General features: G+C 40.7%; 1 protein-coding gene across 7 annotated transcripts; it reads right to left on the reverse strand.

Annotated features, from left to right (window-relative positions):
• Positions 1-19,303: 19,303 nt before the first annotated feature.
• eya1 (EYA transcriptional coactivator and phosphatase 1) lies at positions 19,304-57,159 on the reverse strand. 7 transcript variants are annotated; one of them, XM_068304457.1, is made up of 18 exons: positions 56,926-57,159; positions 49,582-49,709; positions 48,990-49,055; positions 47,683-47,760; positions 45,901-45,967; positions 45,391-45,533; positions 44,465-44,602; positions 40,291-40,373; positions 39,528-39,714; positions 38,680-38,822; positions 37,949-38,032; positions 34,451-34,540; positions 25,268-25,326; positions 25,016-25,176; positions 24,687-24,801; positions 24,248-24,369; positions 23,361-23,461; positions 19,304-21,415 (listed from the first exon to the last, which is right to left on the reverse strand). In XM_068304457.1, the coding sequence occupies exons 2-18, from the start codon at positions 49,703-49,705 to the stop codon at positions 21,335-21,337; spliced, it is 1,842 nt and encodes a 613-aa protein (XP_068160558.1). In that variant the 5' UTR covers positions 49,706-49,709; positions 56,926-57,159; the 3' UTR covers positions 19,304-21,334. The 7 variants fall into 7 exon arrangements, with proteins under 7 accessions (XP_068160558.1, XP_068160559.1, XP_068160556.1 ...); XM_068304458.1 differs by having other exon boundaries at positions 44,465-44,587; positions 45,391-45,536; XM_068304455.1 differs by having other exon boundaries at positions 45,391-45,536.
• Between the last annotated feature and the right edge of the window lie 11,530 nt (positions 57,160-68,689).

The following is a 68,689-nucleotide window of genomic DNA, read 5'->3' on the forward strand; positions in this document are numbered from 1 at the left end:
ATGTCTGAGACGCGCAGGTCTGATGTCGGTGGGCACAGACTGGGACAGCGGCTAAAGGTCAGGCGTGCTAAAACAGAGTCGCTTCCTATTGAAGTCTGGCTGGCGTGTTTGTTTAAGAGCAAAGAGGCGGGGGAGGGGGGGGCACAGTCACTTTCATTGGCTTTGGCTGAAGCCACTTTACCTCTCACACATAATTGGGGTGGATTCAGGATGAGTTTGAATCATCTTTGGACCGTCAACATAGTAATTATCCCATTCGTCGTCCAAACCCTGACAAATTATTCTGAGGTAATCTGACCTTTACGGAAAGGCCAAACACAGTTCATTCAGAGATTTCAAATAGTCACAGAGGAATAAAATAATAATTGCAAAGCTTGATTCCTTTAGAAGTATAAAAACTATGATAGACCATACACTATAATAACTTTAAAAATTATTTTACGATCAGAAAAGATGAAAAAAGAAACCTCCACCCAACTGACATGTTGAAAAATATTTTATTACCATGCTTCAAGAATGACCTCAACAGCAGAACACTTCAAGAAAAATCACTAGACATTGATCATAAAAAAAAGAAGATGACAAATAATAAAATAAATTTATCAAACTTGATTCATCTGAAAACAATCACAGGTCTGTGTCAAAATATGCAACCTAGAAATAAATGTGCAAGCACCTAATATTAATGTCACTGTGATTAATTTGATAAAAAAAAACTTTTTATGGCTACCAACAAACATTTGAAAATACCTCTGAATATTTATTCTATACATTTGTTTCACTTGCACTGTAAAGAATGGCCACAGATGTAATAATACACATAACTCTACACCATTAAGCCATGTGTGTTTTTCTTTCATTATAATATTACATGTTCATGCAGATCAGCTTCCTCTCCTTTAATCTGTGAGTAATTCACTGATTTAAAACCAACCTGTGACACATCAGTTGTGTACAGAATGTCATCGCTGCAGTGACCTATTGAACAGCAGACCTCATGCTGTGAATGTGTCAATATTATGAGTGTTGTCATCTGATCTGATGGGGGGGCTGTGTTAGTGGACAAGCTGTGACCCATGCTCTCGCACACACAAACTGTCTATTCCTGGCTGGTTGTTTTTTTTTAAACTAAATGGTTTCCCCATTACCAATTTGTTCAATGCTGTACTTGTGACTGGAGATGTATCTGATTACATTCTTCCTTACCATTATGCTGCATCTGACTTAGAGCTCTACCTCAGCTGAGTGCTTTCTTTCAGATTTGGTCACTACTTTATTTTTCTGTCAACTCAAAATCAAGGTCAGAGAGAGAAGTGTGCGGTCGCCTCGAGAGGCTATCGTCTCTCTGTCTTTACAGCAACTTGTAATGCGATGAAGCGTCTTGGAACACTCACACAAACTAGGAAATATTGGAGTAAAATCAAAACCTGTGGGTTTGTGTGTGTGTGTGTGTGTGTGTGTGTGTGTGTGTGTGTGTGTGTGTGTGTGTGTGTGTGTGTGTGTGTGTGTGCAACCTGTGCATGTGTGTGTGTCTTTGCGTCCTGTGTGGCTTCATGCATTTTCATTTATGAGTATTCATGCACCGCTGTAATGTCTGCAGAAAGTAACAAATGCCAAAACACACAAGAGGCATTAGATGTCTGTTCAACAAGGGCCCGTCTGCCTAATTTCAGCACCGCCAATGTTGGAAAAATAGATGTTAAAAATCATCATTATTGCCGCTTGTTTTTATTTCATGTGCTGGAATGCAGCATTTGCCATCGGTGTCGCCTTCATCTTTATTGTTTACTTTTAGTATCTATATCTGTTTACCTTGGGTGTGGGTGATTCCTTTGGGTGCTTAAAATGATTTAGCCAATGATCTCATCCAGTATGCACACTTGTCAACCGAAGCAAGTGCGGAATCAGTTCGTAATGAATATTTTGGTAGTAAAAGGATGTAAATGATATATTTTGTCTTGTGGTTGAATGGTCTAGCAGTCAGTATGAGCGATCCAGAGGTAGCCGGCTCAGCCCAGGTGGTCCTGCTTGCAGACATACGTGTATGTAGTGGCTGGGCACCCACTAACGCCATTAGGTCATTAGTGGGTGCATCTGAGGTGTTTAGCATGCTTATTGGTTGCTATGATGCTGTGATGGCCACTTTACCCATAATCCTTTCTGCAGCTGATGCCAATGCAACAAAATCACTCAGATTCATGATTTGTGTAACATCATACTGACTGATTACTGTCCTTGAATAATCTTTATGCAGTCACGTAAGTCATGTTTTCATTAGGACACTCTTTTAAAAAAATGTGAAAAATGGTATTATGAAAGATAGAAACAGTAAAAGTTGTTTCATGGCTGCTTGAGGGTTTTTTTTTTATATGGCAAACAGTTAATTCTTATGAAACTGTTTCCGCAATCAATTTATTCTAGGATATTTGCAATTTAAACTTTCTGTTCAGATATTGCCTATATACATCTTTCTCAAGTGGGATGCCACAGGATCTCAGATTGCTGACCAGCTTTGTCATGGGTCCTACGAAGAAATATCTTAATGGTATAGATATGATATAATTAATAATAAAAAAAGAAACCGATCAATAAATTCCCCATACATCATTAAAATTTCTCTCACCTCCGCATTTCTCCGTGTCACTACATCTACCTGTAAGACAATATTTGTCAGTCGGTATATGATCTCACAATGCTGCTTAGTAGAATGCATTATGGGTATACTGCCTGAAAGACCCTTAAGAGGTGAACATTTCATCAAGATATTTCTCATAAAAAAATCCAGCTTGATGCTGCTGTTGGATTTCAGGGCTAACAGTTTTTGGGTCAACTGCATGAATGAAAGAAAACTGCCCACAGAATAGAAGTCTGCATTCACAGACTTGATCGCAGACGTGAAGCGAGGCCTGAGACTCATGCACTCAGCTGACATTTTTAAATGAACCAAATGCTAAATTGGTTGGCATGGAAGAAAATCTGTTCGTCTGACAAACTATGTGGCTTCGGCTCTAAGCTCATACTCTGGCTTCCCTTTTGGAACTCTTTCTGGTCTTATCTTTCAACATCTGAAAATTCTTGACAAGAAGTCTTCCAGTCCCCCAAAAATCACTATTTTTTGTCGCAGACTTTTTTGAATTTTGACTCGGTCCATAACCCCTTGGAGGTCATGCACCCCGCTAGGCTCTGAACACTTGCCCCTGTTGACATATGTTTGTGTGAACTGAGCTTTTTGAGCCTGAATTTCACCAAGAACAAGTACAAGGAGTGACTGACGACTAAGGAGCTCCATGTCTGCCTCTTTGTTGTGTAGATCCGCCCAGGTTCAGGTTTCCCATTGATTGCAATAACATTTACCCTTCTTTCTATCATCCCTTACCATGTATACGTGTGTGTGCATTGGTCATCAAAGATGCTGAGTGGACATGATTAATTACATTTTAAAATGATGTGAATTGAAGATTTTCATACTTTAAAAGGGTTACATAAATGAAAAATGGTGAAGAAACGACGCCTTATTCTCCAGCAATGTCCAATTCCCATTTCATTTTTTTGTGACGTTTCAAAATTCTCAATTAGACGGAATCACAACTAGATTTACACACAGGCGGCAGCTCCATGAATCCCAGCGGCAAAAGCCACATTAAAGGTGAGTGTTGTTATTCTGCCTTCAGTCCTGCTAGACTCATCAGTTATCCTCTATGGCCTCCAGGATGTCTGCCATCCCCTCCCTCTCTTCTGTTTGTTTTAAGAAAAATCCCACTCTCAATGTGGGAGTATGGAGTGGGTGCGTCGGACACAAAAGTAAAAACACATCTTTCATGTCTAAATAAATCTGACAAAGAAATGCTTTATGCTCTACCACCCGAAGGTGCAGCCCTAAAAGTAACGGTGAGCAAAATGGCCGTAACGTTTAATCCAATTGGCTTCATCGCTCCAAAACCATCTAAGCAGATGGCAAGCTGTAATATGAAAGTTATTCACCCACTCACTACAGCAGTGCGTCTGTTATATCACCATGTCCTGTTATTCTTTATGGCTTCCATAGGCACTAAAGAGGAGAGAAGTTATTTTCTTTTCATTACTTCTCTCTCTTGGGGGACTGGAAGACTTGGTCCAGCTCTTCCCCTTCAGTCCAGAAATTCTTTTCAATTAAAGGCCTATCCTACCCTACCAGATGGTAGAGACATTAGGCCGGTGCTCTGTTGATGTGCTGCCCCTGCAGCCGTTGGACAGCGATTTCATTTACCAGGCAGTAAATCTTTAGGCACCTAATGCCCCGCCGCACAGGCCCGGTGACACACACAACCTGAGCCGAAGCGTTATGCGCCACGCTGAACTTTTACCATACAATCCCCTCTGCTCTCAATCACACATGTATTGTCTTTGCCACGGATCAATTAAAAGGATGAGGTCTAAAAAAGGGGCCATTTGTAGAGTGAACGTCCTCTAAGAAGTGAAACAGCAGCAGAGAGCATTGGAAGCGTGAATAATTTATCCCGAAACCCTATCACGGTGTTTGTATCAGTTTCCATCATAAAGCTTGGCGAGGGAGCGCGGGTGGAGGGGAATACATCAGCCTTTGTGACAGGCGCTGCAGGGAGGGTACAGTAGAGGGTCTTCTGGGCAACCACATACACATAAATCCACTCGCTGTCACCGTATGAAGAGGATGAAAGGAAATGGCACAGTGAGAGAGTGGCACAGGGACAAACCTCGTCCTTTCAAAAAAAGAAAAGAAAAAGAAAACTGTCTTTACATCGAAAGTCAGCGATTTTTGAAGCCTTTTTTCATATATATTCATGTGTTTAAGGGCCCTGGACCTTCTGACTTTATAAAACAGCCCCATAAATAAAACGAAAATCATCAAACTTTACACATGTTTACCAAATGAAGGCTCAAATTTACAACAGACTATATAATTTTATTGAGGTATGTGAATGGATCGCCAGGTGAGATTTGACTTTATTTTAAGGAAGAGTCTTATTGTAATATTTATAGCAGCTGCAAAAACACACAAAGGAGAAATGGGAAACTTCTGGAATTACAATTAACATCATCCCATCATAATATGAACTCCGCTTAACAATGAGTGGAACGAATCTGTCAAAACACAAACCACAAACTTTTGTCAGTTTGGAGAGTTGGGATGCATTTTGTTTGTAGGACAAATAAACTGTAAGGAGGAAGCAGAGAATCTCTTGAGGCTCCATCTGAGTCCTCCGTTGTGTTTTCACTGAAATGATAAAAAGATTCTTTGGTAAATTTCTGAGACAATAAATGACACAGCATGTTAATTTTAGGGCATATCATATATTGATTAGCCAACATTAATTAGCTAGCTTCAGTTTCCTCTACTGTATTGTTGTGTGTGAGAGGCTAACAGATCTGTCCATACTTATGTCCTATCAAAACAGTTGTTTTGCCTGGCCCTGCATGAGCCGATGACGAGACACAAGGATGCTTCATCAAGAGGGGGGATGGCAAAACACAGAAATACAAGAATCTTGTTTGAGGTTTTCCTCCGTCATCTAAAGAAAAAAAAAGAACAACAACAAAGAAAGAAAATGCAGAAAAAAGAGACGATTCTACGCTCCCTCAATAAAGCACATCTGATTCTAATGTGGCGAATTTCAAATAAATACAGTCTCTACAGGTTCTTGAACATAGATGAAGATTTGATAATTGATGCCATAACCTCGTATTTGTAGATTTATCAAATGTCGACTTTAGATTTTATAAGGATGCATGCACGTTGTATAGTAATGTTTATTCTGGGAAAACAGGATTCAAATGGAGTGTTTTGATGTCATAGCTCATTTGCTACCCATTTCCTGTCCCGTTTGGAGTCTTGTAAAAACAGATCTCCCGGTGAGCGAGTGAAAAGAAGCCTGTCTGAGCTCACCTCGGTTCTATCTGGGGCTGCATTCGAAGCCTGTGCTCCCACTGCTCCTTGATTTCGAGGTGGGGGTCGAAGAAGTGCTGGGACTGACTGGCTGCTGCTCCTAGGGAGCTTACCGCAATCTGCATCTGAAGGCTGGGCCAAACCTCCTCCGTCTCAGCGGAAAGGGCCTTTTTTCTGCAAGGGTGAGTGAAAGTCTAGTTTCAGATAGAGGAGGCAGCTTGTTAGCTTGTTCTCCCTTTACCCAGTTGTAGTTCGATGGGAGCACTGGGATACTGGAGGAAATCCATCAGAGTTAAAGAGAGAATGGCAGGGCCAGAAATCACAAACATTTTTCACATGTTGTTCAACCAGGTAAAGATGTTTTAATAATTTTTCTCTTAAATGGAAGAGGGAAAAGAGGTCTATTAGTCCCAATTTACGTTTCAGCGAAAACTGTAATTACTGAATTATTTTAGCTCATTAACACATTATCTTGTTTGTTTAACCTGAACACAAACAGAAATCTAATACCATGCTGTTTTGTTGAGGTATGTTCTGTATTTCCTGGCCCTCTGCAGGGATTCTTGGAGTCTTATCATCGTCCTGATGAAAGAGCAGAGGCTCCAGGAAGTCACTGGACCCTCCTGCTGGTCGCCAAGATGCCACTGGGAAGGAGCTGAGCAAACGATCAGGTCTTATGCTCATTGGTCTCTTGGATGTAGCTTCATTATTAAATGGATGACTTTGGTCTCCACCCATCCCCAACCTACATGTAAATTTTTTATTTTCCTTTTACTGTTGCTAATTGTATGTTTCTGTCTGCTTAGTTTATGAAATCTTCTTTTTTTTCCTGAATATTGTTAAGGAAAGAATTTGTTTACACATCACGTGACGCATTGCTTGAATAAAGAGATTCAAAGAAATAGGACAGATGTTTCAATACTAAAACTGAAATAAACAATTTCAAAACTGCATGCATAGCTAACATGTCCACTTTGTTATTTTTAATTTGCTTATCAGTTCTCATATTGATCTCTTTTGCCCTGAATTTGCTAAGCACCATTTTTTTGGTGTCATTACACCATGCACGACTGTCTGATTTGTGCTTGTCCATCCTTTGTCTTAATCTCTCCTGCATGTACCATATGAGACTGGTCTCTCTGTTTTTCCCTTTCAGACAGAGGGGTTTGAGGATGAAGTGTCATTTTACCCTATCCATAAATAGAACATGCACAGCATATCCCCCATGGAGGTGAATGCATATCATGTTAGCAGGGCTGAGTAGGTGCTAACCTGCTGTTGGCAACCTCACACTAAACAATACTTGTTACAGAGAAACACAGAAATTGGATCACTGTTGTGTGAAAAGTGAACTAATGTTATGTGGAGTAAAACACAAGAAAGTGTAACGCAATCTAATGCTTATTGTTGTCAGGAGGTGGTTCCCCCGACAGAGTTACCTTACAAGAAGCTGAACGACAACAATAATGTCTTCAGATTGTGGCCATAGGCTGCAGTAAGGCTGATTAAAAATTCTCAACCTGAGGCATGTAAGTACAAAATGAAATTTTCTCTCTCAAAGTAAAAACAAAACAAAACACCGTCTGAATCTGACAAATTATTTTGACTTTTGTATTTTTATACGAGTTGAAGAGCGAGGCTTGTATAAAAATAAATGTAATTGTTGAAATGACAGTCAATTTGTGGGCTACCAGAGAGACAAAAAAAAGTAGTATGAAGCAAATGGTCCGAACAACAGCTTCTATGTGCCTAAGGAAACAACCTGCATAAAATTTACTCATTTAAAACTAAAATTATACATCATAATATACTGGATGATTTAGCAGTAAAACCACTTGGTATACTGTATTGAAGTGAGCAATAACTTCTTTTATTACTTATAATTTAAATGTAGTAGTATTACGAGGTTGAATGTGTTATTTGTTTTGTCACAGGTTACACAGTTTTTTTGGATTAATATTTGATTGCATGTTTGCCAGAAAGTATCTTTAGCGTTCTAAAGTGCTGCCAGGATTAAAGCTGTAATAAATGATCTGATCCTGTCTTTCCTTTATAGGTCTAACCATCTCAGATGCCTAAATACAGACTATGGCTTGTGGTTAGGTGAGCAATAATGTGTAAAAATCACTCGCATTAAGACACTGTCAATTACAGAAACCTCAACATCGCTATTAAAATAGAGCACACATGCCACCCTTTTGAGCTTTGACGAGCCCTTATGTTTGTCTGAGGTGGTGTTGGAAAATCAGTCGTGATCCAAAAAACATTTCAAGGCATCGAACAGGCTGCCTGAGAAACCACTAACAAGTCTACTTCTTTCCAAAAAACACCCCCCCCCCCGGGCAAAAATCTGCAAGGCATAAGACATAAAGCTGTGATAACTAATATAACTTTGGCTACCCCGGTCTGCCCTGCAGCGACAGACCTATTGTTGCTGTGTTCATTCGAAGCCTGGGAAGAACACCAAAGCGTTTGGCTGACAGAGCCTGAACAATTAGATTTTGGCTTCACAACAGGAAAACAAACGGGACATAGTGAGATGGAGTCACAAAAAAATGACATGCAGATAGATATAGGTGAGTGCCATGATTTGGGTTTTTTTGGCATACTGCAGACATTTCTGTCATGAAGTGTGAAAGGCTGACATGGGGAGCCTCCAGTTGAAGCTTCACAGGAAGGAGCAGGCCCCTCCTAAACCACGACACATGTGTAAACATCTGTCTGAGAAACAGTTCGAAGGCCAAGATGGATGTCAAAGACCTCAAATCATTCCATTTCCAGAAAGAACAAGCCCGTCAAATTGGCATCATCTATCTGTCATTTGGGGCGAGAGGGGAAGAGAATGACTAGAAGAGGAAGAGAGAGAGAGAGACTGAGTCTGGTCTGGCCTCGCTGTAGTCTGTGCTGCTCCTCTGTTCCCAGCCAACGCAGGAAATGAAGAAATAGGATCACATCAAAATATGCAAGCACTGTCATCCCAGGCACACCTACTCCAAGGCCCACTGACAAGCCAGCATAGGATTTAAGAGATTAATGTTTTGCCAGATTAAACAGCTTGATGGAGTTTATTAAGAAACGTGTTTTAACAATGACCAAAAAATGCACTGATGACTACAGTAAAATAAACCAAATACCTGGAGCATTCAGGCTGAAAAAGTCGCCGACCGATATAAAACTTCCCCAAAAAGAGATTGTGAAGCGATTAAACAATTGAACCTTAGAAGAACAAACATTCCCCCTGTTTTCAGTGGTTTCACCTGACTGGTATTAAAGGCTAAAGCTGCATATGGGAACGCAGAACTATGTCACTGTCTTGTAAAACAATTGACTCTAAACTATTAAAAACAAGGAAATGAGCAACAGTTTCATACAGCGTGACATGTACAGTATATTCTCTCATTTCATGGGCGATTTACTGTATTTTTTACATTGAGTTGTCACACACCATTTTAGTGATAAAATATTCATTTATGCATCAATGATGTGGTTGAAAAGGACCACAGCAAATAAAAAGTAATATTTTTTATTTCAATTCACGCTGTTTCAGAACTTTGCTGTCGCTGAATATATTTGTGTCATGTTTTTACAGAATCATATTTTCAATATAAACTGGTTCGTTGCTGAGCGGTAAAAACAAGGCAAAAATAAGAAATTATACGGGAAAGAGTAGATGGGTGGGCAGAGCTTAGTTTTAAAATTTCAGATTATAAACTTTCGTTGACAATTTTTTTTTTTTTTTAACTATGATTAAGATGAGACAATGACCAAACCACTGTAAGGCTATTTAAAGCAACATACAAGTTGTTAAGCTGCAGTAAAAAAAAAGAAGTAATTTTGGAAATTTCTGCCCAGAAGACAGAGACAACAGAATTGGATTGGGTTTTTTTGTTGTTGTTGTTGTTTTTGTCAAAATTCAATACAAAATTCAATGAATGGTGTGTAGAGTTATTTCATTTCCTGTGCAGGTGGAGGTTGGAGGTTTCCTATGCAGCCCCTTGGGTTTGGGCGTGGAACCAAAAAGCTGTTAATTATACGTCTGCAAGGTGAAGCCAGAGGAAACTGTTGTGGCGGCTCACAGCGGTCCTGGTGTGGGTGTGTGGAGTGGCACCATCTAGTCACTGCCTCCCTGGAAGCCTGAATGATTTCAATTTATTGTCAAACTTTAAAATGGACAAGACGCTGGCCTGGAGTGTGATGTGGTTCAACATACTGTAAATATGTCTTGATGTGTTCCTTAAATTGACATCATCAAACTTTCTGCAAAGCTTAACCATTAAACCTGTTTTTAATCAGAATTTGATTAAATAAATTTGATGGGAAGCGAAATAAGAATGAAATGACAAAACCTATTGGTGTTGGTTCCACTTGACTGACTAAAAAAAACAAAACAACAACCCTGATGTCCTAGATAAGACAGTTCAACACTTTTACTTTTATGAAAAGTAGACCAACAAATGTCTTTTTGGAAAACAAACAAACAATTGAACCCTTTAATCAACTAAAACATGATCATACTGACTAATTATGAAAATAACCAAACACATTTGAGACAGGCTTATCCTTAATTAACATTTTTATAAAACTAGCTCCAGCTGTAATGTTGGGATGGTAACATGAATATATAAGACAAGTCAAACGTATGAGAAGAGGAAGCTTTGGTGCTGCTTCTGGAGCAGGTGGAGCTGTTTTCCTCCTAGTGGGCAGTAATTACTGTTGGCTGAGGTCCACTCAGCCTGCAGCTAGCAAAACATTATCTGCGGCTCCATAAATTCACTTTTATTTGATTTCTCCTCTTCAGAATGGGAGTTTCTGTGAGAGTTCTGTGAAAGATTACCATAATAAATGAGCAGTTTGAAGCCTAAAAATCTAAAACTTTCCTTCATAAATCCCACTATGGTAAATAAATTAGTATGCATTATGTGATACTATGAAGGGGAAAGTATGTAGAACGTATAAACATATGTGTGGTGCTGTAGACTTTCCGTACTTTAATCAGAGGTGGAAAAATCACCTCTGATTAATTTTCTGCTCATTAACAAACCTACATGTATAAGTCAGTCCGTCACACATGGCCGACACACACACAGAATATTCATCGGGATTCGTAAATGTTTTTTATTCATTGTTACAATTTTCCAGTGTTGCTATTTTTATTATGGTTCTTGAGAAACTGGATTTTTATAGGACACTGTCTTAAAGAGAAGAAAGAAAATCATGCACACATGGGTATCAGCTGGGTTTCATTCCTCTCCTTTTTTTTCTCCCCTCTGTTACTCTCTTCATTGAGATGTGGGGAGCTCATAAAGAGGATGAGAGAGACAGGATCTGGGTGATGTAATTTGCTCTTAGCGTCAGTGAAGAGCAATCCGGTGATTTAGCAGGAGTGTGCTGAAGACATGACAGAGACTAATTGCTTTCATTAATCACTTTTGCTGGGCCCATTCCGAGGTAAACTAATTGAAATCCTCTTACCTGTCAGGGCGCCAACTATTGTGTGCCTGGTATGAGTAACGCAGGGAGGAGGGGCGGTGATGGGAGGGGGTAAAGGTGCAGGGAGAGAGTGCAAGAGAAGGAACAGGCAGGAAATGAAGCTTTAACTACAAATAAACCATGTCTTTGTCTAGACAAATCTCTTTTCAAGCCGTAATGCTCTCTGAAATGTGTTAATGTCATGTAAAGTCTTTCAGGGGGCTGCACCACTGAGGAGAAGCCAAGCGCAAATGTGGCTTGGGAAGAAAGGCTCTTTTCCAGCACAAAATACCAAATCAAATTATTCCCTTGGTCCAGCTGCCAGTGGCGTCGGAGAGAGAGAGGCTTTAGGCCTTAATACCTTTGTGTGTGACAGGGGCCATTACTGAGGCCCCTTTATGGAGGAACAAAACAGAGACGTTAGAGCAGTCCGGTCTGTGTGGACAGATAGATGGAAAGATCGACAGACAGTAAAGAGATGGAGTGGAGTGGATTGTCTAGAGAGCACGTAAAATATGTCTGAATCAGGTTTGTTCTTAATGCTGGAGTGTTGAAAACAACGTTTGCAGTTATGCCGACATCCAGATATAAAAAAACATTGATTCTTTTGCAATATTTCGAGCAGTAAGAGCACAATCCAATATTTATAGCTTAATCTTGTTGCACACAACTGGTGAAAGAAGTGAAAATTCTATTAAAAAAAAAATCATAAAGTATGGCAGCTTTCTCTTGAATACACCTGCTCATCCCGCTCCACAAGACTGGAGAAATCTCTTCTTTTCTGCTGGTGTTTATTTTAGGTGCGTCGATTTTCAAATCTGCCTCAAGTCTTGGTGAACACAATCGAGGTGAACTAAAATTAAAATTCCTTTCCTTTGACCTATTACCTCAGCCATGCACAATTAAGGGGCTGTGTACAGTGTGCACAAAATTGCGCAGAAAGAAAGAAATAGCCACTGGGCTATGATTCTGATTTGGTTAAGAATTAAAGAAACTGCATGGGATGGTTGCAATTTGATGAGGTACCCGCTGTAAAGTGTGATTTCAAAATGAGTCATAGGTATTCTGAGGGGTACTTTTCACTCAAAAGTTTATCAGACATGTGTAATCATTTATTGCACTTCACTGTCAATCAGCGGCAGTTTTGGATTCAAAGATGCACACCTGCATGAACGTACACTCGCAAGTACGTAGACAAAGACACACACCTACACACACCCCTTTTTTTTGGCAGCGGTATTCAGAAGTTGCATAGAGTACAAATCCAAAAATGATTGCCGTGTGAAAGGCCCTCCTCCTGCCTTGAGAGTGCGTCTCCAGTTACGAGGTCACAGACAATTAGAGAGAGAGGATCAGACAGCTTCACTGTTGTCATGGCACTGCAGAGCGACTCTCCGTAACACACGTATAAACACACATGAACAAATGGCCTACACAAGCTACACATTTACAATTCCTTGCACATTCTTTAATCACATTGAAAACATTAACGCGTGCATACATACCTTATATGACAGCTTACTGCTGTCAGCCAACACCTCGCACTTCCTCCCCAACCCCCCCCCTCCCTCTGTCTCAGGCCTGGGAGAGCAGACATTTGTTTGGGAGGTGAAAATGTAATTTAAGGTTCAGGAATGAATTTATTTGCCAAAAAATATTATCTGCTGATCTACGGGGTGTTCACTTCCTGAACACCTCTTGTCACTTTGCTGCCTTCCCTGGAGGTGTATCGAGGAGGAGAAGGGCCTGCAGGGACACGGGCCGACTGCAGATCTTATCGCCGCTACCATCCTGTATCAAGTTACATCCATTTTTTAATTTAGCATAGTGGGAGACAAGTCAGCATTCACAATGAAGCCTTTATGATCTGTCAACTCAGTGCCAGGGACGAGTATTTTTCTTTGTCCCTTTACGTATTAACGAACAGGCAGCGCGCCAACTCATTCAGCGCTGACCAATTTTCAGCATTTCAACCATAATGGAAATTATGATTTCTTTTTAAATCTAATAATGTTACACTATTGATGAGAAAATATCAGATGGGTGTTGATTTAACTTGGCAGCAATTTGAAATGTTGTATTTTGTGTAATTAAGGACCTCTCCGTATTTGGTCTACTGTGTATTTCTGCTGCAGTCTTGCTGTGGTCTTGCATGTTTTCATGGGTCCACTCTGATGACCTGTCACCACCAAGTCTTTGCAGATTCCCCAAATCCATCAGTTCACCAACCCCTACATCGTCAACAGACTCAGCAAAGTCATCACCCACCCCAAACACCAGTGTGTGGACTCAATCTTAGGAAGAATTTAGCTCTATGATCTCCATGAAGAGCTGTGCTTAGTTGTGTTATTGTGCATGACAAAGCTAAGGAGTGTCTTGTAGGCTACTATATTTATAGAAACCTTGTATTATAGTACTGTACGTTGCATTTTATATCCAGACAAATACAATCCATTCTTTAGTTTATATCCTTTTTTACTTGTATTTTTGGGTTTGGTGAGACACACTAACTCTCTCACTCTTCAATGCTGATCTTTATGTTGTAAGAGTAATAGGCCTAGCAGCTTTTTGTCAGGAATAATATCCTTCTAGTGGGCTAAGTGATGATGTGAATTGGTGCAGGCTGTGTGGCTGAAACAATTAACATGGTGAACTCTGTCAATTCTATGATTCGCCTTGTGTTTCAGAAGAAGAATCATGAATTATGGATTATGGTTTAAATTCACCACACTCCATTTCATTTGACCCACAGGATCCAGGCCTTATGATTATGCGTGGTTAGTTGAGGTCTACCTCAAAGCTTTACATTTTATTTTAAGGTAAGATATTAAAATGTATTCAGTCAATGTTCAAAACTGTGTGAAGTGCAGTGAGACCACTATCCCATTATAAAATACCAGTGTGTGCACAACCTGTTCATTCAGGGTACAGGCATGAGCAATCAGAGGGTAGAAAAGTGAGCAGGGGTGCATCAGAATAGGGCAAACCAGGAGTGATTTTGGGGTGGGGGGTTGGGGGGGTTATGTGTGTTGGGAGGAAGATGGGTGCACAGAGGAAGGGATATGGGTGAAGTGTAGGGAAGAAGTGAAGGCAGGGGGGAGTTGGTTTCCTGTTCCCCGAATTCCCGGCTCCTGTCTGCAGAGCAGGTACACAAAGCCTCCGTTGAAGAGATTGGAGAGGGGCGGCAAGATGAAACATAGCCTCTGATGGTTAACAGATCTGTCCCCCCGGACACCCCCTTCCCTTCCCTCCCTTCCCTCCCGCACTGCTAGCCAGTACCCCGTTTGTTTACAGTCTTCCAAGTCTCTTTAGCATTTTTCTCACCAGACCTGGAGACTTGGCTAGGCTCCATGCTGCTGATTGCCATATTCCCAGACCAGAAATGTCACTTACCACTTTGCTCTCTTTCATCCGCCATTTAAAGCCTTGGTAATCCCCCGGAATAGCAGAGTCACCCAGGATATAGTGTTTTTTTTCTTGTCCCGGTGGCTCGTCATTCTACGTGTTTGTTCTGCTCAGACAGAACATTATTCCAGTCAACCGGAAAAAGACGTTGACAGAAAGGCCCTTTTAAGCCTTGCTCCACCAAGACCAAGCTGGATGATGGATGGATGGATGGATGGATGGATGGATGGATGGATGGATGGATGGGTGGATGGAGGACAGTTTTCATTGGAACTCTTTCCTACTGAAGAAATTACTCCTAGCAAACCTGTTACCATTGTGTTCTGTGGAGTATCCGAAGTTACAGGGAACTACTTTTGGAAAGAAATATTGATGTAGAATTCTTTATGTAGTATAATATTTTTAGTCCTGCGAGCACCACATAAAATTTTATTCACTCACCCTGTATCGCAGAAAGCAGCAGAACTCTCAGTGGTACTTCTAGGGGTAAGTGAGAATGATTCGGTTACTTGAAAAATGTTAAGTTATTATTCATCAATCATGGGCAAAAGTATTAAGCTGCAGTACTTACCTGTGTACTATCTTAACTGTTAATATCAATGCTTTACAATCACGTTATCTTTAATACACGTGGAAATAGAGAAGGAAAAACAGACACATAGACTAGCAGGGAGCCAGCCAACGGTTTGTCGGAATTTACAGACCATCGACAGCTAGCTTAACATTAGCTACTGATGTTACACTGAATCCTGTCCTCACAGTAGGTTGTGGGATTCTTTAGTGTAGGCTTACTAGCAGCTAGTTCATTAATTCAGATGATGATCTGTTAACAAGACAAATTTAAAGTGATTCAGAAAGTGTGACAAAAAAAAAGCTCCTTTCCATAGTCGCAGAAACTGCATCAAGACACATCTCCAAGATATGATTTCTTTTAGTCTGTTTTAGTCTTCATAGTTTAACAAAACCAGAGGACTGTAATATAAGTGGTTGAAATATGCAGTGTTTGTAACACTCAATCACGATCACTGATTCTTCTTTCATGCCTGAAATGATTAGAGAAATTATCTCCACATTAGTATTTCAGGATATAAAGCAGAAACAGTTTCAGAACTAGGAGGGGAAAAAAATCCAAGCAAGAGTGAGACCAATGAACAAGGGTTCACCTTTCCTTCATTTTTTTACTTTCAGAAAAAACATCACCCATGACTTATTGAGCAAAAACAAGCCAAGGTGGGATACAAGGCTGTTTTATTAACCAGATGAGTTTATTAAACTGGCTGAGAGGGTCCTTCTGCAGCCAGACTTGAGCGAGTTTGGCCGGGGTCCTGGACCAAACTTGGGAGAGCCAGTCCAATTATGACTCAAGAAGGACTCCCTGTAAACACACACTCTTTTTGAGTGCACAAATACACGTAAACACCACTCGTGTGCTAACACACCGAGCACGCAGGGAGGTCTGAAATAGCAGCAGCAGGCAAGTAAACCCCTGGGGAGCTGGTAGCTCATGACGAAGAAGTAGAAGAAGCACATGTAGACATACACACACACACACACACACACACACACACACACACACACACACACACACACACACACACACACACACACACACACACACACACACACACACACACACACACACACACACACACATACACACACACACACACACAGAGCTGTAGGGTGGCCTTGGCTTTCCACATAAAACCCTGCCCCTCACCTTCAAATGAAATAGTGCAGTGGGTCCAGTAAATACGAAGAACTGTGTGTGTGTGTGTGTGTGTGTGTGTGTGTGTGTGTGTGTGTGTGTGTGTGTGTGTGTGTGTGTGTGTGTGTGTGTGTGTGTGTGTGTGTTTGACCACAGACGCAGGTGGAGCTGTGCTGTGGTTGGATGAACAGTGAGCATCGTTCCAGGTCCAGCGCTGGCAACGTAATTAAATCACTACAAGTTTATGGTAGATATGAGCAATGGAGAAGCTGCTAAGCTACAGCAGCAACTACTGTTGTTTGGAAAGATGCTGGATGAGATGCTCACTGGATATTAATTGGTTGACTGGAACAGTAAGGGCCTTGCCAAAACAAGTATTCCTAGTGAAATATCCCCTAATTTGCCTTGCTGCATTCATGAGAACCACAATATTAAATACTATTAATGCAACCGCACCTTTTTTTAATCTCGTGGTTGCCTGAATGTGTGGATACACTTACTGTATGTGTGACTAATGTCACATCATATAACTCTCAGTTCTACTTCATTAGGATCCATGACCACGTTTCTGTTTTCGACTCAACCTCGCCACCAACACATTATATATGAATAACATTGTCTCAGTCTAGACTCCTGGGAATGCCTCATCTTTGTGGGACGGGCATGGTGGTGGATGCCTGGCCCCTTCAGATCTGACACTTCTGGCTGGGATCCCTGGCATCTGTAGCTTCCTGATTACCAGCTGTCCCTGTCCTACTCTTCCTGTCAAATACCAGTAACTGAGAAATAAACAAACAGTAAACAAAGGACCAATTTTAGCACCACTGTCCACCGCAGAATGCCAACAGGTTTATCGCTCTTGCTGCCTGCCAACGCTAACTGAGCCTTGCTCTCTGAAGAGGAGAGGAGTAAAAAGGGTTTCTTCATCTTCCAACTGCAGAAGGAGCAAGTTGGGTTAGTCTATCCTGCTACGAGACAAACAGCAGCCAAACAAAGGATAAAGACACATCCTAAAAGCAGTAAGTCATTGCAGCTCTGCTGATGATGAAGGCTTTGTCTCCGATTCTCCCCCTCCCCTCTTGCTCTTATTGTCTCAATCTGTGGACATGTGTGCTCTCTACAGAGACAAATTCCCCTAGCTTTAGACACACTAGCCACCAAGAGGAGAACGCAGGCCTATTAATAGTCTTCCTGCTCATAAAAAAAGATGTGGCGGATCAAGTTTTTTGGGGGGAGTTTGATATGCATGTAATATAATATTAGTCCAATTGTGATGCGCCGTCAGAGGCCCTCACTGTGGAAATCTGCATGAAATCACTGTCTGGGTAAGGTCGTAAATCACCAATGGAGTTGTTTATTATTGCAGTACAGTTTTATGGAGGGCGGGCACTTTGCTGGGACGTCCTGGAGAGGAATGCCCAACAGAGGACCTGCTAGGTAATGGCCCCTTTATTTCCATAAGGGGGTTGGTGGGAGTTCAGTGAAGATCAGGCCTTTGGAGAATTACAGCATTACTGCAAAGCCTGATTAAAGCACAGGAACACCTATACCTCACCAGAGCAAGCACAAGAAATATTCACCGATCAGCCACCAATTGTACAGCACATCAAAGGATGATAAATCTCACATAGGATCATAGGTCTGAAGCTGAACTGTAAGTCAGTTGAATGACATAAGCTAAATGGACACAAACTGGCTCTTATTTTTATTCCCTTCTGTTTCGTACGAGCAGCCAGAGCAGCTGGCCGACATGCCAGAAACACCCACCTTTTACTTCATAAAAAGTCTAGTCTGTTTGTGTCTGAGTTTTTCAGCCAGGTCCCAGAGCATCAGGAAAACTTATCAAAGAGAACAGACGTCTATTCTGTGCTGTAGAGACAGCAGCACTCCTCTCACAGACAGGCAGCCAGTCAGGACCTTAGACAGTACTTAGTCTTTCAGCTGTTTGAAAGTGGGAAAAGCACATTAGGGGTCATTGTGCTTTCGCATTCTGGTGGTAGCAGTCTGACTTGCTTTGTCCAGCCTGACAGACGTACATGTCTCACTACAGACATCACTCCCACTCCATCTGAAAACATAATTGATCTGGATATTAAATGGGCTGTGCGGCTTTAAATAATATTCCATGCATGCTTAATTCTCCGATGTGGGTTTGGCAGTCGGTAGCTTTCCTCCTCTCTGTCCAGGCTAATGTTACACGCCGGACTGTCCTTACTGTGACCAGCTCGTAAAATCAGGCTCATAAATATTTTTCATGTGTTATTTAAACTAACCCGGTTTGGAGTAGTTGAATATATTTAGATTATGCATAGAGGCTCCATGGACATTTTCGAGAAGGATAAAACTGATACAAATATCGGGCTGATGGTTGTTTTGGTTGCAGGAGTCTCAAGAAATGCATAATTTATTTTATACAATATATTGTTGAAGCAATTGAGGAAATATTGATCAAGAAAAATATTTAACAGAAATGCGTCTTTAAATATAAAGATAAACTCCATTATTTCAATTTTAAAATACAAAGCTTTTGTTGTATAAAGTATTTAATTAAAGAAAGTTTTAAGAATGTGGGTCTAAACTTGCACCAGTTCCAGTATCTATTTGCTTCCTGGTATCAGTCAATCTCTGGGTACTGAGAGAGAAACGCAATGCTACTTCTGTAACATCAAAATATAATGGTAAAAAAACAATTAGTTCAATCAGGCATTCAGAATTTTGCCCAGAAAATAAAACAATTTTATTACAATTTTGTAAACAGTGTGCAAAGTGTTTTCTTTCCTCCTTCGGATTCAAATAAAAATCAGACAAATACATAACAGTTCACAAGTCATTTTTTAATTTAAACACAATCAAATAATAAAGTCAAAAACATCTGTACACATATTTTGCAGACACAACAATCTTTTGCATTTCACAATGAGGCCCATGTAGTGTAAAGTATTTCCAGTTTGCATATATGATTGCAACATAATAAAAAAAGCGTGCTGTATGAATTTATAAAACATTTCCTTTATTTACCTACCATTACCTTGATCTAGCAGCAATATGTAGATGCCCCCCTTGAAGGTTGAAGGGGAAGAAATTGTTTACAGAGCATGGGGTGGGGTGCATGTTAGGGGAGAGAGGGATCCAAACTGAAACGTGAAGGCCAACAGTGATCATGTGCAAAGGAAAAATTAGAAACGCAACAAATTGGTTTCTGTTTAAGAAATTCACAGTCGATAGCACATGTCCTGTATGTTCACAAGCCTCTCAAACTTAGTGGCTTTTCTCTCAAGGTTGATCAAAGTTTCCCCACACACAGATGTAAAAGCGTTACGAAAAGGACTCCATGTGTTTCAACTATTTGAAAGAGGGACAGAATGACAGAAACTTCAGAGTCAAAATAAAAACACTACATAGAAAATTACGCTCGCTGTACAAGATTTTATAGCGCTTGTATAAAAGATAATAAAACCTATTGAAGCCAGTTTTTTAAATCTCAGATTTATTTTAATTTGTTGTTTTAAATGGCTCTCGGGAGTTTTCTGACTTTCAGGCCAGGTCCATAACCTTTATTAGAATTAAGTTTGTCTCGAAATATATGGAATCAGGGCTGCAAGCTGGTGAAACGCCTAAAGGATATAAGTTATGAGCTACCTTTCTGAATAACTAGAAAAAAAAAACCCTCTTTCCATTCAATATATGAATCTAAACAGGAATTGCAGTACGGAAACCTGTTACACTGTATAAAGATGTGACTGAGAACCAAATGAAGGTCATTGACACGTGACATCCATGCTTTTGGTCTTGACAAAATGATTTATCACAAAATCCCATTATCTACATATTTGTTTACTGAATAAAACTTGAACACAACACTTTCAGGCGTCGCACAAGCGTAAGTGCGACAGGATGCTTTTTAGTCTTTTACTTCAATGAAAAGCATTGCCACCTTTGAAGAGCATGTACCTAAATGTATATAAGAAGGAATAGTCCAGTGATTACAAACTTACACACGAAAAAGATTTCCTCTATACACGATTGTCTCAGCATTGTAAATTAAGTTTTGTGAAATTTTCTTAAATTATTAGAAAAACCCTTTTTATTTTCTTGTTGTTTCCATAAGCATCTTCCTCTTGCTGTGGTGGAAATCATAGTATGTTTTAAAGGCACGAGTCTTTGTCGTCGAGGTACCTTCTCGGTGGCACGGCGCCACTCACAAAGTCTCCGTTCATAAATAAGAAGCACAGGACTCCCAGGCCGACAGGTAACAGGAGCAGTTCGTCTGTCTGTCCCAAAAAGGAGAGAGACTAAAAAGTGGACAAACAGGCAAGGATCAGACAAAGGCGTGAGGTGAAGAGCACTAGAGGGACGGAGGAACGTCACCAGCAGTAGTCCTGGGCCTGTGGCGTTACTGTAGCTGAATTCTGTGGTGAGGTGAGGCGAGTCAGGCGAGGCCATCAGTAGCTCTGCTCCTCTCACAGGTGTGAACCCTGACAAAGTCCCGCCACAAACAGGGGCTGTAAAACACTCTGACAGCTTCAGAAACCCGCCAATTCACAGTAACCAGGGCAAGCAGCTGCAGTGCCATAAATTCACCTCTCTCCTTCTCTTCCAGAAAGAAAAAAAAAGTTAAGGGTTAAGACGAAGTGTGACCGTATGTCAGCACATTAACCATGCGCTCAGCCTCCCCCCCCCAGTCTCCTCTTCCTTTCTTCCTGTGTTTTGGAAGAAAAATGCCCGGCAGCACAGGGGGGGCTGTTTCTGAGCTGCAGGGTCTGTGGTAAGCAGGATGGGGCTGGAGGGCTAAGGTGAAAGGTTGCAGGGTGCTGAGGCGGAGCAGGGTGGTGAACGTCTGTGGTGTAGTGCTACAAGTACTCCAGGTCTAGAGCGTGGTGGAGGGCCATGAGGTCTGAATGGCTGGAGATCCTCCAGAAGGGCATGTTGTGCTGTAGGTGACATAAAAACATCCTATTGTGAGGTTTTTTATAGATTTTTTTTATTCAAAAATATTGATAAACCAAATCAGAGAAAAATACGTTTTAATGAATCCTAAAAAAAATTAAAAAAAATTAATTTGAATATTTGAGATTATCTTACTTTTGGATCAATAAAACAAAGAATTTTTAGATGTGAAGATGTTATTCCCAATTTTGCTTCGTAATTCTTAAAAAAACAATAATTAAGACTGAAAAAAATGGGAAAAAAACATTTGCGAGATGTGCTTCTACAATTAACATTGTAGATAAAATGGAATAAAGTCTGATGGGTGATAGAACCGTCCTCCAACTCCACACAAATGAACATCTTTGAATGAACCTCCTTCCTGCCGGTGTGTGTTTAGGACGGTGCAAATGAGCTGTTGTTCCCGAGCAGAGGACGGGGAGAAACCTGAGTCGCAGAGAATGAAAGGAGCTTGTCAGGTAGAGTCCTCGGCTCCACAGTGTGTAGAGCCCATTACCCTTCCCTTATCAAAGGTATGGCCTCTCCCAGGCATATGTTCCGCTTAGGAGAACCTGCACTGACCCTTAAAAAGCTCTTTGCTTTTTGTTTTGTAAATTGTCTTTGCTTTTAAGTTTAAAAGCTGGAGATGTTATCTCTGCCTTCTCTCCCAGGCAACAGTAATAACTGAAGGCAGAATTGTTTCAGGGATTTAGGATTTTTTTTTGTAAATGAAGGAATGAGGGCAGGGAGAACTTTCAGACATTTGCTTTTGTAGTTCCACACAGTGTCACGTCTGATATGTGCCTCCTGAAGGGTCAAATTGTTGTTTTGTTATTTCATGTCTTTTCTGATGTTGACACAGAAACCTTTTACCACATGGTGTGGCGTGGGACTCACACCTCTCAAAGGGGGGAAAACACCTTATCCTTACATCAATGTCACACTCAGACAACTCAAGACTGAGGAAAAATATTTGCATCTTTTTCCACAATCATTTCTCAAGACCGTATTCCCAGGGTGTGTTCGCTTTTTATAACATAGAGCTATTGCTTTACACACTTGTCCAGGCTAAAGGTTGCTACCTCTTCCTAATCGCCGTCTAATCGCTCTTCATCTGTCCTCACGCTTCTGCTCAGTGTTTACTGAGAAACAGGTGAAAAAGGAGCTGGAGGCGTTTCAAAGGGAAACTCTTCCCCGACACTGCGGCTCACCAAAACTGTCAGTGAAATATGCTCTTAGGCCGCTGATTAATTTGCTAATGAATGTTTGCTGTCTGTGGTTTGCATGCGGCATTTGGTATACAGTACATCCAGTCCTGGCAGAAATGCTGAATCCACAAAGTGTGGAGCAACAGCCAGCAGGTAACATTAAAGGGCAATGTCAGATGTCCGCCCCATCAGAACAGATACCGTCATGTTTCCTGGGAGAGCATGTGATATGTTAGCTCCGAGCCTTTTGTGATATATGCCATGTTTGCAGGCTTATCATTGCAGTAGATGTTTAAATTTTCCCAGACGGTGATTCAAGTTTCCTTACTATGTGCAGTGTTTACGATGTGCCATTGACGTGCCTGAAAGGGCTTGCCTAGCATGACACATACAGCATTCACGCTGCTCAGGGCACCAAGTTGGAATATATAATTATGCCATCTTTCCCCTCCCCTACTCTGTAAACCTGAGATGGTGGATGAAGAGCACTGATTACACACTACGGACTTTCTCTCTTGTACTTGGATGCCCTTTAAGAGGATAAAGTAAAGTAAGACTGTTGAGGGCTGGAACGCCAGTTCCTTTCTTTTAAAAACTATGGCAGGTATGTTTTTTGTTCTGCAAGCTTTCATAATGAACTTGTGAACTTCTGGAAAGTACATCTAAATGTCTTCATCTGTGCTCCAAGCTCCATTTTTACAATTTATATAGAGAATGTGGCAGCTATTCTAAGATTTCTTACCTTTTTTGAGCCTTGCTCCTCTTCCACACCGTCTCCAACAACAATGTAAACAACTTTCCTCCCGAACCTTTGAATAACTCTCTCGAAGCAACTCTCCTTCCCTGTGGAGGAGCAGACAACGACATGTTAGTGGAGCGCTACCGGGATGCAAATGGATGCAGGCACATAGACACTTGCAGACACACTAAACACTAAGTTGATTCACGGGGTGACAAGAGCCCCTTTAAACACACCATGTGCACAAAATAGGGCAGAATGTAAACCCTTTCAGTCCAGTTTGGAGATGTGATAAGATCAGACCTCGGATAAAGACAATCTGAAAAGCATTAACTCTGCCCCTCTCCTTCTCAAACATTGGACAAATGGTTAATCACTCTTGCATGCTGCAGGAACTGGTTTGGAGGACCAATGCGCTTAATGCTTTGAGGAGCCCTTAGCTACACTCAGCTCCAATCCAAGTACTGACAGGCCTGAAAATAGTGCGGGAATGAAGCTTGATGTTTATTTTGCATTTGAAACAGTGAGGAAGGGAAAGTACTGGAGGAAAAGGGGGAGAGAAAGGAGGAGGAGGGGGAAGGTTGCTGTGGAATGACATAAATGTGCAGAAGTGGTTTCATATGCAGAGACTGAACAGGAGAGGCCTGGGGGAGGCCCGACGCAGGCCCAGCTCCAGGAAAATAATCCCAGGCTGATTAGGACTATTCCTTCATAGAAGAACATCAACCGTCTCCGATGACTGAATCTCCAACACCATCCGCGCCGCCATCCCCTCCTTTAAGAAGCATGTGTGTCTATACTCAACAAGCTAAAACAGTCACTATTCAGTTCTTAAAATCATGGAACAATCACTGCAAGAGGATTCAAACAAATTCAGACTCAGTATTTACCTATTTTGGTTGCACTATAAATATTCTCAATAGGAAAGACTATTCCCAGGCCGTATAGCAGGACCTTAGCCAGGGCAGGGATGAGCTGCGTGGTTGTCACAAGGATATTCACACAGTTTGACCTGGGGTATAGAAAGAAAGCAAAGTGATGACATCATTCTCAAATCACTCAATGGGAGGACAAAAGAAAATACAGTCTGTTGGAAATAAAGACACTGCAATGTATCATTTGTTTAAAACATGTTCTGCAATGAAAGATTGGATCTCCTTTCCTTTTTAAAGTCACATTTCTTAACACACTTCTAAAGGAAAGCCTGCCCAAAAGACAAATTGGTGCTTTTTAATAGCTTGGGAGTATAGAGTTGACTTATTTACACCATATGCAAGTCCATATATGTGTGGTGTGGGACTGGGTACAATTTTCCTTATGGAGTCCTACCTTGAGTGGATTAATGTTAGTGCTTTCAGTGCCAGTGTTAACCAGGAGTCCGTCAAGGCTTCAATTTCTGCTCGCAATTGCAACCAGGCTTCCCTTTTGGCTGGGCCCAGCAGACCTGAAACGCAGGGTAACATTGTTTAGGTTGGACCAGTCCTCTGAATACCACTGAAATTTTCAGAAATTTACCCTGACCAAGTGGTGGGGTGTGAGTGCTTTCAGTACACACACATGAACATACGCAAACACTCACACAAATGAGGGCATGTATATCTGGAAAGCTTTTTTTTTTTTTTTTTACAAGCAGAGCAGCGTTGCTTGCTGGGGATTACCTCCAACGTTATTTTTGTAGGTGGTGTAGATTTCTTTTACTCGTCGGTAGCGGAAGGCCAGTTTTCTCATCCAGTCCACACCTCCCCTCACGCCTGTGGCCAGACAAAGATTGGCACTGGTCGCCGCTGCATGGAAACCGTCAGCGCCAAAGTTGTACGTACTAAAGTCAAAGACAAGGAAAGAATGTGTCAGCCCGCGTCATGCCAGATTTGCAAAGAGAGGGCATTGATTATTTTGACTATTCATAATACCTCAGATCCTGGCCATTGTCATCAGAAGACACATCATCGATATGTACCTGGTCACATTCCTGGAATAAACAACACATAATAACTTGAGTATTGTAAGAGCAGCATAGTTTGACCTCTATTACAACAGACAGTTATTTGGAAAAGACATGTTCCACGTAATCTTACACAAGAAACTTGTTAACTTGACACCACAATCAACCCCTGCGCCCTGACATTCCATTTTTATCCTTTTGAATCAGTTTTCCACATTTTTCTGCTCAAGCCAGCTCAGTCCTAACGAACACTGACTTCATCAACAGTCACAAAGACCTGCTACCACTAGAGGGGTCTAAAGATATGCACACCCAAACACGCAACTATTTATGCATCCAGTTAAGTCTCAATAACCCTGCCCACATTGGCATTTAAGCCGCTATGTCTGTGAGCATTGATATATACACATACAGTAGAAGGATGGATGTAAGCTGGCTGGATGTATAGAGAGCCTTGGCAGTAATGGTCTGCGTTTGAGTGTGCACATCTCTAAACACATGTACACACTCCTCTTCCCCTTTGGGGGTGCCTGGCTCCTCTTGGAGAGGTAGAGGGATTCTGCAGCTCTGCACTGATTCCGACGGTACACAGTAACACAATCCAGACTTTCTGGTAAATGTAACCTACTAGAAAAATTGAACCTGATGCTAACCGCCAATGAAATTATGACCTCTGATTGCTGCTGCGCCACACACCAACACAGCCCGGGGCTAGTCGGCCAAGCAGCCGGCGAAAGAAGGCAGGAGAAAGCAGACTAAAAATCTGTTATTAGTTTTCCATTTCCACGAGAGCTCTCGTGACCCCCCCCCTCCACTCCAACCACCTCTCTCCACCTCCTCAGCCAGCTTGAAATGTGAGGGAGGTTTGCCTTGGCATTCAGATCAACACATTTCACACTGGGCAGAGCATGCATGAAGTCTTGTTAAGTTACTTTTTTATAAAATGTGGGGTGGCTAGAAGGTTGAACAATGGCCTTGCTGGGAGGATTTTTTTTTTAAAGAATATGACATCTAACTCAATTTATTTCAGCCAGGTCTAATCTAAAATGAAAAACAAAGACTGTATTTAACATCTCTACAAAGCAGTTAGAATAATTTCTCACGGAAGTAACAGGATTTAAGTTGGTTGTGAAACTGCCAAAAGTGTTTAAAGGAAAAGTTTCTCCAATTAAACGTTATATCACAAATAATAAATTGAAACTTGAAGATGAGGATTCCACTGGTCTCAAGAAAGAAAAATCCCTCACAATTTTTTAAGCTTTTTAATTAAGTTTCATCCGGCTGTTAAGACACCAAAACATAGAAAGGACTTCCTTGTTTTAAGTCAATCTAACTGAGGCCAAATGCTGACGTTATTGCATTCCTCTCCAATGCTAGAGCAGGGTAAGGGTAAGGGCTTTGGACTGTAAACCTTTTTTATTTTACTGGTTCCCCTCTGAACAAATTTTTCATCTCCCTGGATTTGTGGGGAGAGGGAGGGGAGAGTGACGTGAGGAGAAACTCAAACCAGCTGTTCTTTAACAGAATTAAAATCTTGACCCCCAACCCCTGCTCTAATGCAGCCGGTCTCTCGCCAAGCCTCTCCCAGCAAGCCCCAAGATCCAAAGAGGAAAAGACTTTGACCCTGTGACCCCTCTCCCCTCCTCTCTGGGACTTTGGCACCCCGATAAGGGGGTGGAAGGGTAGAGAGGTGGAAATGGAGGAAAGCAGCGGGTAAAGGCTGCAGGAGAGAGGGCAAAGTGACATCACATGGAGGAAGATTTGAGACTCATGTTGGAGAAGATGGACTGCCAACTGGACAAGGGGGTTAGATGGGAGATCTTACTTCCATTGGCTTAATCGGATTCAAGACACACTCACCAACATATCTTTAGCAGTTGAATAAAACAGCAATTTGCCCAAGCGTAAGGATCCGCTGTCAACAAACCTGAGGATAATTTATGGTTGCAGCTTATCCCTAAACCTTTTCTCAGACCAAGACCTAAGCCAGAGGTTTTTGGTGTGCTTAATTCTTTAAGTAGTAGAGGCATGTCTGTTTGCTGAGGACAACAAAAACTGCACTCCTGGTTTTGCACCTCATAAAACGCTGTTTCATTGTCCTCCCATTCTGGTGCAAGTGACTGGAATGCTTCCATTATCCAATAATTACCTGTTGATCAGACACAATCAGCTGACTACTACTTTGGTACAGCAGCATTCACTTCCACTCGTTGGGTAAATCATTGCCTAATTGTATGCTGTCTGCTGGATGACAATAGGAGGTCAGGTTTGTTCTTCTGGTCTTATGTGTTTCTGTCAGAATCTCACAGCCAGCAAAGAACAACATAACCAGTCGTGAACAACATTCGTCAGCATGTTAATTATAGGCCTGTTAGAGGTGCCACATCCAAATGTCCAAGATGACCCCAATTTGTAAATATGTCTTGTAATTAAGCCTAAATGCAGTCATTACATCTAAATTGTCAAAGATACCACAGACAGCAAACAACAATGAATTCCAAGGGATAAAAATTTATATAGGCAAAATTTCACAGTAGTTTGGGTTAGAATGTCACGGATTTTGCATGTTTACAGAGATATTTTTTTTCCTTTGCTTGGACATTATAACAGTAGAACTCGGTTCAAGACCTTCACAGAAAAGCATGTGTGACTGCGCCGCAAAAAAAAGAAAACGGGAAGGGGTTATGGACAGACTGCTCAGAAATGAACAATTACCATTCCCAGCTGGGGATAGCATAAACCTCTGCACCGGCTTACTGGGAAATCTGGGAGAGCTAATAGAGGAGGTGACTGTGGGTAATGTCATACAGTAACCCTTACACATACTCATTAGGAGCCACTTCTGAAGACCTCGTAAACACCACAGAGTCATGGATGGTGTAGGTTGAACTCAGTCACGTATAATCGTACAGCGGATAGGTTGAAAGGAAACACTATGGGGTGGGGAATTTCACTTATAGAAGAGCTTGGTCAATGACTCAGTTGCATTTCAACATTTTTAGGAGGATTATTCAATAAAAAAAGTACATAATTTCCAAAAATTTTAAAAAGGCTTTCTACGAAAATCTTATTTAATCACTATCATACAATAAAGTGATTTATTTAAATGAATTCAGGACAAAATAAATCAAATTCATTAGAACTTGAAGTTTCTGTCACTGACTCCATGAATTTCCAAAATAAATAAAAAATCCTTTTATTCATCCAATACATATAACAATAGAATGGCTGGGCTTCAAGATGGTGGCCAGTTTTTGAATTTCTTAGAAACATTTCTGAGCAAATCTCTGTTCAATTGAACTCCCCCATTTTCCCCTCACCAAGCAAACAGTGGTCTGTCTAAAACCTACAATCACCACTAACCCACACCAGATGTTCCTACTGTACTCAAGAGTGAAGACCCTCCACCAGAAGCATCACAATTACGCCAATGCAAACACCACGTCTTTCTGTGGAATCCATCGGTCACAATAAACTGTGTTAATTCAGCTATAGAACATCTTATCTGCATGTCAAAAAAACATAAAACACCCCTAAAAAATGCACGGAAATTAAATCAGAAGACAGGAAGCTTCTGCCTCAGGATACTTCCATCTCTACTTCATTCTCTATCTTTTGCTCGGCCTGTCTCTCTGTCTTTCCACTAGTCTGTTGAAAACTCTTCACTGGGGAGGAGGTTATCAGAGACCTCTTTGTTCCCTTGGCATCTGTCATTAAGCAATCAGCGATGACGGCCTGAGTCTTCCTGTAGCCCTGGAAAGAGCTCAGAGTGGTGACTGCTACGGAGACAGGAAGAAGAAAGACGCGGTGAATCAGAAATGTATGGAACCAAAACACAGAAAGGAGCATGCTATCTAAACTAACTCTTAGACTTGTTTTTCCCATGGAGGTTTAGGTCTGCACCACACAGACAGTACCCACTGGATACAGGGTAATCTGCTCAATCCGCCTTCTCTCAGCCGCTCTCTCTCAGGTGATATTCTGAGGTGGGGGTGGGTGGCCAAACCCACAGTGTGAGCGATAACAGCCATCATCACAGCATTCCATGTGACCCTACAGGCTAATGCCATGTGAAAAAGGCTCATCCATGGTTCGCAGGTTCTCAATACCGTCACTCCACCGGCAGTTGTTGTCATCCCCCCCCCCCACGCACACACACACACTATGACCCCCAGCAACTTCTTCCTCTATTCCCACCACATGCACCCTGTGTGTGTGTGTGTGTGTGTGTGTGTGTGTGTGTGTGTGTGTGTGTGTGTGTGTGTGTGTGTGTGCGTGCGTGCGTGCGTGCGTGCGTGTGTGTGTGTGTGTGTGTGTGTATGTGTGTGTTGGAGGGGGTGCAGAAGGGAGGGAGGACGCTGTGATTACCTGGGGGTCAAAGACAGGATGTGGGTAACAAAGGAAGAGTTCTTCAAACCCACTTCATTCTAATCCAAATCTGTGCTTGAACAACCACGGAATTCAAACAGTGGCAACAAGTAAAGCACAAATATAGTGGGGGTCCGTGCTGGTTTTAGAAAAATTCACACGACCAGGATAATGGATCCAGAGGTACCACGGTATGTATCACTCCTAAGCAGACTGAATATGAACAAAGTGGTCTGTGAAGCACCGTAGTTGGAATGGAAACATTTGGAAAAGACATAAACACCCCACCGGCAGCTAGTGAGAAGTATAAATTAGTTATGTGTGATGGATGAGCTTCTCATCATTTCCTATTTTGGCTTCACAAATCTAAACCCACATCTCTAGGAGAGATATTAAATGCAATATCAAATCTCTGTTATTTCAACATTAAGCTTTAGAGATAGATACATCCACAGAGAAATGATTTAGTCTTGCCAGGTGGAGATTCGTTTCTTTCCTCTTGCACAGACAATGTAATGGCAGGTGCGGCATTTCCCACTTCAATTCAGCAGGATAAATATATTCTTAAATAATTTCCGTCATCATCAGACATTAATGTTATATTTTCCACGCACCCTCAAAACCCGATGAATCAGCTGTGTTAAGATAGTGGGCAGAGGGTAAGGGAAAGGTGGAGCTCTTTGGAGCAACGATTGACAGGGTGGCTTTGAAAGCTCCACTTTCCCTCTGTAGTCCTTCCAAACATATCAGTGGCCCCGCCTGCGGATGTGATGGAGTTATGTCAAGGAGCTTGACATAACCGCTGGATCAGTTGCCAGACAAATGATTAAACCCCACATCAATGTGTGCAGATGTAAAGAAGCCCATCTGACAAAAAAACACCATAAAATGGTGTTTTTAGCACTCGTTGTAATTTGATTTCAGATGTTTAGTGTTGAAATTAAAAAAAATTATATTTTATGTCCAAGGACACAAATGTCTCGACTAAGGGAATTTGTGCAGATGTGGATCAACAGTAACCTCACTGATTTCAGCATTTCATAAAGGTACCTCAAAATGAAATTAGTAATTTTAAAATAAAATCACATATTTGATGCAAACCATACAAAGTACACGTGAAATCTCATTAAATTTTGTACAGCGGTTTTTGAGACAGATTGATCGCACTCCACACTTAAACTGGAATTTTTGGTACCAGTGGAGAAAAAAAAAATCCTACTGAATGATTTTTGATTTCTGTGTTATATTGATGGTATTTAACCAGGAATTATAAAATAAAGTGAATCAATAAACCAGGAATTATAAAGTGAATCAATTTCATGATTCAATGGAATGCTTAAAACTGTTAGTGCTCTTTTTTTTTAGAGGTAATAAAACCGCAGAAACATGCTACCGAGCTGAAATCATAGCTACCAATCATGAGAAATGGAGAGCGCAGTGGGACATAAACCAGTAGAATGACTCATGGTAAAATGGAAAACCATTTCAGCCACTGGGAAAAGGTAGCCGTGCATTTCACAGGATCTTTATGAACAGGCAGCCCCTCGGTGAGAGTGACTGAGGACTTTTCAACTCTGAGACTACAGGCTGGGAGCTATAAATGGTGCTCAGCTCAGGTGTGTGTGTGTGTGTGCCGTTGGGTAATGCTCACTGTTACGCATGCATTCACATGTGTGCTACTTCCATGGCATGTCTGTGCACATGTGCACGATGTGTGAGAGAGTAGCAGAGCACGGCGGCATCAGAGGACTAATTTAAAATGCTTCCACCTTTGGCGACCCCCCCCCCCCATGAGTAGTTTGCCCCCATGCCCTTTATCCTCCAGACAGGGAGGGTTGTTTTCTCACCCAGGGAAGGGGGGAGACAGCGTTGCACGTACCCCACTGTGAGGGGAACACAGAGTCTCGAGGCCCCCGGTTCCCACATACAGCTCGGCGTTCGCGTTTGGGCTGCTGCGGCGCACCTACAGTAAACTCACACCCTGAGTCACAGCAGAGCTGTCAGTCCTCCCAGCGAGCTCATCCTCAGCGGACTTCATTAGACACACCGGTTCAGACCATCAACTAACACCACAATCAGCCCGTAAAACAGTACTTGTGTGAAAACGGCATATTCACTAAATTTAAAAATTGAAACAAGCAACAACATATTTTTTTAAACGACTGGAGAAAACTCTATTCCTTTTAATATTGTTACTCAGAAATTGTAATAAAAGTAATGAGAGGCTGTAGATCATAAATAGGAAAATTTATGTTATTTGAGAAATTATTTGGTGAAGTTTTTCTTTAGATATAACTTTAATTATAAAGTTTATCAAACAGCTTCTTACATAACGAAAATACAGTAAATACACTTGCAATCGCATCCATACAAAGAATATTGCCTTAAAATCCAAACTCCCTCAGTGAGGATCTTTTTGATGATAAATACTGACCACATTGTTCAGACAATACACCAGTCATCCTTTGAAGACCGAGCAGCAAATGGTTTGTGCGCTACGCTTGATAGTGAGGGTTGTGTTTTTGTGTCTGGAGCAGGTTGGGAAGATGTCTTCCGAGGAGGTGCCTTATTTTCGGGACGCACCTTCGATGCTATCCAGCGGTGATTGAAAAAAGAAAGCAGTGATCCAGAAAAAGGTTAGAGGAGAAAGACGAAAAGAGACGAGTGAAACTGATCCCTGTTGACCCCTTCGGCATGCCCTCTTTCTTTTTATGACTTTCCTCTGAATCGTCACTCACCATCTCTATCAACACAATCCAGCCCCCATTCACACACTTGCGTGCGTGCGTACACACACACGCACGCACGCACGCACACAAATTCTACACTTGTTTGCTGGAGCAAAACTTTGACTCAATTGTAAAATCTAGAGACCTGCAAACAACGTTTGTGTTTTCTATTTGCCATAAAAATATTTCAATACTAAACTAATAAAATCAGTTAGACTACACATAAAGAGAAGCTATAAGGACCAGCTTTTACCCATATTTCATTTGAAATTTGTGTGGAGAGGCTGACTTAGACTGCTCGTTCTCAGACACACACACACACACACACACACACACACACACCACTAACTCTGCACCTGTGTTTCTACATAGCCTCTGGGGTCTCCCTTTATGGCTTAGACTAAATTAGATGGACCATATGCATTTCTGCACATGCTTAAATACATAACTGCTGCTGGCTGTGGTATTTATAGTTGGACTCCATTTAGCTCTATTGGAGATGTTGGACTGTAAATTAGCAGGGAGGAAACACAACTGGTTAGGCCTTGCTGAGAACTGGTGCTTAGCTAAAACTGGCCCATCTGAGTTTAAAAGGAGTGATCAATACATCATTCAGAAAATGTCACTCTTCCTTTGCCATGATCATTAATGACAATCGGTGCACCGGAGCAGTGAAGGCTAAAGAAGTCTGACCTCCAGAAAAGCATTCTTGGTGCAAACCATGGACTATTTCATTGAGCTGGAAACATAGTCGAGGCTTTAAAGTGTCAAAATAAAATCTAATTTTTTGTCAGTGAGATAGCGCAGAAGAAATACATGCGTTCAATTTTTACATCATTTTATAAGCAGTCTGAGCTGCCAATTCATCTGTGAACATTTTCATCACACATGAAAAGAAATCAAAACACAGGACAGATGTTGAGCAAAAACCACATTTAAGTGTTGTCACAAACTGACATTTTTTCAAATGATTGGGGCACATCTATTAAATAAAGTGCAGCTACAATGGATTCTACATGGCGGTGGCATAAGGAAATATTTAACCAGCCAATTGCAGCCAATTAACTTTGATCACAATGACTGCGTTTGGAATCTCAGTCACTCGCTTGTCTGGGAGAGTATGAACATTTTCTTCCCCTCTCTCCCTCCTGTTTTTCCTACTTCTTGGGTTTGCTTCGTGTTGAAGCCGAACACGCTGGTGAGTAATGAGACTTGGCAGACTGACCACAGATCTCTTCACACTCAAGTATCAAACAAAACATTTCCTCTACTGTGAGGTCAGCATCAAGCAGGACACTGAGGAAAACGCTGGGTCAGTGGGATCAAACTCATTGAGAGAAAGAGGTGGCATGGACAAATGTCACAATAAAATCCCTGAAACCACCGTTAAAGACCAACAACTTTCAGGTAGGGGGTGGTAAACATTGAGGTAAATTGCCTTTTTTATTGCCAAAATTGATAAGAACAGGGTATAACACCTAGAAAGTACTGTTTGTCCCAAATATGCCCACAAACTCAGACACTACACCACACACACAAAATCACCCCACTCTTGATCCCACTATTCTTGTGACCCAGGGGCAGATTTTTACTCTGGCCGTACATGAATCAGGCATGCAAAGAGACATGGGAGGGGAAGCAGTCAGGGATTTCACGCTGTGACGGAGGGGTTTGCGGTGTAGGTGGACAGCGACACCAAGCACAGCATGACACTCCTAGAGACAGAGCGGCCACAGAAACACTAGAGCCTGACAAATTGAGCTGGTCGCTATGGGAGTGGAAAGGAGGTGAGGGGTGGGCGCAGGGCTAGTGACCCAGGGATGACAGAGACTGACAGCATATGTAAAATTCATGGTTCACCCTGAGCTCCAAGGCAATACTTCACTGTTACAAGATTGAAACTTTGGTTGCTGCTTTCACTAAAATCTTAATAAACTGTTCATGCACTCCTGTTAAAGAATAAAAACTCTTCTGAGCATTAAAACCTTCACAAAATAAAAAATAAAAAACAGCTTTGTGCAGAAAGGTAAAGAAAGCACTGAAAAGAGACAAACCTCTAAGTCGTTAAAGAATAAATGTGAGTCGGCCAAGTTGAAGATCATTTCTTCCATCCTCAGGCCCAATGATACAGATGTCGGTGGATCCTAAAACACACACACACACACACACACACACACACACACACACACACACACACACACACACACACACACACACACAAAAACAATTACAAGATATCTTTTTCTTTGAAAATATTCCAAGTATTTTGCTTCATTGTAAAACAATAAAAAATGCTGTTCTGTCTTAAGTCACTAAAATTAACAGAGTCCTTTTAAATTCCTCAGCAGGCTGTTCCAGTAAAAGAAGACATTAGGTGGACTTGAAAGTTTCAGCCTCTGTTTATGACCCGTCCAGAAGGGACCAGAATAGTCATCAGAAATGCCACAGACTTGAATGAATGCAGTAAAAGCATGTGTCTTCTCAGGAGGGGTGGTCGATTTAGAAGAGTCGGGGTCACAGTCTCATCGTAAATAGCCCATTCTCCACATACTTTTGCTGATACATCATCTGATTGCTCTCTAGGTAATATATGAACACAATCCCCCCTAAGAGCAAACACTTTAAGGTTTTTATTAATAGTTAAATAAAAATAAGCATTAATGCTCCCATAAATCGACACGTCTACAATTTTTCCTGAAATCATGAACTCTGTCAGTAATCTGACACTTGTTGTAATGGTGATAGGGTTGCACTGTCTGTAAGATAATACCTGAAGAGGAGTGAACTACTCTCTAAATAGTTAATGAGTCGGTGACAATATGTGCAGTTTCCTTTTATAAAGGACAACAAATACAACGTCAGTGCATTTTCTTCCATAGCTGTAAAACTTGTGTTAAACACATTTACTTTATAGATTCAATTCAAGTAAAAACTACATTAATTGCACATTAAAATTAATTATCTACCAGGAAAGAAGTGCTTTCATATTTTGTTGATGCACAAATTTAATTTCTTTTTGTGTTAAAACTCCAATCGGTTGATTGTCTTCAGCAAGCGAAGGATGAAGAGAGACAATGACAGGCTGTGGTCTTCCTGCAGCTGGGTGACACAGGACCAGTAGCTGGGATTATACAACTAAACCACCTGAAGACACACCTGAGCTTTCTGCTGATTAGCTGTCACAACCCACAATGCTTATGTTTTCACTAAAATGACAGGACAAACCACACAAGTAGATTCAATCCCCACTTCTAGAGACTTCTCCTTCCTCTTAACCTCCCAGTTTGAATCAATCTTTCAGTTAGAATTAATAAAAAATAATTAGTCCCTCACAGCAGCAGGCTACCAGCTCCCTACCCCCCTGGTACTTCTGGGTGATTTAGCATTATGGGATAGTCGGTGGGAAAAGGCAGTCTTCTCTGGCGCAACTGAATCCTCTCCAATTAAATCTAAACAATCAGTCAGTGAGGGAGTTAAGAATACAAGCAGGCCAGAAGGCCAAAGTGTTGCTGCTGTCATTGCTTCAGCACCACCTGTCCCAAGATGTCAGTGCCATCCATGGGGGCGCCAGCAAGCCCCCCTCCTGACTCCCTCCCTTTCCTCTGAGCCCCCTACCAATAACAACCCTCCATCCCCACCAACTTTAAGCTCCAGCTCCGAACAGCCCAATGGCAGCACAGCTGGCCTCAGCCATCAGCTTTATGGGGGTGAGCTGCCTTGATGCCAATTAAAAGAGCTGATAAGAGCGGCAGTGTGTTTGTGTATGAGGGAGAGAGCGAGAGACAGAGACCGGGTGAGAGAGAGAGAGAGAGACAGGAAGAAAGAGCGTGGGAGGTCAGAGTGAGTGAGAGAAAGTGTGGATGTGCATTCGCTCAGATACACGTCTATTTATAGTAAGCATGGCGTGGCTAAAGGGGAAAACTGTTTTGCAACTTTTCATGTTTATGCCATTACAAGAAGGATGATATGAATGTTGAGGGGTGGGGGGTGGGGGGTGTGGTGTTTGTTGTCGTAGGTGACTAGTTGTGGGGGATGTTTGTCTTCTTCACTTTCTTCTCTGAGGTAGTTTCAAGATCTGTGTGTCTGATATGCATTGAGGCAGTGTGCTTTGTGGTTGTGTCTCCCTCTTACTGTTGCTTTAATGTGATGCTGTCAGCAGGTTAGATCATAAAAAAATGGACAATGATGGACAGAGGAGGAGAAGAAGAAGGGAAAAGAGGGAACAACAGAGAAAACAGGCCGTGAGAGAGACTCTGGCGGCTGTCACGTCTCATATGAGGTCTGATGGAACGGGCCTTTATGGAGTCAGGAGTGCTTCCTGTTCAGAGGAGCACACTGGAGACCCTCTGTGTGTGTGTGTGTGTGTGTGTGTGTGTGTGTGTGTGTGTGTGTGTGTGTGTGTGTGTGTGTGTGTGTGTGTGTGTGTGTGTGTGTGTGTGTGTGTGTGTGTGTGTGTGTGTGTGTGTGCTCCCATATTCTTGACTCCGTCTTTGCTCAGCATGCAGGGCTGAAAAATAAAGTCAATAAACAGTGGAGGGTCGTGGGGCAGGCCTCTTTCACCCCAAAAACAAAACAGTGCCCCCATCAAACACCCCCTTAGATCAGAACAAAGGCATAGAGCATGGGCCGCAGACGCTAAGCTCTATGACACATGAGGAGCAATATGTCATTACTCAAAACCAGACACAACCACCATCAAAACAACCGACAATCTCAGACAAAACAATATGAAAATTTCAATTATTTATTTTCCTAAAATTTATCATTTGCGTTTCTGTTTTCATAAATCCAGTGGGGGGAATAAAACCAGATTAGGGCCAATTAAAACTAAATAGAAAATAGAACCAAAACAAAGCCATGAGAAGAGGATCCTGCCATATTTCCCAAATTGTTAGTTTTGAAAGTTTAAATTTAGAATAATTTACATGGAACAGCAAACAGCAAAGCCTGGAAAAGTAAACTGTTCTACTTGTTTATAAGGGGACATGTGTTGGAAAATGGCCTTCCAATGTCATATGTTTGTTGATATTTATACACAGATATGTAATGTACTTCTATTTTGAATTTCCAATTAAAGCAGGTTTAAGGGAACCTCCGTGTGAGTTTTGTGTGAATTACATTTGGTGGGTTCAGTCGCTGGCGCTCGTCTCCAGGGAGACCCCTGCCTGAGAAGGATGGATTGAGAAGCACTTCATTAAACTAACAATGTGGCATTTCTGAAGGAGAAAGGAACACTTAAGATGTGTCAATAGACATCCAGAGTGCAACTGCTGTGAGTCCCTACAGCCCAGCCCTGACCAGCCACGCATAGCCCAACAGCTGCAAAGAGCAGTCAAATACTTGACAAGCCTCATTGGACCTATTAAAAAAAGAAACAATTATCTGTACATCGAGTTCCGCTCTAACATCTCACAATGGACTCAAGATAGAGTGAAATCTATCCTTGGTTGATTCCCCCACTTCCCCTTTGCCTCTGATCCTTTCCTTCTTTTAATATTTGTGTGTTTTTCCGATAAAGTGCACCGTTACTGTCATAGTCTGATGTCACTCACCCGTCCATATCTGTTAGCATAAGAACCCGTGAGCAAGGAATGGAAAACGATGATTGTTTCATCCAGGTCCCAGATGAAAACTCGCTGGAGAAATGGGGTGCAGAGAGGGAAGAAAGAAACAAAGAAAAACAGAGAGAAAAGAGGCAAAATCAATGGTGCACTCTGTCGGGCTGCAAGGTGATCCTCCTGGTCAATAGGCCAGGAGCGTGTATTTATGCGCCACAGGGACCAGGATCCATTTGCTTGGTTTGGTCACCGCAACACTCCTCCCATCACCCCACCACATGCTTTCCATCTCCTGCCCTTTACATTAGAGTAATCAATAGTGACAAACTAATTAACTAGATATGTTAACATGCTATGATGTCAGTGCTATAATGGGCGCTATTAACCATGTTCAAATTCATATCATATTAATGAGGTACCTTTGTTAGTGTCTACTTCTTGATGACCAGAATATATATTATTCTCTTTAGCGATGAATCGCTTAACCCCATGCCTTATTTATTCACGAGGTATACATGAGAACTTTATAGAAAATATGAGCCAAGTGATGTCATAAATTCCACAATCCATCAATAATGCATTTATAGTTAAGCAATCAAATATTTAAGAATTAATGTCCATCAAGTGTTAAAGCTGGTGTGGCAGTCATGTAGTAAGTGGATTAGTGTCCATGTACCTCAGACAGGGAGAGGCTGTCTGTCGCCAAGGTAGCGGGCTCACCCTACCTCAAGGTCGGAGTCAGGCGGCGGTGATGGGTTGTTGTTCCTTCTTCCCCGGCCACGTGACTTTCCATCCGAGGCCCGGCGCAATCGATCTGAATCTGAATCTTTAATGGGGGTTGATGGACTGTGGATGGTACTGTACTCTCCTGAAAGGAAGCAAGGAAGGAAGAAGGATAGTATACGAAAAAGAGTATTGAAGATGAGCTCTTGTTTGCTTTTAGCACAGAAATGTAAGCAACTATTTGTCTTGATGCAGTACAGACAGCTTCCTGGCGGCAGTTTTTAATGATTTGGCAGGCATACTGGTAACAAACTCATATCAGCACTCAGTTGCAGAACACATACTAAAAACTACTGTGTCCATACTGATTTAATAAACAAGCGGTAAGAGAGTGGAGGCCAAATAGAAATAGCAGAAATGTCATTCATCTAAATTGGATGACTGTGAATAAAATTATGTTCACTTAAAGCCTGATCTCTTTGGTGTCGATTGATGAAAACTCAAATGCACTCATAAAATTTTGAATGACTTATTAAGATATAATCAGTGCTCGATTGCCAAATGATGCATTAATGTCACTTATGATTATGGGAAATTTAACATCTGACATTAGTTTCAGCTTCACATTCTCTTGTTTGCCACAGTGCAGCAAACTGACTGGAAACGTTTCCTATTCCTATTTTTTATCTGGGTTAGCACAAAGAGAGATTTTTGGCGTTCAGCTCATGTTCTCTTATCAGTAACACAAGAGTTCAGCAGCCCACTGACTGATTTAAAAAAGATAAATAGCAAGATGAAACTCTGATTTCCAGGTTACACAAAGCAACCTGCTGCCTGTGGTTTTATTCACCTGCAGGGTTCTCTGTAAGAGCCTGGCTGGTGATGCCAGTGGGTGGCTCCTGGAGGGTGTAGGTGGTCGTGGTCGAGGGTGTGCTGGGGCTGGTGTTGTTACTTGTCATGTAGGGTGAAGTGTAGGGTGAGTTGTTGTAATACTGAGCATATTGCCCCTGACCGAAAGCTGGATAACTTGGGTATTCCTGTGAAAAAAAAGACAGATGGAGTGGGGAAATGGTAAAAAAAAAGGACGTTACAGTTGGATAAAGATAAGGCAAATGGAGAAAAACTGGGAGATGGAGATATCTGTAGTGTGGTGAAAGAGGTGAGATTTAGATCAAAAAGTTGGAGCCAAAGAGACAGAAGGTAGTTGAACAAAAGTAGGAGGTTTGGCAGAGTAATGTGAGATATGCCCTGCACCAGTGTTGCTACTTTACAGCACAGATTCCAAAAACATAAATGCAAACACATGTCTGTTCTGTCCTACATCTGGACAGCGATCTATCTTGTTTTTCTCCCCCTCTTTCCTTTCCTCTATGGCATAAGACATTTGTGTTGGAGGAAGTACAGTAGATAATCCTGCATACAAGGCTTTTGATATGCTGAGTGTTTTATGTCTGAATGTGTCATGGATGAAATGTGACATATTGAGTATACATGCTTCATAAAGATTTTCATGTCAGGATGAAGTCTGCAAATGCTAATTGAATACATATAGATTGATATGGACCGATACCAGATCACAAAAACAGACAGAGCAGAGGCATGTGCACAGCTACCTGTTGTGTGCTGTTGAAGCCAGTTGAGTTTGTCAAGGAGTTGTTTCCTGCATACAATCCCGACGTTGTTGTGAACGTACCACCTACATGAAGATGGGAGAATGGACCTGAGTGATGTATACACCATTTAAGAAAACATTTTTAAATCTGCAGGACTGCCAGCAGTGCAGTGACAGAAATTGCACGGCTCATTGTAAGGGCAAAACAAGATTAGTGTTCAATGAAACTACTATTTGAGGTGAACAGAGGGAGGCCTGAGGGAGTGCTCCCAACAGCGGCCTTATCTTTCTCCTCTTCCTTTCTTATCAGTGATTGGATCAGGCCTGATGAATGATGGGGGGGGGGGGGGCAGAACTTGCATCCAAAGCCATCCAAGCCTGCACAATGTGAGAAAGACAAGAGACTGCTGTGTGCGAACTACCGATGGATGGTGTGGGGTGCAGGAGGGGGGGTTTGGAAATGGATGGTGGATGCACTGGGGTAAAGCTTAAGGGTGTTGAAGGCGGGGGGAGGTGTGGGGAGGGGGTTGTGCATGGGCAGTGTAGTGAGACAGATGTATACTGAGGGGTTGGGGTCGGAGTCAGTAGCAATAGAGGAGATTCTTTTGCTGACATCCTGCCTTAATAAATATGTATGCTCTTCTTTTCACTTTCTCAAAGGACGGCCCTCCTGGGTAATTAAATCATTCAGAGGGGTTGATAGCATCTGATGGCTTAATAATATACATGACATGAGTTACAGAGCACAGCGGCAGACCCCAGGGGCACCATTTTTCTCTTCCGTGGCCATCCACCTGTACTGTCATGTCAGACAAGACAGCAGCACAAGAAGCGTAAAAAGAATCATCATGTGCTAAAGAGGCAACAGGGTGACAAAAGAGATTTGTGTTAAATGATCACAATTACAAGAGCTCATTTTAATTTTCAATCTTTTTTTAAAATAATTTTCTGAGATATAAAAAATTAGACCTTTTCTACATTTCATTTATTTTAGTGGTAAATTAGGAACTTTCTTATAAGATAAAACTGGTAAGAAAAATGAGCTGTGAACAGGTTATTATAAGATTATTTATGCAGCTTGAACTGTTTCAATTGTTTTACAATCTAATAAACATTTAAAAAAATTACAGCAGGTGTGGATTTTGTCTATCTTTAAAACATCTGTAAACATCTGCAAAAAAAATTAATAATACTCCTTATTAATGCCTCTCTCTTCTTTGCAAGGACAAATTGCTTCACCTTGCCATCACACTAATTAGTGCTACTTATTTCTTTTTTAAAAAGAAATGTCCGTCACCTGTCAGTACATCCAGCTTTGGCCAAAAAAGAAGTAACTGACAGCTTTGGTGAAAACGAAGGGGAGACAAATTTACGGTTCCTAAATGGGGGCGTAATTACACCTTTGTTCCCAGAGACAAACAAAGGGAGTTCCTTTCATCCTCTGGTCATTGCCCCATCAGAAGGGCCCTCCCACACCGTGACAAACACGAAGCAGCTTTCAGAACAGGGGGAGGATCAGTGGAGTGTGTAAGGGTGGTGGTGGGGGGGGGATACGGTACAGAAATCATGGAAAACAGAAAACGTACTGCAGTGTTTGGCCTTTTCAGTTGGCTAAATACGTACCACTGTGGCTAAAAAAATAGACTCAAATAACTCCCAATCTCCCAAGATCACCGGGGAGCCACCAATTATTTTTGTAGTTTCTCAATCTCACCCTCCGGCAAAAGGGCACCGGAGATTTTACTCTTCTGGTTATTTTCATCAGAAATGTCTCCTTGTCTTTGTGGCTTTCCTTGATATTTCAAGGCCTGTGGGAGAATTTAATAACTTTTCTGTTCCTTTCGAAAAGTTCAACATCAAGTGAAAGTCCGACTAAACAATAAGACAGAGATGAGGAGCCACAAGGCTGTGAAGGACAACAAATTAGCCTAATGTCTAAAGTCGTAAAAGCTCTCGCTGGCAGGGTTTGAAGGCTGCTCTGTGGAGAACAAGAAGCCACATAAAAGCTGTGGGGACCCCTGCTAGCGCAGTGAGAATGAGCCCATGCTGTTGGGAGTGGTGGTGCTGGTTTTGGTGGGGAGAGAATGAAGGGGTCCTGTGGTTCCCCAGGGGGCATGTTTTCTCTCCCTCCCCCTGCCCTTCTGCAGTTAGTTCACTCACTCAAAACCAGACATCATCCCTCCCTCCGCTCCTCCGTCCCTCCTGCCTTCTGGCTCCACAATTTGAAGTCCATTTGCCTTGCTTGATCAGTCCCCTTGCCATGGGCTATGTCTATCATCAGTGCACAATATTTGTAGCAGAAGTTTGTATGCCTCACTTGGGAATAGGCTATCAGGTCCAGATGGTGTTCTCCTTTTAAAAAGACAACCTGTGCTTCAAGTTCTTCAGTGCCACTGGGATGGAATGCTGGAATCCAATTATTCACTTAATTAGCATCTGCTAAGACCGACCATCAGAAATATCTCCATCTCTTCACAAACCTATGAACTTTTATAAACCAGCAAAACTGATATTTATAGAAAATGCTTGTCTATTTTACAACTTCTTCAGCCTCCACATAAAATCTACCTGGCACAAAGCATAAAAACAAGGAGCAAAAAAATCAATCTAATCATCCACATTGACAGCTGGCCACAGGCTGCTGGCAGAAAAGGGGAGTATCAGATGCAAAAAAAAAAAAAGGTCACAGTTTCAACTGGACAGCAAAGCCTGAAGCACCTCACTCAAGAAGATCAATAGGCTAAAGAGAGCAATGCTGCTAGTGTGACGGGAGCTAGAGCTAAAGTTATGGCTAGCATAGTGGTCAATCTGTCATCTAGGATGCCTGTCAATTACTAATGCACTTAACACTACATGGACTTCCCACAGCCAGAGAAAGCCGGAGACAGTGAGGGAGAGTCAGAAACAGATGAAGGGAAACAGACAGAGTAAGAGCATAATACTCAGAAGATGAATGGGCACATAATACTGTCATCGTGAGTTAAACCATCAAAGGCAGGACAGAAAGTTCTGCATTCTGCTGCACATGCTCTTTCCCTTATTCCCTGTCTCCCGCTCTGTCTTGCATTTCTTTCCTTTTTTTTTTTAGCATTGAAAACTGACCGTTCAAATCGTATTTGCTTAAGAGGCGTGGAGTAGAGGCATCCTCATGCCACATCTGCTGCTGAGCTGGTGCTATTTATTGTGAGATGCTCTGGAGGCTTTTCAACAACATGTTGAGGTGTTTTGACTGCCACACAGCTGCTGTTAGAAAGAAAGTAGAGAACATAAAGGCTATGCGAACTGTTAACTACCTGTTCTTGGCCTAGATCATGAGGGACAGAGGCTTTTTTTTGCAGTAATGCAAACAGTAATAGAAGAACTACATGGCAAACTGCCTGATCTACATTTTAACAGAGAGGTGCAGGGTGCAACAACTCAACTTTATCGGTTTCTAGTCCATAAATCTCTAAGGCCTCAGCTCTTAAACAAATACAAATATGATCACAGGGAGAAAAAAAACAAAGACTGGGGAGTGAGGAGCGACATGGCTGGTGCCTCCTAAGTGCCTGCCATTTTTCCTTCTGTGTTGATTCTTTTAAGAGGAGAGGAGAGGGAGGCAGCCATGGCGGCTGCACATAACTGCCGGGATGCAAGCATCTTTCAGGGTGAGGGAGAGGACTGTGTCGTGAATCAATCTGATTCTGCATGCTATTAAAGCAGAGAAAGACTGTTTTTCTCTAATCTTTTCTAAAAGAAGCATATTGAACCTTATTTGGTTGGGCTGAGCACAAGAAACACGACAGAAAAAATAAAAAAGGACACAAAGTAAGACAGGAGACGTGGGGAGGGGAAAAACCAATAAATTATACCACTATTCATTTGTCACGATGATAATATTGTAAAAAAGAGAGGGCATTAGAATATTACTTTTGCTACAAGGAGATCAGCAGATTCACAATCAGATTTTCATACAGAATTGTTGTTAAATCAAAGTCTGCTCAGCATGTTGCAGAATTACTACCATGTAATCCATTTCTGCTGTTTTGCTACAAACAAATAACAAATATTTTAATTGTAAAAGGACATGCTGTTGTTTCTGACAGAGAGTGGTGATGTCATAAGCTGCATTTCAATTAAGGTTGCAGTCATGATGTACAAAACAAAAGATGAAGAATTCACAAAGTTATCATTACCCTGCATCTGGTAACTGTAGGGGGCTTGTCCCGTTTGTGGCGTGGTGAATCCGGAGCTGTAGCTCAGGAAGCCCGTCTGTCCCGGAGACTGGGACTGGCTCAGACCCCCCTCCGTCTTTATGCCTGCCCACAATGGACCTAAATCAGTTAGTGACACCAGATCGGTTGATGCAGACACACAGGTTTAAATGACAGTGGACAAAGCAAAGGGACCAGCCTCATTCTGTTAGCATAACAAACAATGAACAAATACTGATTATCTGATAAAATGCTTATAAATCACCTGTTGTTTAGAAATACTGTCATGCACTGGTGTCTGTATTATTGTAAAGCTGTTGCCAGGACTATGATTGTTTGATTTCATGTTATAAGTGGTTATCTAAGATGGGTCATCTGTGAATAGATGAATGAGTAATAAAACATTCTGTTTGTGAGTTAAACTGGAACAACTGCTTACACTGAATCAGTTACTATGCAGTTTCTAAGCAGCAATAGGTTGCCGGACTCTATTCAAATAAACAGTGTAAATTCCTCCACATCTTGGAGAGTCTTTTGGGGTAAAAACACTCGAAAGACTTTGGACAAATAAAGTCTCCAGTGAGCCGTGTTACTCTGTGCTTTCTCTCACAATGCCAGAGGAAACCAGTTTTTGTTTTCAGATTTTTATCACTAATCTTTCAATCTATCTGAACAGCTTTACAAGCAAATTCTGTCTTACTGCAGTGAAGGATAATATGCAGGCACTATACAACAAGTCAGCATCTTTGCTGCTTTTGCTTTACTTGAGAAATTGTGGGAACTTGGTTTGTTATGAGTGTCTTGATCCTGAACTTTGTGCAGAGAGTAGATTAGTATTTTTCTATTTTACATTTTATGAATGTAATGTAAAGAACATGCAGCTTTTAGTAGGACAAGATAAATCTTACCATAGGCTGGGATGCCATAAGGCTGTCCAGGCTGGGGGTAGCTAGCATAGGCTGCAGCCTGCTGCATTCCTGTGGTGTACTGCGTCTGCCCATACGCAGCCATATTTTGGGATGAAGGGGTAGGAAGAATATGCGGATATGTTCTGCTATTTGAGAAAAGAAACAAGACAAAATTGAGAGAGGAAAGCAGGAAGAGGACCATGTTTTACTTCCTTAAACTTTGCTCAGTTGACAAATTCCATATGATTGTGCTACCTCATTTTAAACAGTGACCCTAGCTGTAATGGAGATAGCATCACACAGCTCATACACATAGTGAAAGAACAATAAATGGTCAAGGAAATCTTTGCAAGATGATAATTACAACACATTTCAGAGTGTGCAAATTTCAGACATCTAGGCAAACAAAGACCTTCAAAATTCCCCGATCTAGCACAAGGATCTAATTAAAGATCCAAATGATGTTGGATGCTGCTTTTTTTTTTAAAAGAAAAATAAAAGAATCCTTACTTGGAAGGGTAAATCTGTGGAGAGAACTGGTGAGTTTGTCTTGGGCTGAAGCCACTGGTTCCAATAGCTGAGGAGAGTTGAAAGAAAAGAGGAAAGCACATATTTAAACATTAAGAAATAAGGTAAATATCACCTTTTGCCAACAGAACTCCTGGATTCCAAGGAAACAGTAATTACATTGCATTACTTTATTTATTTCAATAACCTTATTTAAGGTTGAAAACTGGAGAGCAATAATGAAACGAAATAATCAGGTACGGACATCAGGGTCTTTCTGCTGACCGACGAATCTCTGAGACAATTCTGTGGTCTGATTCAGTCTCGGCCTGCAGCGTCAGTTGCCTTGGGCTTTTCAAGCCACAACCACATTGGAAGTGACACCACTGATTGCAGGTAATGAGCACTACTACTGCATAATCATTCCGTCATTAAGTGCACGCCTATGTGGTTCCACGGTGCTGTTAACATGTGAGGGTTGCAAGTAAATCACAGGAATACACAGAATATGGAATAAGAATTATGAAAAACTCACTTTGGACTCCTTCAAAGCAAGGTTTCAAATCAGTGTCTATTCATAAGAAATTAAAATGTGGATTCACTGTTAATGTATCAATAGAAAATAGCTGCATACTCCTGTTCCAAAAGTTTATTTTGGGCAAACTAAAATAATCAAAATTTAACCAACATTAAAAAAAGAATCGTTAATGCTTGTGAATTTCAAGTAATAACGATAATTTACTAAATTAAAATCCTAAATTGGGCATATGGAAAAACTGATTATAAATTTAGTTCAAAAACTTTAGTTCAAAACTCACAATGATCCAACTAACAATCAGTTTGTTGCATTCCTCGAATTAGAGAACTCAGTTTCGAAGCTTCTGTCTAATTGGTCTCGACGTGTAAAATAAGGGATTTGGTTGTGGGGGAGTACTAACTGTATGTAACTGTACGCTGTAAGCCCTCACACACGTTATTAATATTGAACTCTTTTCCCACATCAGCAACACCTGCCACTGGACTAAACCAGTGGAGCTTTGGGTTTCCCCATGGAGGATATGGGGTATAACATTACTAAATTTCATTAATATTGTCAGAGACAAAAGTCATTGCAGTGATTTATGCGCTTCTTGTGTTAGGTATCAAATAGTTAAACAGTTAGGAAAATGTAGGAAACCCTGAAAGGAGATAATAGCAAGGAGTTAAGGAGTGAGACCTAAATATAAATGTTTATAGTTTTCAGAAGGCTGACAGAGATGCACTCTGGTGAGGGTGGAAAAATAAAAAAATATATAATATCTTACACAATGAGGATTTGCTCTAGTGTAACAATGCCCCGTCTCTGTGTGTGTGTGTATGTATGTGTGTATGTGTGTGTGTGTGTGTGCGCACGCGCATGTGTGTATGTGGCCACCTCTCTCACACAGCTGCATAACCGATTAGTGAGAGATGAGCCTGGAGACGGGTGACGGATAAGCCGGGCCTCAGGAAGTGTCTAAAACACAATTACAGGTAAAGTGTGTCTGTATGTGTGTAACTCTTTAAGAAGCACCATCTCTTACCTTTGTCAGCACATTTATATGCTGCGCTTGCTCGCCCATGTGTGTGTTGTGTATTAAGACTGCTGGTTCCCATAGCCAGTGAGGGCTGAATTATGACCTATAATGGACTGAGCCTGTCTGTCCAGTGGACTGACATGCCCCCCTCCCCCTCCACAGGCACGCACGCGCACACACAAACACACACACACACACACACACACACACACACGGCCTCAAGCCTCACCTGATCCTGAGAAACTGTCTAGAGATGTGTCTGCTACTGAGGTGGTGATTTCACTGCTGCTCATTGGCTCGGTTTTAACTGCAAACAAATAAGCCACATTGTCACCAAATGCACCTAATCACGTCTGGAGAAAAAACAGAAAAACAAAAATGACAGATTAAAGTCTAACTAGTTCACACTTTCAGATTTTTGTATTCATTTAATAATGCTCACAACATACAAAAAAAAGCATGTGAATGTAATGCAATGTAAAATAACGACAACTGAACAGACGGAGGAAGTCAAATAACATTCCAAGAGTATTTAAATGATTTAAATGCATTAACACATGACATCGGTATCTGGATAACACAAGAGAGATTATTTTTGGCAGTGATCATTTTTATTAAACTGTGTTGACCCATTCCTTCATGCAAAGCACAATAGTTTTAAATCTTTTATGTTTGAACTATTTTGTAGACTAACACAAATCAAACAAGAATTAGAGAATAAATATCACTTAATTTTCTTACATTATCATTTATTACTGGCTTATTGGTGCCTAGAAGTAGTATGAATCATAATGAGAAAAGAGCTCTGCAGAGATGTGCCAGTACAATCGAAATGTCAAAAAAAAAGGTGCATCGAAGGCTGTTTGACCTTGGCGCCATTAAACAGTTGAGTGAAAGACCTGCAAAGACAATTTCACAGTTTTCTGACAGCTCAGGAAACTTTGAAATCAATCTATTTCACTTGAGGCTAACCAAAGGACTTTCTTTTTCTTTTTTGCCAAAACAAATTGACAATGTGGGCAAGGAAGTCATGTCAGCAGATTCCCTGATGGTTATAGGAGACATTTGCTGCCATGTTTTACACGCTTCCACTATGCTGGTTTAATGCACATACAGTACATATGACAATGAGGCAATTCCTTAGAACAGCACACTGATGGAAGAACAGAAATGGTATAAGGTGCATGCATAAACTCGCACACACTCAAGTCAAAAATCACATAATAACAACTATAGTAGGGAAACATCAGGGAATGCCCAAATTAAAACAAAACGCAAATTCACAATCTGACTACTCAAAATCAGTCGGTGTCAAACCATGCTTCAAACTGAACACCAAAACAATTACAGCAAGTTTCTGAATGAAAGGCACCGTAACTAAGGCATTCTTTTTATTAATTTAGCATCTGATATACAGTATATTTGATGAATTGAAATTCTTTATTTGTAAAGTAGGTGCTCGATACGTTAAACTGCAGGCGGAAGTGCTTTCATTCTGAAAGTGGGAACAACCTTCATTGTTTCATTGAGACAAACCTGCAGCGGACTGGGAGTTAGAACCTAACAACCAGTCTGCAGTGGTAAGCATTGTGATGTTATCACCTATGAAGGAGAAAGAATGACAAAGGGACATATGACAGTCTGCACCATGTCCACGGTTCCTCAGTAGTCAAATATACAAACTGTTGTTGTTTATAATATCTTGTGTGCATGACTGCTTTACTAAACAAAGTCTCAGATTTAAGCACAGGCGAATCACCTGAGTAAATATCTGTGTACTGTAGAGACCTCATGCAAATTTCATTATTTCCATGCTGTGGCCTTTGAATAATTACATGGCTACTTGAATAAACAGCTAGTAGTTGCTGGGAAACAACAACTGGGAGCACTGAAATAAAGCAGATCATCTATAAACTCAAATAATATACAGGGCGAACATTTTTTAAATCGCTGTTTGTATCCCACAGAATTGTTAATTAACCTCAAGGAATATGCTTTTGATGCAACAACACCACACTGAATTAGGATTAAAAACTATTTCAATTTAAGGGTTAACGTTTCACTTTCTGGTAACACTCTCAACCTGTTTGTAAAATGTACAGGACAGCGATCAGCACAGCACACATACCTTCGGTGCCATTGGGTGTCATGGAATTGTTACTGATGTGAGAGTTGTCGAGGTTGGGACCATTAGGAGATTCACTGCTTCCACTTACTCGGCTGTGAGGACTGGCTAGATCCTGCATTTCCATAGACCTGACGAGATGCACATGCACACAGCAAATCAAATTACACATTTCACTCTGGTTTCAGGGAAGACATAAAGCTCTGATACTCAGTTCGGAGCACGCAATGCATTAACCTCAGGTCCATATTTAGATATTAAAAAGTATGTTAAATACAATACAGAGCAAAAAAAGTTTTTTAAAATTAGCATTGACAGTTCAGCGCATTTTTCCTTGTGACTATTTCCAATATTTTAAGGGAATTTAACATAATCGTGCTTCTGCATGACGATAGAGACAGAATTAATATTAAAATGGAAAACTATACTAAACAAAACATGCCAAATTCAATAATATGCACAAAGGGAAAAAAACCTACTATACAACTTGAACATTTTGACATGGCAATTATGATTTCGCCCAACAACCTCACTGCGAGTCTCCGTTAGACATGATTTGAAGCCAGTGACAGTGTTTACTGTCAATTTAATCGGCTGTATCTTAAAACAAAAATGGCCTTAAGTGTATCATTTTGTGTGGTATGGAGGACTGTTAACAGATGTTTGCTGGTTTGAGATGAAGGGTTAATGTGCTTGTTAAACATGCAGTATGTTGCTTGATTATAAGAGCCCATGCTTCAGTGACGGGCAGATGAGAAGCTCACGAGGCATGTGTTTGCTCTGGCAAGCTCCTTAATTGTTTCTGTGTTTACACAAAAGACCACGCCACTGAAAACATTATTATATCTTCTAATTTCTGCACACAAAAGCTTTGATCCAATACAGACAATGCAGACAAAAAAGGCATAAGTGGATTGAAAAGTACGGCCACAAACTCTAAGCCCCATTTGTCTCTGCCACTATTCCCTTTGCAACACTAAGTTAATAAAATTAGGACAAAACGTTTTGTACATTATTCTGCCATTTCTAATTATATTCCATGGCTCAGGATATCTCTGTTCTCAGTGAACATCAGCCCTTTACACAAGGCCACAAAGATAAATGCTCAAGCAACTCTGAGCAGTCTGAGTGCTATCAGATGGCTAGAGAAAACCAGAATTACCAGATAAAAAGATGAAATTATGATGTGCATTTATTTTGTTTAAAATTATATTACACTGTTATGATATTATGATACTTTACTGTCTAGCTTGACCAAAGAGTTCTTTCTTGTGGTTTAAGTCCAATTTAATTATTCATGGAAATTGTATATTTTCAAGCATCATTTTACAAACAAAAATAAAGAGTAATATAAGTAATAAACATACAGTAATAATGAAAAAACAAAAGACAGACGTCTTCACACACACTCCAATAACTACATGATCCTTTCTAGTTTATTAATACCTCCCTATAAATATCAAAAACTCCACACATGGAGCAACCCCGGGTATACAAATAGAACTGTCATCCAGAATAAACTTATTACATCTCCACATTTCCACCTTTGCTATTAACTCCTTGTTCTCTTAATCCACTGGATAAAAAGATGAAAAAAGCCGACAGTTGACTGTCTAAGGTGAAGTCTGATGCCACGCAGGGAGCTACATGTGTCTGATGCTGCTGGCACCGTTCAGCTGAGCTCTTACCTGGGCCTCGTTGGCTTTCAGTCCTCAGAAACCACACTCCCCGTTTTGTATTCTGCCTCCACCTGCCCCAGCAGACACAATGTCACTCCTTATTATTGCAGCTCAACGTCACAGTCCAGAGCCATCCATGACACAAAAAGGCTTGTCTGAGAAAACATTATTGTTGTTCTGGACTAGTTTGGGAAGAAAGAACTCGCAGGGGGAAACAGAGGCGCGCATTGTCTCTCTCCGAGGCGCAGCTCTACTCCACTGTTGTTTCCTCCACCAGGTCCTCCCTCCTCCCTGAGTAAGGGAGCACAGCCAAATGACGGAAAGGTGATTCATCATTGGTCTACGACAGCTGCAAACTGGATTAGCCCTCCCCCAATCAACATGCAAAGCGGCTTAGCCAAGGTAAGCAGGAAGGGGTGAGGAGGGGTTGAGGGGGTGAAGGTAGGCAGAGGGGTGAGGGGTTGAGGAAAGCAGGGGCTGAGGGTCTGCAAAGGGTGGGAGAGCCTGCCAGCTTTCCTGCTTGAGGTAGCCTGCTGCTGGAAGGAAGATGGGACTTGTTGAACAGTGGCAAGTCAAGCGTGACACCCCTAGCATCTTCAGCAGATCTTTCATCTGCAATTGACACTATCTGAAATTTATCAGCACTCCACCTCCCAAGATACTGACAGGTCCTAATGACCGTCAGCACTGCTTCCCGTGGGCCTGCCCCAGCCTGGGGCCATGTCACAGCAGAAAAACACACAACCTTCTAACTTCATGGTCTACAGAAAAACAGAAAGAGAACAATACACACACACAGACATTATATAAATCTCTCCTCTCACTGTGACAACATGAGAACTCATGCTTATGTCTTCTTCTTTTTTTTAAAGACAGAGACGCATAACTCATGCCTGTATGTCTGCATGTGTACACACACTTATGCAAAGGGCACCTCAGAGGCCCCCAGATCAGTGGTGCAAATGCACACACACTCTCTCTCTCTCTCTCTCTCTCTCTCGCTTCCACACACACACACACACACACACACACACACACACACACACACACACACACACACACACACACACACACACACACACACACACACACACACACACACACACACACACACACACACACACACACACAGGGCACTTTAGAGGCCCCCAGATCAGTGGTGCATCTCAGACAATGAACGAGACTGGAAACAAGAACACGGACAGCATATGGAGCCACATATGTTTCCTATGACGATACGAATGCCTCTATTACTCTCCTTTAGCTGACAGTAACATTTTGCTGTCCACTCCCACTCTGCTCGTCTCTCTCCAAACATCAAGCGCAGGCATATACTTACACCGCTACAACACTATATTAGACTTGACTCTAGACCACTGTGGGAATACCGGCTCCAAAAAAGGGTCATTCAGCTGGTCAAGAAAATGACAAATAGACATATAAAGTCTTTTCTTAAAAAAATATATATGTGCATGATTTTTCTAAATGTCTCACTGTTTACATGGGCCGGGGTAACCTGAGCTGCATGGTCTTAAGTTTTTTTCTTTTTTTTCTCCAGCGGGCTTTGCTCTTCACACCAATGCAAAGCCTTCACAAATACCATTCCAGCTTGATAATTTGCCTCCTACTGAAAAAGGCAGAGTATTAATTATTGTGAATATTGCTTTTAGAATCAACGGGCAACGGCAGTGTCACACAACCAAAACATGTAGGGAAAGGGGAAAAAAATAGCCAAAAAAAACCAAAAACACAAAAAAATATATTGGGAAAAAAGGCAACGGAGGTAAAAGCCAGGAATACGAAAGAGAAACATATTTTGCTATAGCTCATTAACAGCGATCACAGAGGTGGAGGAAGTGGTGGCTAGATGTGGTGTGTGAGCGTGTTTGTAAGAGCGTGTGTGTGGTAGCTGGTTTCTCTGTTCAGCAGTGCAGGCCAGTGAAGCCATTACCATGCTGGTGTCTGAGTCATTGCCAGCAGGTGAAATCAGCCAGGTGAAGAGACAGAGAGGAGGGGGGGGGTGAGGATGATGGGATAGGAGATGGGAGAGGGTTAAGGGGATTTGAAAGCTTCTACGAGGCTTTCTTCTTCCCCGCTAAATATTTATTGTTAAAAAAAAAAAACAGGGTTGCGCTCAGCATCTTTGATGTGTGTGTCTTACTTCAACCTGAACTGCTCAGCCTTTGAAGCTAACAGGAACAAAGTCAGGGTAGATGAAGCGCTGGAAATGTCATCAAGAGAGAAAGGGAAAAAAAAAAAAAAAGAATTGCCACAACAACACTTCACTCATGGTTGTTTGCAGGCCCTTTCGTTTCGCTTTACTTATTTCAAGTCCTGCGTTTCCAAAGGTAAACACAGCCCCAGCCAAGCTTTTAGCATAGATCATCTCATCATGCAGGCGGCCTGACCCAGCACAAATCATTCCTTCACCCTTGCTATATATTTGTTACTATTCACCAAACATCTAGAAAGATCACTTGCAAACCTTTTGAAAGTTTAAAAATTAAAAATTCAAGCTAATGATGATAAGGAAAAAGACTTGTAAATATGGTGTGCTTATTTCTGGCCTGAACTGCATGTGTCATCCTAAGGAGAGATAGATTTCATAGAGAACACTGTATTGTCCTTTGAATTTTATAGTCTATGTAAGCCATGTGTAGTGGGTTATAACTTTTGAAAAACAACGCTTTAATCAAAATCTAACTTTAAAACAACTAATCCCCACTTAAGCTGGTCAGCTGAATCCACATGGTGGCCCAGGAAAAATAAATCCACTCTAAAAGAATGTAGATGCAGACAACAATTGGACACAGATGTGAGTGGAATTAGACGCAGTTTACAAAATGCTACACTTCACTTGCCTCTCTATACGTGGCCGAAAAAATGATGGATGCCAACAAATGCGACATTAAACAGCTTGGTGGTTTTTTTCATGCAGAATGTTGGATACGTCAAGATGTGACCCTTTCTAATAAAACAAATAACTAAAATTATATGGCGGTGTAATTTTGAATAATGCCAGCCGTTTGCTAAACCTGATTTCTGAGAGATAAAAAAAATGTTGACAATTATTACAACAGCACCAGAAAATAAAAAATGTTTGTTTAAAATTATGTCAAAGATTTTTATTTTTCATACTCCATTAACATTTATTTCTAGAAATGCACCATACTGATTCATACTAGGTAATTAACAGAGAAAGGGCAACATTAATTTAAGCAGAAGGTGCTTGACACACTATTTTAAATTCTGTACTTGTCTGTAATTAAATCCAAAATTATTAACACATGTGCTGTTTGTTGATGTGCAATTTGTCTCTCTCTTTGGTTCAATCTGACATGGCGCAGCAGCAATTGACTCAATAGCTACATTAAATCTGTTAATACTGCGCTCTTCAACCTTCAAAATTATTTCCAGAAGGGCAGTTCGCCTTTGAGGGGCCATCAAACGAGATTTAAGGTGAACATTTTATCACAACCTGCCTACCACCGTGACCGCCGTAGAACGAGGCTTCTCACACAAAGATGAAAAAAGGAGCAGAGACAAACCTCAACAGTTATATCACCTTAACGCCTGTTAGCTTTGTTAAAATTCTCTCACGTTTGACAGTGAGTCGTTACACCGATGTAATTGCTATCGCAGCAGGAGAAGAAGGTTGGGAATTTCTAAAAATGCAAAAATAAAAAATAAATAAATACATGCAGTTTTTAAAATTGAAAAATCGAAAGATGATCTGTACAGAGAAAAAAAATCCAATATCTTTGAAACAGATTTTTTGTTTAGACTCACAACTCTTCCTTACTATTGAATACACTATAAAGAAATTTACAAACAAACACAAAAGAGGATGTTGAGACTTAACCTGCAATGACAATCAGCAAATATCTTCAAAGCTCATTTCCTGTTCTTCCAGCCACGTATTCCAGATCCAAACATTGGTGTTTTACCCCACACTATTTAGTAAACAACCCATTCCCACTAATCACCCAGCTACTTAATAGGAGGTCCCCCATTTCCTTTTTTCTCCCGTGCCCCCCCCCACTCCACCCCCTCGGATCAGTGGGGTTGGATCAATTAGCCCTCTGTGTCTCTCACCATTTTCAATCTCCTCTCTGAGAGAAGACGATGAGCTCGGCCCGGCTACTCCTGTCTATACAGAAGGCATCAGGCCTTGCACAAACAATGCCTCCGTCACTGCCGACCATTCCCGCTTGTACACACTGCTCTGTCACATGCATGGAGACCTATGGCTCTCCCTAGGTAAAACAAATACACAGTGTAAACAGCCCCAAATCAGCTGCTCATTATCTGTTAATTAGATAAATAAGGTTATTGTGTGAGTGAATGGTTGCAGCAGGCGGTCACACACACTGTCATGTTTGTCCACATGAAGCAGAGGCCACTCTGCAAGCAGTCTGGCTCAGTAGCCTAACCTAACCTGTGTACTGCATCCCTTTCATTTACTAACACACACGTTTTTTAAACATCACACGAGGAAAGGTGTTTGAAAATGACAGCAATTGGAAAATGAAAAAGCAAAAAGGAAAAAAAAAAGTACAATTTGAGGGAGTCCTTCACACAAACACCCACACCCACACACACACACACAGAATAATTCCCTAACTTGTGATGCAAGTCTGTGATCATACACACAATATTAAACCAGAACATCTTTCAATTAGAGAGGCGAGTGATTACAGCGGGTGAGTCATCTTTACTACACGTGAAGTACTGGCGAGAGGAGACGCAGTGCAGCCGGGAGTCGAGGCCTGTTGTCTAGTCAGACGGACGGAGGCTCTCGGGTCTCCTTGCAGCATTCTTGGCCTGAGCAGATGGCATTAGATGTCAAATGCTTTAACTGTGTTGGTTTTGTTTGTTCTGCCAGTCAAAATTGGACTCCTGCCGGCACCAGTATGTTTTCCTTGACTGATCAAAAATGTAAACTGGTCCAAGAAAAGGATTTTAAAAACAGAGAAGTTTGGGTACGTTTGACACTCCATGCTGGTAATGATTTAAATTCTGAAAAAAAAAAAAGATTATTAAAATTCCTAACTTTAAAAATGATGTAATTGATGGATATTCTAATATAAATTTCAGTTATAATTAATACAAAATGGTTTGTTAATTATTGGACATATTGAATGTATTTTCTTCTGTATAGAATGTATGATTTTTTTTAAATTACTGAGTATACTGTAGGATAGAGTTAATTATATTTTTTAATTGACTGATTGACTTAATCAGGATACACATTGACTCTACTTTCAGTTCAATTAAAACCAAACATTCATCCATGTTTATGAATTTCTAAATTATTTATCCATCATCATCCGTGAAATGCAGCTGACCTGTGCACATTAAATCTTTCATCTTTGGGTGATATTATGACCATTATTTCCATTTACAGTTTTGTATTGCTCCATTATATTAAAATTGTTACAATGAAATAGACAACTTAAGCGTTCTGTTAAAATTGAACAATTAACAATTACATTACAGTAATGTAGAAATTAATCCGACCGCCGTTTACATAAGTGAAAATTAGATGCTAAATTAAACACGGATGCAAATTTATAAAATAAAGACACATAGAAATACTAAAAAATTGGACAATGTGAGAGATGACAAGCAACATATCAAACAAAGTAGAAAATAGAGTTATACTCACTACAATTATGGTTGAATCCCTATGTTTTTATCCCTTCTTTAAAAAAAAAAATCTTCTACAGAGAGATCATTCAGTCCAGCAGAACTGACAGCAAACTTTGTGACTCAGCTCTTCAGGTGTTGCTAGATTCTGTAGAACAGCAAGCGTAAACTACAAGACTACTTTTTTCTTTTTCATTTTAGGTGCTGGAACCCATGTAGTCCCAGGCGGTATCGCAGGAGTCCTAGTGAGAAAGAGAGTTGTCCGATTACTGCTTCAGGCAGTGACTAGTGAGTGTCTGAGGAAGAGGGAAAAAAAAGAGAGAGAGTGAGAGAGTGAGGGAGAGGGAGGGAGTGAATGAGGGGGAGGCTGCTGCTGTTTGAAAAAGCAGAAAAGTTGCTTGGTGCTCTCTCACAGGAAGACTTTGGGTCTGGAGGAGGCACAGGGGAGTTGTGCCTCACACCAGCTCCCCATATGTCATTCAGTCATAGCTTTAAGCAACGCAGCCCTCTTCAGATTCTATCAGTGGAGACCAAGACAATGAAACGGCAGACCTCTCCGGCCTGTCCCTCCAGTGGAACACCACGCTCTGCTCACACACCCCAAGGACCCACAATTTTCTCCTCCCCATTTCCTCTGTTGCTCTTTCTTAACTACAAATCACATTTTATTCTTTACTCTCTTATAAGTCTTACGTCACTACTGGTTTTCTGTTTGTCGTAGATGGGCCTTGAAAAGGCAGACAGGGGTTTAGAGATCATTGGCTAAGGTGATGGGAAGCTGGGAGGTTTAGCAGCAGGCAGAGCGGCGCGGCTCTACCCGTCTCTACGGCCGTCTCGTGGAAGTCCTCCATCAACACGTACACACCGTGTCTGTGTGCAAGGTAATGACTGCCTTCTGTCTGCTCCAGGTTATTATTTCAAACGTGTGAAGCTACTACAGAAGGCAGCACTGCTACAGGCAAGCTTGAACTAGTGATTTATTCAGGCCAGTGATGATTTTTCTCTCTATGGCTGTAATTCCTCAGGCTGGATGGCCCATTTAAAATCTGTTAAATTCCCACATAATAAAACTGTGGGTATAATACCAACTGTAATACCGAAAAAAAATGAAATGCCAAGAGAGAGGAAATCATACATTTGCTACAGTAAAGAGGTGCTGAAAGAAGAACACCATGGCTAAAAGAATAGCATTCTGTGTTAGCGGTCGGCCTGTGCATGCACTGCTTATACATCTCCGTTACCAACATGTCAGTGGGCGATGATAAGAAATAAGAAACGGTTATGCGCGTCATTAAAAGAGTACATTCAAATCTTTCTTTACGGCAGGAAATCCTGTTTTGATCAAAAAAACAAGAGTTGACAAATTACAATGTCCAGTTCAAAAGGAACAGAGTTATATATAATTCATAGTGACAGAAGCTGGCCAAGCTGGTCCCAGTAGTGAAAGACTAAATGACAGAAATAGAACCGAGTGTCACTGCTTCTGATTTTAATACACTGCAGTAATAATGTAGATGTGCTAGAAATATAAGTGCTACCCCCCAGCCCCAAACCAACCACCCACAAGGTAAATCCATAGGCTCAAGTTTCAATATTGGAGCATGAAATATATTACACATTGAACACATTCTTGATAACTCAATTGACTAATAGATGCTCGGGGACTCTCAAGTAACTATTTCTAATAGTGGAGGGATACAAATGCCAATCGAGTTACTGCGTTTACTCTGTCACTCTCTATTTCAATAAGCAGCTGTTTAAAATTAGCTGGAGATGCAATTTTGCAAGTGAGTTATTTTCAAATTGCACAATATAATTATCCAGAGTTGTTTATGTCTCAACGACTGAACTCAGATTTTCCCTGTACAGTTTATGCAGCGCGGTATGGTATGTTTTAAATCAAGGCTCCAAACAAGCTTGCAGGTTTGTTGGTGATGTTCCGTGATTACTGTTTTTATATTTGACAGCATTCAATGAAAGGCTTTTCATGCAAGCAGTCTTATATTAAAGGAAACCCAACTTTGAATTTAAAGTGACAAAATGTGGTGTCAGTTTGAAATAAATGCATCAACATATTCAAATTATTACAGTTTAAGAGAAATTTTGGACCACAAAAAACCTCATTAGATGCCTAAATTAGAAGATAATAATCTTTACTTCAATTAAAAAAAATAAAACCGCCTAATAGAACCTTGAAGTCTGCTAAATGGAAGCTTAACAAAAGATGCAAGGATACCATTTGGCACTAAAACGACACTTGCCAAAAACTATATCAAGACAGAAATTTGAGAAGTGAGCCAAGATTAAATGTGAAGCCACTCTTTATTAAGGATTATCTTGATGGGACTCTTCATGTGGGGTTGCAGGGATGCCTGCCTGCCTGCCTACAATTTAAAGTAAAGAGAGATCTTCCCTGTCCTCCTCTGCTGCCAACAGTTATCCACTCAGCTTCTCACAAACTTGAAAATAAACTCACCTCTAAACGGCCATTTCCATTCCTCAAATAAGAAAAGGGGACTTTATACACATCTAACCAGAATCCTAATGCTTGGAAAGTTAGAGCTCCTAAACTGTGCTCAAAACAGACCATCTCAATAGACACAGTTGACTTAAATTGACAAAGAATACATAAACAGACTGAAAGGTGCAGGAACAGTGTGACACGGGATCAAATGGTGCAGAAGAAATGAAATGCTAACACCCCGGTGACACAGTTGCAATATTTTCATATGCATATGCTGCAAATTTGTTTGGGTAGAACTACTACAGTGTTTATACAATGTCACACATTGGCAGGGATCAAGTTTCTTTTTTTGACATAAGTCTCAGAAGAGCATTAAGCTGCAAGAAGGGGAAATCTGAACTAGGTATAGGTTTGGATTAAAAAAAAAACACTTTATATGTTTGTACAGGCATTAATAGGTGAAGTGTTCACCTATTGACTATAGAAAAAATGCACAAAACTACACAAACCTCTCACCCTTCAGTCTTTGCCCTTGACTCAAGTGGCACATTAAGTTTACTGGATGGCAATTTGTCAAAGAGCTCTGTAATTGCTATATGTGCTGGATATTTCTGAGTTTTTCACTGTGCATGGCTTCCTGTTGAAAGAAACCAAGGTGCACAGACTGACACATCCTTGGTAAAGCATAACAGAAATTCAAGATTATTGTCAGGACTATTTCATTCCTGCTCCTAACGGTCATGTGAATTCTATAATCCAAACTTTAAAGTGACTTGCTTAGCAACCACGACCAGCTAAGGCAATCAAAGCAAAAATATAAAAACAACCAACGTCACTTTGAGGCCCATAACAACATGTTGCCTTGAATTTGAGATGTCTTTTAGGATGCAGCATTCAAGTATCATAACATTAACCTGAAAACACATCTATGTACCAGGCTTTCATTAAACCCGAGAGGAAAACTTTGATGATGGAATGTTAGCACCACAAAAAAAGATCTTTACAGTACAGGCAGATCATTTTGAAGTCACTCAAGGTAAATTAGTAGCAAGTCGGATGCTTTGAAGTGGTGAATGAAAGTTACAAGTGAAACCTGAATTCCTTGTAAACAAACATCAGGTTAGCCTGCCTTGCCGAGGAGCAACGATGAAAGTAAACACAGCATACCTCAACATGAAAATACAATTCAGCTTTTAGTCCACCAAAAGCACAGAACAAAGGGAATGGTTAACCTCAGCGGACGTTGAAAATTTTAACCGAGTGACCCTGGTGGCGTAGCCAACTTGTTACCAGACAAAAAGCTGTGCAATAGATAATATACCCATTTACATGCAAATAAAAAAAAGAAAGATAATTTTAGCTTTGACATTCTCTTAATAGGAACTTCAAAACTTTGCAATTGTGTTCAAAATCCCAGTGTGTAATAACCGTCTTAGACACATTTATCTGTTTCTATTTCATGAGACGCAAGCTGTACTTTATGACCAGCGAGACGCACCTGTGGAAAGTCTATAGTACTATGAAAATCTTAAGACATACATTTTATTGCTCTCCAATGGCCCCAAAAGCCAAACAAGCACACTTTAGAGACCTATTACTCAGAATGAGACATCTCTATCATTGAGAGCATCACCACAGAGATTAAGTCTAAAATATATAGTTTGTTAAAAGACAAAGGGAACAATGAGACTAAAATCTGCCTAATAAGCCACAAATATATCTGTGAAAGTTTGCGTGCACCTTTTTGAAAAAAACAAAAAAAGACAAACAAACACAAAATGTCTGTCATTCTCGCAGTGATGTTTGAAATGTACTGGTGTGAGACAAAACCTTGTGTCTTTAATAGTGAAAATAACTCAAACCAAAAAAGCAAAATCCTCAATTAAAAGTTATACATGAGTATTTTAATAGGTTTAAAAACAACTTCACTTTGTTTCTGTAAATTAAAAAATTGCTTCTTTTTTATGTATGAACTAAATGGATAGCTGCAATCTTGATGCTCACTAAGAACACATTGTCACTACTAGTTACGCAGAAATCAGTGCTTCTCATTAAAAAGGATAGACAGAGGGTGGTGTGAGTTCCTGGAAATAGTGTAGTATTCTGACCTAAATACAGAAAAGCAACATCAGCAGCAACAGTAAATCCAAGTCAGCTGCACCCTAAAATGCCAATATGTTTGGTGATAAATTTTCAGCACCCTTCTAATGGCAGCATTTGTCAGAGCTCACCCAACTGTCTAGGACTGCTTCTGTCTTGTCCAACTCGGGCGGCCAGAAATGTGGCACTCCTCATCATCTCCACAGCTGCCTGCACAGTTGGGCCCAGGTCAGCAGAGTGTTTGGGGGCCCGGTTGCTCATCAGCAGGCGTGCAGCGGGTCAGCCCATGAGGAAGGACTACTCATCACCACACTATATCTATATCCCAAAGGATCAGAGTACAAAATGCAGAGGTTATAGACTTAACTTACGCCTTGCAACTCCACCCCCTCAGGCTGACTTGCTGTTCCTGTACCCCACATCTTACAACCCCTGAGTCATTTACCAAACCCCCACTGGTCCATCCACTGTGACATTTGTGAAGCCAGGAGTCCACATAACAAAAACACATTAGGCAAATGTCTGGGGTCAAACGTCTGTTTGAATTGGCCAGATGAAAGCCACTTAGATTGGGTCTGTGCCATTCCGCTTAGCAACTAAATACAGTTACACCAGAGGCTGCACTATGCGAGCTGGTGGTTTATCTCACAGATAGAGTGTGCTATCAGAATATTCGTATTCTGGTACCGTGTGTGCCAATAGATGATACAGGAGCTTTAACAAAGCTATTTAAGCCTAAGGAATTACAGCTAGATCAGCCACCTATGGCACATAAATAAAACAGATACTCCAGACCGGAACTTTGTTATATATAACTTTAATTTTACCTTCAGTTTAGTCACATTTGTTTGCAGAAACAAATGGGTACTCCAGTTGGATGACATTCATTTTTAACCCTCGCTAAAACTTAACAGCTGGGTTCATCTGCCCAGACGATTTCCCTTATACATGTGTGCACCTAAAACAGTCGAAGCTTGAATTATAGGCACCAAATGTCACTCATTTAATAGAACAGCGGGTGATATGCTGAGCTGCACAATTTTTCTCAGTCTTGAGAGCACTGTGAACTATTAGTGGCTTGGCGAACTAGTGAGTGTCTCCAATCGGGTTGCCGTTAGGAGTTGAACCGTGGCAGGACATTCTAGAATAACCAACAGCATAATCAAACTTTCACTATCCTGACTTATATGCTAATTCCTTGTTACAAAGCATCTCTTGGTGACTTCCGTGTAAGTGTCTGGTACTTGTTGCTGCCATCATCATGAGTAAGGGAGGCAGCCTTTCATTTCTTGTTTTTGCTAAAGCACTGCTGCTACACTATCAATATCCAGTGAACAGGAAGAGCTGTCCAAGCTACTTTATTAATAATAATATAAATATTTTAGCAAGGAGACCACTAGTGATTTTAAAACAAGGGTAAACAGAAAAATGCAACAAAAAAATTTAAGTAATCATCAATTCTCTCTGTTCCAGTCTAATTGTAAAACTAGGTAACTTCCTTCTGACCTCAGACTCTACAGCATCAAAAATGTAGTTAATTTAGGCAAACATTACACTGTGAAGTACATCAACTGGATGAAATGATATGCTACGTTTGTTTCCTCTTGATGTGTTTGGAACAGCAGTGGCCCCACTAAAAGGTGACTTCCTCTTTGAGGAAATGGAATTTGCAATGCACTCCTTACAACACACTCTCCCTTTATACTTGTGCGATAATATGTTGTATCCCATTTTGGTAAAACATCTCTCAAACGATGTGAGGAAAAACAGTCTCATATTTTACAGTTTGCAACAAGTAATCCACATTTGCATGGAAATAATTATCAAATACTTTATGCACACACACAATAGTTTTATAGAAAGACCTTAGTGCATAGCACTATGAGATAACCTAACTCGATTGTGATCTATCAAGATTAATGGGAGTTTTGCAAACTCAACAGACATGTTTTTTGTACTGCAGATTTGTATTAGTTGCAAAACATCACTACAGAGAAGTTCCATGGCAAATACTTTACAGCAGAAAATGCATTTCAATACAAAGGTAAGAAACGAACAATGGAAGGCGAATAACCACAACAATGGACTGTGGACTGAGCGTGATGCTGCAAATGTATTGACAGGTCAGATTTACTTGCATTAAAAAGCTTTAAAGAGAGTAGTGATTGATTGTTAGTTAAGTTAATGTATCTAGCCCATAAACTAAATGGATTCCTATTGATATCTCATCTCTTTTAGCAGTCCATCTCATTTCATCATTGTATAGCTTCTTTAAATCTTCTGGGTTTTTTCTGAATTTCATTGTATTATTGTAATGTTTTTCTCACTACTTCATCAATGTTTTTTTTTTTTAATTTTAAACAGGTCAGGACATAAATTTTAATTTTGTTTCCATGAATATATGGATCCTTTGCAGTAAAATGTGTATAAAAGAAAACTGTGGAATTGATAAAATAGAAAAAAAAGACATTGATATACGTGAAATGTACAAAAGAAATGAACTAAATTAAGGGTTGGGGTGATTTTGAAAGAGTAAGAGTTAAGTTTGCAGCAGTTGCCAAATGTTTCAAAAGAGATCCCTTGTTGAACTTCACTCTTGACACATTTGGAAATTACAGTACTACATTCTCCCATCCCTGTGAATCCGAGATACGTGACCACTTTAATAACCTTCGCCAAAGATGCACACACTGAGGAAAGGTGCGATTAACTGCCTAGAACCTCCAATGATGTACTTGTGAATCATCAGTACCAGCAGCTTCCTTCACCTTCCCCAAAAACAGAAACGAAACCACAACAAAGAAATTCCGGTCATCCGGGGCATTGCTTCTGACTCAAAAATAAACATTACGTTTTGTTGCCAGGATCCGCTTCTGTGTTGAGGGGAGAAGAGCAGAGAGTGGGAAAACAGAAAAATGTAAAAGCCTCCTTCATTTAGCTTTGTGACTTAATTTCAGTGCCCCCAGGTGTTATTTTTTCTTCCCAAAACATCTGGTAAACTCTGCAGTTAGTTTCTGTCTATCAAAAGCACCAGAGCATTTCTCTCATCCAAACGAATGATTAAAATTGTACCTTATGTACTACTGGGACCAGCTAGATATACCTATAAATAGCCACACGGCCTGCCATGGAAACAAACAACCGCCTGTCCTGGGATCAGTTACAGGACAAGCAACTTTTTATAGGTCACAAAAACTTCCAGTTACCTAGGATACAATGTGGAAGAATACTGCCCTTTTGGATACAGAGCAGGTAATACTGGTCTGGGCAATTAGAGGGCCCATTTTGTTGAATGGGAGTTATCAGAGAGATGGCCTGGGGTAATTGTGGGGGTTTTTTATTCACTGTTCAGGCAACCCTGCACCTGGGCTAAGGTACCTAGATCAGCTCACAAAGGAAATAAATGCTTGTTTGCGATATGTAAGCCAGTGGATGTTATCTTGTGGAAATCTGTAAAAGGTGGTTGAACAAAAAGCCACAATCTGAATATTGATTTCCATTAGACTTGGGTTTTATCAGATCACTCTGTAGCCAAGCTTACAAGGAAACCAGTGGATCTACTCTGACTGAAATGTGTCCAAAGTTTGACATGTGTTTCCTTCCTAACAGACATTTATGCACTTTTCCTATTCGTGTCTGGTTTAGATTGCTTACACTATATTTTTAAGTTTTTTGGAGAACAATGTGATTGATTCTGTCCAGATCTCTTTACAAGTCATGTGTTTGATGGTATTTGTTGTGGCTACCTTACATCTCTACCACAACTGGTCTGAACTTTAAAATCCAAAACTTACATTCAAAGCTATGACCCTTAGCGCATTCTAGCCCATCTATTGCATGATGACAATGCAATTTACAAAATTACAAGCTAGCTGAAACCCTGTCCTAAAGAAGCCCCAGACTTCACCTGAATTATTAATAAACTATTGATGAAGGCCTGATAAATGCACTCGGCTCACTGTCCCAATGACATTCTTTTCTCCTGTCCCAGGCTACTTATGCTGCCCTGTATTTTCTATCTTTCTGTCAGTTGAGACAAAAGTTACAAAGACTGGAAATGCGCTCATTTAAATGAGAAAAAAAAAACCTAATTGTTTTCAGCAACATATCATCTTACAGATCTTAACAGTTTTGCATCTCTCTTGCCTGAGAACTCAAATAAGCAAACTCCAATGCCAATAAATTACAGTTTCACACCATGTGACAGTCGACAATCTTCGCCTGTTCTGCTGGCCAGCCACCAAACTCTTCTAATGTGCTCACACTAGGGGAATCAACATGCCAACTTGATGGAGGTATGAAATCATCAGTAGAGAATTACAGGCATAATTTTGATTACTTCACTGCCTTTAAGTACCAATATAGTATCCACCAGAATTCAAATGGGAGAAAATATTGTATATTTGAGGAAAACATTAGAGTTCGACCTAAGATTTTTTTAAAAATGCAAAACAAAATGAATGTATGAATCCATGCAAACACACAAAGGAATGTATAATGCACACTTATGGTGGTGTTTTGTTCAGCAATTAATACATAATCAAATAATCTAGCAGACCGACTTCTGGGGCTGGCCATTCCTATCCCCACCATCACCTCCAACAGCAGCTGAGCCCCTAATATATGGCACCTTTAACAAAAAGAAACGGTGATGAATTGAAAAATGTTTGGCCTTCTCATGCATTATTAACACAGCCTCTCCCTCAAATTGTCTGCTTATAAATAATTAAAATTAATCTCATTATGGTAGTTTTCATTATAGGATAATTTAATTAAATGAAAGCCCAAGGACCTCTGAGGGCCTGGAGCCCCTGGGGCCCCGTGCCCTACTCTTCTAATGGGTCGAGGACAGGAGAGTGCATTGGTAATGCACAGGAACCCATACATTATTTAATGGATCTCACTAGGACAGATCAATGATAACTTGTCATCTCATCAATGTACTGACAGGATTCCAGAGCCCAATGCAGATCAGACCCAAAAACTGGAGTAGAGACATATTTGTATTTGTAATATTTGTACATATGAAAATCCAAACACAAACACTAATGCACACATCTACCGTATACTGAGCGATGTCACTGAATGAGGATGTAACTGCAGATAAAATTAATTTGTGCAAATATAAACGCAATCTCATATAAAAGATGCCTTCATGTTTTTATTGCTAGGAGGATGGAGTGAGAACAGCAAAACATGTACAGATCAGTGCTTCTGAACAAATGGAAAAGGGCACAAGGTATACATCCGATACCAAACAATAAACCATATCAGAGTCAATGGGAGCCATCTTGGTGGGAAGGGGAGGCAATGAGAGAAGTGGCCAAAGGGGAAGAGGGTGTCCAGGTTTGTCTCACCTCCAGGAGTACTTAAAGCTCTAATTATCACAGCAGTCTTGCACAAGTCCAGCTACTGAGACGTATTATGGTGAGTCAAGGTGGGTTGGCTAGTCCCACAGGCCCCACTGAAATAATGAGCTGCTTCAAGTTCAAATACAATGTTGTATAAAATGTGTATAACCATCAAATACTCAAACAAAAAATTAAAAAAAAAATGCATTAATCTTGGCAACCCTTATTTGTTGATGTCAAATCGGTTTTCCTTCACAATCGGAATTTATTTTGGTCACCAAACACTGATTGTTTGAATTCAAGAGATACCATGTGTCATTACTGTACGTCATTTCTATTGACAGACTTAAATGAATTCAATTATTATGCTTAACAACAATGCAGAGTGATAAAATAATGAAAAGAATATTTGACAGAAAATCTCACATTATATACTATATATTCATGTCAGGCCTGCCTTTCAAATAGGAAATCTTTAACATAAACATTTGCATTTTGTGAAAACAACTGTATAATTAGTTTAGGACGTAATAAGCTGGGGTAGGCACACAATGAAAGAAAGCATTCTGGCTTTAAAATGAATAAAAATTGATTGTGTCCCAATAAAAAACGAATTGGCGGAGTGTTAACTGGATTCCACATAAACGTCTGTAGCAGTCCCTGGCCGCTTTATTGTGTGCTAATGCAATAGAGAACACTTAGCAATAAATGCTCCTCTCTGATGAGCTCACAGAGGCTTTCCAAGATGGCCTGATGAAATTGTAAAAATTAGATTTGAGCTAGCTGCTAATGACTCCTAAAACAAAGGAAAATCTCTAAATAGAATTAGCCTGCCCTCTTCTTCTCTAAATACATCATATGTAAATTACTGTCATTTGGAAAAATATGGTTGCCTGGAAGGTAAAGCCTTCATTAGAGACCTTAGTGGGCTTGGGACTCAACAAGAACTCCTCCTGGACATTTCAAAAGTTTGAGCTCCGAGGAAAAGTAAAGGTATTGTTCTCTTTGGGCAGGAGACCAGATAATCTTCGAAAAAATATATTTTTCATTATTTTAGTCAAATCCCATTTGATTCTGTTCCAAAACTGAGAGCATGAACAACTGCTATCAAGAAAACAATACTTTGTGTGTACAATCTAATTCTCTGTAACTGCATAAATCAACCACTTGTACAATTTCTCTGTAAATACGCAATCTAGTTATTTAACACTGTTAACTGAAAGAATGAAAGTCTAATTCTGACTGCACTGAATTTGTATATTCCTGTATTTACTTGACCACGCAGCAGCTGGTTCCCTCTGAGGTACTCCTCAGAATACTGTTCCCGTTTTATCAAATAGAGTTAATGATTAGCCACAATGATCTCAACCTATTCCAAAATTTGAAATAGAAGCTTGGGTTTCTGCAAAGCTGCATTTTTAAATGCTGAACCTGTTTTTCATCAGATAGTGATCAGATAAATCCAATATGAAATAAGTGAAATAAGAGTAAAATAAGAAAACGTTGGTTTTGGCTCAACTAGACCGACTGGAATTGTAATGATAACCTGATGTCTTAGAAAAGATTAAAATGTTCTCATTGGCTTAACTGAAAACTGTGAATCAACTAACACTTGACTAACAAGAAAAGATCAAATTTACCAAACAGGAAAAAACAAAAACAATCAATACATTTGACACGGGTCTGCACCTAAATTTAAAAAATCCCAGACAATACTAAAACTGCCTCCAATGACATTGCCACCAATGTTTTGGTTGTTTCTTTGTTATTACTAATACTAAATTATTATAGAATAAACTACATAGAGCTGGACGTTGGAATTTTTCCAAATCTCAAGCACCCCTATCGAATAATACCCGAATTTTAAT

The sequence above is a fragment of the Antennarius striatus genome, chromosome 20, assembly GCF_040054535.1.
Source record: "Antennarius striatus isolate MH-2024 chromosome 20, ASM4005453v1, whole genome shotgun sequence".
Lineage (NCBI taxonomy): Eukaryota > Metazoa > Chordata > Actinopteri > Lophiiformes > Antennariidae > Antennarius > Antennarius striatus.

Bases quoted from the DNA above. Each gene is read 5' to 3' on its own strand.
- eya1 (XM_068304455.1), bottom strand. From the start codon at position 49,705: ATGGAAATGCAGGATCTAGCCAGTCCTCACAGCCGAGTAAGTGGAAGC. The intron at 45,537-45,900 runs GTAAGGATTCTT...TTTCTCAAATAG, and splicing joins CCACAGATTTACCCTTCCAA to CAGAACATATCCGCATATTC. The intron at 21,416-23,360 runs GTAAGAAATCTT...TGTCACCTACAG, and splicing joins AGGAGCAAGGCTCAAAAAAG to CACAACATGCCCTTCTGGAG.